The sequence below is a fragment of the Pleurodeles waltl genome, chromosome 10 (genome assembly GCF_031143425.1).
Source record: "Pleurodeles waltl isolate 20211129_DDA chromosome 10, aPleWal1.hap1.20221129, whole genome shotgun sequence".
Lineage (NCBI taxonomy): Eukaryota > Metazoa > Chordata > Amphibia > Caudata > Salamandridae > Pleurodeles > Pleurodeles waltl.
This window is the reverse complement of record NC_090449.1, coordinates 369,542,958-369,615,046: the sequence shown is the minus strand read 5'-3', so window position 1 is coordinate 369,615,046 and position 72,089 is coordinate 369,542,958.

Sequence of the window (72,089 nt, the reverse complement as noted above, 5' to 3'; positions counted from 1 at the left end):
TTTATTGAAACTGTCTGCCTGTACTTCTCCATTGTAAGGGGACAAGCAGCCAGTGTGGCAAGGCAAATGCCACTAGGTGTGACAGAAACTGTCTTGGGACTGACTACCCCAGTTTCTATGAATGACCCATAAGTGAACCCAACTACACCCTTACTTTGACTGTTGCCAGCAGTCCCACCACTATTACCACTACTGCTAGGGGCACTAGAGTTTGATGTATTAGTGGTGGTTGGCTCAGGGGGTTTACCTGGGCAGGACTTATCCCCTTGCCAATGGCCTTTATTTTTACACACATAGCACCAAGGCTTTTTAATGTGTGTATGTTGTGAAGAAGAAGAAGAAGAAGAAGAATTTGATTTATCCCCACCTCCTGAAGAGTGTTTAGGATTTGAATATGGATCTTTGGGTTTACCCTTATCACCATGCTTATCCTGAGATTTCTCACCATCTTTTTTATTGCCATCCTTGTCACCCCCTGTATGAACTTTTCTGTTCACTCTTGTTCTGACCATTTTGTCTGCCTTCTTTCCCAATTCTTGGGGAGAGGTCAAATCTGAGTCCACTAGATATTGGTGTAACAAGTCAGACACACAGTTATTCAGAATATGCTCTCTCAGAATAAGATTATACAGGCTTTCAAAGTCAGAAACTTTACTGCCATGTAACCACCCCTCCAAGCCCTTCACTGAATAGTCAACAAAGTCTATCCAGTCTTGTGAGGACTCTTTTCTGGTGTCTCTGAACTTAATCCTGTATTGTTCAGTGGTTAAGCCAAATCCATCCAAGAGTACATCCTTCAAAACTGCAAAATTGTTAGCATCACTTTCTCTAACAGTAAGGAGCCTATCCCTACCTTTTCCATTGAAAGATAGCCACAATATAGCAGCCCACTGCCTTTGAGGGACCCCCTGTACCATACAGGCCCTCTCAAGTCCAGCAAACCACTTGTTGATGTCGCCCCCCCTCCTTGTAAGGGGGGACTATCTTGTGCAGATTCCTGGAATCATGCCCTCTAACAGGATTACTATCAGGAATACTGCTGCCACCATGGGGTCCAAACCCCAATCTATGTCTCTCCTTCTCCATGTCTAGGGATTCCCTATCTAGAGCCAGCTGTTGCTGTTTAAGCTTCAGTCTGGTCTCTTCCACTCTCAACTTTTTGAGTTCCCTTTCTAACATGTTGTCTTCAGGGTGGGTGGGTTGGGAATGCTTGGACACAGAAGATAAATTGGAAAAAACAGAGGGAGATCTATCCCTAACTTACTGGACGCTAACAACCTGGCCTCCAGGAATAAAAACACCCCTACTATGACAGGAGCTTCTATTACTACCAGCATTACTAGGTGGTCTGCTAAGGGGCAGATTTGGAACAGAATGCTCCCCACCTCCCTCAAGGAGATCCCCTGAGTCAGAATGGGAGCCATCTATTAACTTCTCATTTGAAGTGCCTCCTCGAGACTCATCATTTACAATAAGCATGTTATATAGAAACTCTTTAGTGGGGTTCTTTCCTATTACTAAACCTCTATCTAAGCAGAGACTCCTTAGGGTTTTGTAGTTCAAATTGTCATAGGGAGTATTGACCATTTTAAGAGCAGACTCTACATCAGACATGATAGAAGAAGGTTTAGAGACAGTGAGAAGAAAAAGTTTCAGAACTTTTTAAAGAACAGAGAAAAAACAGTTTCTAACTTTTTAGAAACTTTTAAAAAAGTTTAAGAGGAGAAAAGCAAAACTTTTTGGTTAGGTGTACATACACTGAACTTGTTTTGTATATTATTCTCTTAGGAAAAGTACACAATGACAAAGTGGTAAGTAGTTACAAGTACCTATCCCACCGCTGCACAACCAATGTAGGAGGCTGGCCTGGTTTGTAGTGGGTACCAGAGGTACTTACACCTTGTGCCAGGTCCAGTTATCCCTTATTAGTGTAGAAGAGGTGTTTCTAGAAGCTAAGGCTGAGAGAAGGTAGCTATGGCAAAGCAGCTTAGGCAGAACTAGGAGACATGTAAAGCTCCTACTATACCACTGGTGTCATATGCACAATATCATAAGAAAACACAATACACAGAAGTACTAAAAATAAAGGTACTTTATTTTTCTGACAATATGCCAAAAGTATTTCAGTGAGTACCCTCAGTATGAGGGTAAGATATCTACACAAGATATATGTACACAAACCAAAATTATGCAGGTAATATCAAAAGGAAGTAATGCAAGCAATGTAAAGTTACAGTAGGTTGCAATAGGAGCACATAGGTATAGGGGCAACACAAACCAGATACTCCAAAAGTGGAATGCGAACCACGAATGGACCCCAAACCTATGTGAGCTTCTAGAGGGTCTCTGGGACTGTAAGAAAACAGTGAGGGTTAGGAAAATAGCACACCCCAAGACCCTGAAAGGTAGGTGTAAAGTGTACCTACTACCCCCAGAGAGCACAGAAGCCGTGATGGGGGATTCTGCAGGAAGAACAAACACCAGCAATGCTAAACCAGTGGATTTCCAGACCTGAGTACCTATAAGACAAGGGGACCAAGTCCAATAGTCGCGAAAGTGTCGGGAGTGGGCAGGAGCCCCGGAAATGCCAGCTGAGGGTGCAAGGAACCTGCCACCTGTTGGAAGAAGCTTGGAGTTCTGCAAGAAACAAGGGGACTAAGAACTTCTCCTTAGGAGGAAGGATGTCCCACCTCGCGATGAAGCTTGCAGAGGTGTTCCCACGCAGAAAGACCTCAAACAAGCCTTGCTAGCTGCAAGGGTCGTGGTTAGGGGTTTTGGATGCTGCTGTGGCCCAGGGGAAACCAGGATGTCACCACTTGGATGAGGAGACAGAGGCGGCACTCAGCAAGTCAGGGAGCAATCACAGAAGCAGGCAGCACCCGCAGAAGTACCTGAACAGGCACTTGGAAGAAGAGTGAACCAGAGTCCACGCGAAGTCACAAAAGGGAGTCCCACAACGCCGGAGGACAACTCAGAAGGTTGTGGACTGCAGGTTAGAGTGTCGGGGACCCATGCTTGGCTGTACACAAAGGAAATCCTGTAAGAGTGCACAGGAGCCGGAGCAGCTGCAAATCACGCGGTACACATCAATGCAGTCTAGCGTGTGGAGGCAAGGACTTACCTCCACCAAACTTGGACTGAAGAGTCACTGGACTGTGGTAGTAACTTGGACAGAGTTGCTGAGTTCCAGGTACCACGCTCTTCGTGCTGAGAGGGGACCCAGAGGACCGGTGATGCAATCTTTTGTTGCCTGCGGTTGAAAGGGGAAGATTCCATCGACCCACAGGAGATTTCTTCAGAGCTCCTGGTGCAGAAAGGAGGCAGGCTACCCCTAGAGCACACACCACCTGGAAACTGTCAAGAAAGCCGGCAGGATGAAGCGATACAAGGTTGCTAGTGGTCGTCTTGCTACTTTGTTGCTGTTTTGCAGGCGTCCTGAGCAGTCAGCGGTCAATCCTTTGGCAGAAGGTAAAGAGGGAGATGCAGAGGAACTCTGATGAGCTCTTGCATTCGTTATCTGAAGAATTCACCAAAGCAGAGACCCTAAATAGCCAGAAAAGGAGGTTTGGCTACCAAGGAAGGAGGATTGGCTACCAAGAGAGGTAAGAGCCTATCAGAAGGAGCCTCTGACGTCACCTACTGGCACTGGCCACTCAGAGCAGTACAGTGTGCCAAAGACACCTCTGTTTCCAAGATGGCAGAGGTCTGGGACACACTGGAGGAGCTCTGGGCACCTCCCCTGGGAGGTGCAGGTCAGGGGAGTGGTCACTCCCCTTTCCTTTGTCCAGTTTCGCGCCAGAGCAGGGCTGGGGGATCCCTGCACCGGTGTAGACTGGCTTATGCAGAGATGGGCACCATCTGTGCCCATCAAAGCATTTCCAGAGGCTGGGAGAGGCTACTCCTCCCCAGCCTTCACACCTATTTCCAAAGGGAGAGGGTGTACACCCTCTCTCAGAGGAAGTCCTTTGTTCTGCCTTCCTGGGCCAGGGCTGCCTGGACCCCAGGAGGGCAGAAACCTGTCTGAGGGGTTGGCAGCAGCAGCAGCTGCAGTGGAGACCCCGGAAAGGCAGTTTGGCAGTACCCATGTTCTGTGCTAGAGACCCGGGGATCATGGAATTGTTCCCCCAATGCCAGAATAGCATTGGGGTGACGATTCCATGATCTTAGACATGTTACATGGCCATGTTCGGAGTTACCATTGTGACGCTGTACATAGATGTGTACAGTGCACGCGTGTAATGATGTCCCCGCACTCACAAAGTCCAGGGAATTTGCCCTGAACAATGTGGAGGCACCTTGGCTAGTGCCAGGGTGCCCACACACAAAGTAACTTTGCACCTACCCTTCACTAGGTGAAGGTTAGACATATAGGTGACTTATAAGTTACTTAACTGCAATGGTAAATGGCTGTGAAATAGCGTGGACGTTATTTCACGCAGGCTGCAGTGGCAGGCCTGTGTAAGAATTGTCAGAGCCCCCTATGGGTGGTAAAAGAAATGCTGCAGCCCATAGGGATCTCCTGGAACCCCAATACCCTGGGTACCTTAGTACCATATACTAGGGAATTATATGGGTGTACCAGTATGCCAATGTGAAATGGTAAATGTAGTCACTAGCCTGTTAGTGACAAATTTGGACAGCAGAGAGAGCATAACCACTGAGGTTCTGGTTAGCAGAGCCTCAGTGAGACTGTTAGGCATCACACAGGGAACACATACATATAGGCCAAAACCTTATGAGCACTGGGGTCCTGGCTAGCAGGGTCCCAGTGACACATAACAAACGTACTGACAACATAAGGTTTTCACTATGAGCACTGGGCCCTGGCTAGCAGGATCCCAGTGAGACAGTGAACACACCCTGACATATACTCACAAACAGGCCAAAAGTGGGGGTAACAAGGTTAGAAAGAGGCTACTTTCTCACACAACCCAACCCCCCCCCCCAAATGAAGGACAATAAGGCTAACCTTGGCCAGTTGAGTCTTTATTGTCTAAGTGGTGGTAAGTGGAGAGTAGCTCTTCAATAGACTGGTTACTCCCTTTATCATCCACTATATGATTACTTCCCTGTGGGGATGTAAACAACAAGGTTTGAAGTTTTTTAGCTAACCAGCAATGTGAAGATATATTTTCGGAGTTCCTATCAGTAAGTTTTAGTTTAGAACAGTGGGAATTGTCCACTGGACCTATTTCTAGTGATGAGAATGCCAGGCAGGGATGCTGTCTCAGTAAAGCCATAGCTGGGCAAACACTTTGTCCATATGGGTGTAAGAGAGAACAGGGATGCTGTTTCTCTTGATTTGGAGCAGGGCAGGGATGCTGTCCTATGAGCTCCACAATAGGGCAGGGCTGCTGTCCTAAGTGATGTGAGGCAGTGCAGGGTTTCTGCACCAAAGTTTCTCTGGGAGGGTTGGAGGGATGCTCCATGTTAACAAAAATGGTGCCCTTTTTCTCACCAATATTAGTTATCCCACAGAGAGGTACTTTCACCTCAGGGAGTACAGCTGTGCCAGCTGATGATTCCCTTTGTACAGGGGCCACCCCAGGAGAGGGTTCTCCCACCACAGGAATGGTATCCTGAATGGCAGGGTGGTTAGGGGATACTGTGATACCCTTTTTACCTGTTGTTGGAGAAGGATCCTGAGTTTTCAGGCCTTTTTCTCTCCTTTGCTTTTTCATTTCAGCTGAAATGAGAGGAAGCAATTCCTCAGGGATACCCAGCATGGCTGCATGGGTATAAAACTCTACCTCAGCCCCACCTGAGGTCTCTAGGTCATTACCTAAGAGACAGTCTACAGGTAAGCTAGGTGATACTACCACCTGCTTAGGACCTGTACCTCCACCCCAACTAAGCTGAACTATAGCTAAGGGAAGAAACCTAGTGGAGTTATGGACATCAATAATCTTGTACTGTTGTTCAATGATGTGTTGTTCAGGAGGAACTAGGTTTTCATCACCAAAGTGATACTAGCACCTGTGTTCCTGTAGGCCTGGGCCTCAACACCATTTATTGAAACTGTCTGCCTGTACTTATCCATTGTAAGGGGACAAGCAGCCAGTGTGGCAATGCCAATGCCACTAGGTGTGACAGAAACTGTCTTGGGACTGACTACCCCAGTTTCTATGATGGACCCATAAGTGAACTTAACTACACCCTTACTTTGACTGTTGCCAGCAGTCCAACCACTATTACCACTACTGCTAGGGGCACTAGAGTTTGATGTATTAGTGGTGGTTGGCTCAGGGGGTTTACCTGGACAGGACTTATCCCCTTGCCAATTGCCTTTATTTTTACACACATAGGACCAAGGCTTTTTAATGTGTGTATGTTGTGAAAAAGAAGAAGAAGATTTTGATTTATTCCCACCCCCTGAAGAGTGTTTAGGATTTGAAGAAGGATCTTTGGTTTTACCCTTATACCCATGCTTATCCTGAGATTTCTCACCCTCTTTCTTCTTGCCATCCTTGTCACCCCCTGTATGAACTTTTCTGTTCACTCTTGTTCTGACCCATTTGTCTGCCTTCTTTCCCAATTCTTGGGGAGATGTCAGATCTGACTCCACTGGATATTGGTGTAATAAGTCAGACACACAGTTATTCAGAATATGCTCTCTCAGAATAAGATTATACAGGCTTTCATAGTCAGAAACTTTACTGCCATGTAACCACCCCTCCAAGCCCTTCACTGACCAAACAGTCAACAAAGTCTATCCAGTCTTGTGAGGACTCTTTTCTGGTGTCTCTGAACTTAATCCTGTATTGTTCAGTGGTTAAGCGAAATCCATCCAAGAGTGCATCCTTCAAAACTGCAAAATTGTTAGCATCACTTTCTCTAACAGTAAGGAGCCTATCCCTACCCTTTCCATTGAAAGATAGCCACAATGTAGCAGCCCATTGCCTTTGAGGGACCCCCTGTACCATACAGGCCCCCTTAAGTGCAGCAAACCACTTGTTGATGTCATCCCCCTCCTTGTAAGGGGGGACTATCTTGTGCAGATTCCTGAAATCATGCTCTCTAACAGGATTACTATCAGGAATACTGCTGCTGCCACCATGGGGTCCAAACCCCAATCTCTGTCTCTCCTTCTCCAGGTCTAGGGATTCCCTATCTAGAGCCAGCTGTTGCTGTTTAAGCTTCAGTCTGGTCTCTTCCACTCTCAACTTTTTGAGTTCCCTTTCTAACATGTTGTCTTCAGGGTGGGTGGGTTGTGAATGCTTGGACACAGAAGATAAATTGGAAACAACAGAGGGAGATCTGTCCCTAACTGACTGGACTCTAACAACCTGGCCTCCAGGAATAAAAACACCCCCACTATGATGGGAGCTTCTCTTACTACCAGCATTACTAGGTGGTCTGCTAAGGGGCAGATTTGGAACAGAACCCTCCCCACCTCCCTCAAGGAGATCCCCTGAGTCAGAATGGGAGCCATCTATTAACTTCTCATTTCAAGTGCCTCCTCAAGACTCATCATTTACAATAAGCATGTTAAATAGAAACTCATTAGTGGGGTTCTTTCCTATTACTAAACCTCTATCTAAGCAGAGACTCCTTAGGCTCTTGTAATTCAAATCAAATTGTCATAGGTAGTATTGTCCATTTTAAGAGCAGACTCTACATCAGACATGATAGAAGAAGGTTTAGAAACAGTGAGAAGAAAGACAAAGTTTCAGAACTTTTTAAAGAACAGAGAAAAAACTTTTTCTAACTTTTTTGAAACTTTTTAAAAAGTTTAAGAGGAGAAAAGCAAAACTTTTTGGTTAGGTGTACATACACTGAACTTGTTTTGTAAATTATTCTCTTATGAAAAGTACACAATGACAAAGTGGTAAGTAGTTACAAGTACCTATCCCACCGCTGCACAACCAATGTAGGAGGCTGGCCTGGCTTGTAGTGGGTACCAGAGGTACTTACACCTTGTGCCAGGTCCAGATATCCCTTATTAGTGTAGAAGAGGTGTTTCTAGCAGCTAAGGCTGAGAGAAGGTAGCTATGGCAAAGCAGCTTAGGCTGAACTAGGAGACATGTAAAGCTCCTACTATACCACTGGTGTCATATGCACAATATCATAAGAAAACACAATACCCAGAAGTACTAAAAATAAAGGTACTTTATTTTTATGACAATATGCCAAAAGTATCTCAGTGAGTACCCTCAGTATGAGGATAAGATATCTACACCAGATATATGTACACAAACCAAAATAATGCAGGTAATAGCAAAAGGAAGTAATGCAAGCAATGTAAAGTTACAGTAGATTGCAATAGGAGCACGTAGGTATAGGGGCAACACAAACCATATACTCCAAAAGTGGAATGCGAACCACGAATGGACCCCAAACCTATGTGAGCTTGTAGAGGGTCGCTGGGACTGCAAGAAAACAGTGAGGGTTAGGAAAATAGCCCACCCCAAGACCCTGAAAGGTAGGTGTAAAGTGCACCTACTACCCCCAGAGAGCACAGAAGTTGTGATCGGGGGATTCTGCAGGAAGAACAAACACCAGCAATGCAACAACAGTGGATTTCCGGATCTGAGTACCTGTAAGATAAGGGGACCAAGTTCAATAGTTGCGAAAGTGTCGAGAGTGGGCAGGAGCCCAGGAAACGCCAGCTGAGGGTGCAAGGAAGCTGCCACCTGTTGCAGTCTAGCATGAGGAGGCAAGGACTTACCTCCACCAAACTTGGACTGAAGAGTCACTGGACTGTGGGGGTCACTTGGACAGAGTTGCTGAGTTCCAGGGACCAAGCTCTTTGTGCTGAGAGGGTTCCTAGAGGACCGGTGATGCAGTCTTTTGTTGCCTACGGTTGCAGGGGAAGATTCATTCGACCCATATGAGATTTCTTCAGAGTTCCTGGGGCAGAAAGGAGGCAGGCTACCCCCAGAGCATGCACCACCTGGAAACAGTCGAGAAAGCCGGCAGGATGAAGCGATATAAGGTTGCTAGTTTTCGTCTTGCTGCTTTGTTGTAGTTTTGCGGGCGTCCTGAGCAGTCAGCGGTCGATCCTTTAGCAGAAGGTGAAGAGGGAGATGAGCTCTTGCATTCGTTATCTGAAGAATTCCCCAAAGCAGAGACCCTAAGTAGCCAGAAAAGGAGGTTTGGCTACCAAGGAAGGAGGATTGGCTACCAAGAGAGGTAAGAGCCTATCAGAAGGAGCCTCTGATGTCACCTGCTGGCACTGGCCACTCAGAGCAGTCCAGTGTGCCACAGACACCTCTGTTTCCAAGATGGCACAGGTCTTGGACACACTGGAGGTGCAGGTCAGGGGAGTGGTCACTCCCCTTTCCTTTGTCCAGTTTTGCGCCAGAGCAGGGCTGGTGGATCCCTGAACTGGTGTAGACTGGCTTATGCAGAGATGGGCACTATCTGTGCCCATCAAAGCATTTCCAGAGGCTGGGGGAGGCTACTCCTCCACAGCCTTCACACCTATTTCCAAAGGGAGAGGGTGTTACACCCTCTCTCAGAGGAAGTCCTTTGTTCTGCCTTCCTGGGCCAGGGTGCCTGGACCCCAGGAGGGCAGAAACCTGTCTGAGGGGTTGGCAGCAGCAGCAGGTGCAGTGGAGACCCCGGAAATGCAGTTTGGCAGTACCCGGGTTCTGTGCTAGAGACCCGGGGGATCATGGAATTGTCCCCCCAATGCCAGAGTGGCATTGGGGGGACAATTCCATGATCTTAGACATGTTACATGGCCATGTTCGGAGTTACCATTGTGACGCTGTACATAGGTAGTAACCTGTGTACAGTGAACGCGTGTAATGGTGTCCCTGCACTCACAAAGTCCGGGGAATGTGCCCTGAACGATGTGGGGGCACCTTGGCTACTGCCAGGGTGCCCACACACTAAGTAACTTTGCACCTAACCTTCACTATGTGAAGGTTAGACATATAGGTCACTTATAAGTTACTTAAGTGCAGTTGTAAATGGCTGTGAAATAACGTGGACGTTATTGCAAGCAGGCTGCAGTGGCAGGCCTGTGTAAGAATTGTCAGAGCTCCCTATGGGTGGCAAAAGAAATGCTGCAGCCCATAAGGATCTCCCGGAACCCCAATACCCTGGGTACCTCAGTACCATATACTAGGGAATTATATGGGTGTACCAGTATGCCAATGTGAATTGGTAAATTTAGTCACTAGCCTGTTAGTGACAAATTTGGAAAGCAGAAAGAGCATAACCACTGAGGTTCTGGTTAGCAGAGCCTCAGTGAGACAGTTAGGCATCACACAGGCAACACATACATATAGGCCACAACCTTATGAGCACTGGGGTCCTGGCTAGCAGGGTCCCAGTGACGCATAACAAACATACTGACAACATAGGGTTTTCACTATGAGCACGGGGCCCTGGCTAGCAGGATCCCAGTGAGACAGTGAAAACACCCTGACATATACTCACAAACAGGCCAAAAGTGGGGCTAACAATGCTAGAAAGAGGCTACTTTCTCACACCCCTGAAGTGTGTGCCCACTGCCACTGACCCCAGATCCCTGATTATCTTGGGCATGAGGTGTGGCATGGGGTCTCTGCACAGGTGGGCACACTGCTGATTGATGTGTTCTGGGGACAGAGGTGTGGGTATGCTGGGTGGGTGCTGTGGTGTTGGATACTGATGGTGAACTGTCCAGTGGTCCCTGATGGGCCAGGTTGTTGGTCCAGATCCTGAAGTCCAGAGTTACTGTCATAACTGGGGGAATCTTCTATTGGGAGACTGTTTTTTCTTGGCACCTCCTCTCCGCTGACATTGGCTAAGGCACCTGTGGGGATGTACGTGATGTATTATGCTTCATGTCTGTGACATATTGTACATCCCTGGCTTCCCCTCTATTGGTTTTGCCCTGCCACCTTTTACTTGTGTATGGTGATGTATTGTGGTATTATTAGTTTCCCTATGCTGTGCATGCTTTGGTGATGGGTTTCCACGCAGGGCTGGGAGGGGTGTCCATGCATTGGTATGGCATGCAGGATTAGGCATTGGGGTTAGTCATCTGCGTTGGTGCAGTGTGTGGTGTGGAGTGATGGGAGTGAGGGTTAGGAGGTGTGATGGCATGCAGGTATGGGGAGTTGTAAATATTGACTTACCAGGGTTCAGTCCTCCAGCTACTCCAGAGAGTCCTTCAGGATGCAGTAGTGCCAAGACTTGCCCCTCCCATTCTGTAAGCTGTGGGGGAGTTGGTGAGGGTCCACTGCCAGTCCTCTGTATGGCAAGCTGGTGCCTTGCTGCCACGAAATTTACCTTCCCCTGTAGGTTAGGTTGTTCCACCTCTTCCTGATGTCGTACCTTGTTCTTGGGTGCTCTCCCACGTCATTCACCCTGTCCAGGATTCTCCGCCAAGTTCCATTCTCCTTGCAATGGATATCTGCTGTACCTGTGTTCCAAACAGCTGTGGCTGTACCCTGACAATTTCCTCCACCACCCTTAACTCCTCATCAGTGAAACGGGGGTGTCTTTGTGGGGACATGGGTATTGTGTGGTGTGTGTTGGTGAGAGTGTGTTGAGTAATGTGATGCTGTGTGTGATGTGGAGTGCGTGAGGGATGTATGGGTGTATGTGATGTGTGTGTCTAGTTGTCTCTGTGCTGTTCGTGTCAATCTCCTGACAGTAATTGTAGTTCGTAAAGGGTTGTGGGTAATGTGGGTGTGTGTTTTATAGTGCTGTGGGTGGGTGTGTGTGGTGTGTGTATGAATGTCAGGTGTGTGTTTTTAGTATTGGCCAATGCAGTATTGTTTTGTATGTGGGTGCCCATTCTGAACGTGGCGGTATGTACCGCCAATGGCTGACCGCCGTTGAATGTCCGCCATGGTGATTCATGGGTCATAATGTGGTGGTCATTGTTTTGTAGGCGTAACGTTATGGGTGCTGGTACCGCCACTTTAGCAGTGACCTTTGGGCTGGCAGATTTGTGTATGTGGTAGTATTCTGTCGGATTGGTGTGTGTTTGTCATAATATGGCAAACGGATATTTGCCACCGCGGCGGTGTGTTGACGGCTGTCACTGCAGCGGTAAGCGTGATTTACCTCCAATGTCATAATGAGGGCCTAAGTATTTTAACATTTATAGCGTTAACACTACTTAAACAATTTACAACTACTACCAAAAATTCCAATTTACATGTCATAATATATATTTCTGCTACAGTACATCTACATCCATTCACATATTTTCATGCAACATCTGTTTCAAGTACCACACTGCACCCTGTACCACTCCACTCTATGCCACCCCAGTCTATTGCATAATATAACACTCCTCTCTTAGTAAATCCACTATATGCCACTACATTCTACACCACTAAACAGTATGCTATTACACTCTATGCCACTACATTCATTAATCCACTCTACAGCACACCACTCTACTTCACTAAACTGTACACTATTACCCTCTATGCCTCTCCATTCTAAGGCACTCCCATCTATGTCATTCCACTGTACTTGCTTCACTCTACCCCACACCACTTTACACTATTCCACTATATGCAACTCCACTCTATGACACTACATTTTATGCAATTCCACATTATACCATTCCACTTAATAGCACTCCAAAGTACATGAATCCACTTTACACTAATCCACTGCACAACAGTTCATTCGATGCCACTCGACTGTACGCCACATCACTCTATGACATTCCGCTCTAAACCACCACGCTGCATGCCACTCCATTGCATTTCACTCCACTCCAGACTACTATGCTACACTTGATGCTATTCCACTGTGCAACACTCCACTCTTTACCACTCCTCTCTAAAGCGGATCTATTATATAACACTCCTTCCTATATCTTTCACTGTACAGCACTACACTCAATGTAATTCCACTCTACACAACTCTGCTGTACACTACCTGATGGTATGCCACTTCCCCCTACCTCGCTCCACTCTGTGCCTCTACAATTTATGGTATTCTACTCAGTGCCACTTCACTCTTTGCCACTCCAGTCAATGGCCCTCCACTCTATGCTATTACACTGTACCCCACTGGAGGCTGCCCACTCCATTCTAAAAACACTTCACTCTATGGTATTTTGTTCTACACCACCCAAATCTAAGACACACCACTGTAAGCTATTCCACTATATGCCACTCTACTAAGCCACTCCACTGTACACCACTTCAGTCTATGCCACTCAACTGTACTCCACTACTCCCTATGCCAGTACACTCTACACTATTCCACTGTATGCAGCACCACTGTATGCTGCCCCACTCTATGCTACTCGACTGTATGCTGCTCAAATCTGTGACGCACCACTATACGCTATTCTACCCCACTCCACTTTATTCCTCTCCAATCTATGCTATTTCACTCTATGCCAGTCCACTTTATGCTACTCCAATCTACACTACTCTACTCTACGCTATTCAACTATAGGCCATCCCACTCTGTGCCACTCAATTCCATGCTATTCCACTCTACACCACTCCAATCTTTACCATTCTACTGTACTCCACTCCTCTATAGGCTAATCCACTCTATGACACTCCACTCCACTTTATTTCGCCTTATGTCACTCCACTCTACCTTCTTCCACTCCACTCTTTGCATCCCCACTGTATGCTATTTGACTGTACTCTACTCCACTCTCTGCCACTATACTCTACAGCACTTCACTGTACTCTATTCCACTCTACAGCACACCACTGTATGGCACTCCACTCTACAGTGCTGCAGTGTACCCCACTCCACTCAATGCTACTCCATTATATGTTATTTCAGTGTACCCAACTCAACTGTACACTATTCCACTTCAAACCACACCACTCTACCCCACTCTACTCTCTGCCATTCCACTCTGCACTGCTCCAGTATATGCTATTTCACTGTATACCACTCCACTTTATGCCACTCCAGTCATGCTAGTCCACTCCTTGCCACTTCACGCTATGCCACTCTATTATATGCTATTCTACTTTATGCAGTTCCACTCTACCAGACTTCACGTTATACTATTGCACTCTGTGCCACTCCACTCTATGCTACTCTAGTGTATGCAGTCCAGTCTATTCCACTCCACTATATGCCACTTCACTCCATTACACTCCACTCTACTCTGAGCTGCTCCACTCTACTCAATTTCAGTATACACTGCTCTACTGTACACTATTCCATTGTATGCCACTCCACTTCTCTGTACATCACTTCATTGTATTCTATTCCACTGTATGTCACTCTGCTCTAAACCACTTCACTCTATATCACTCCACTGTGCGTTATTCCACTGCACAACACTCCACCATATGCTCTCCAGCCAATGGCACTCCACTTTATGCCACTCCAGTCTATTCTACTGTAGGTACCTCCACCGTACTCCACTTCACTCTAATGTATCCCACTCTATGCTGCCCAACTTTACACCACTTCACTGTATGCCACTACACTATGCATTATTCCACTGTAAACCACTCTACACTACTCCTCTTTATGCCACTCATCTCTTTGCTACTTCACGTATGCCACTCCATTCAATATAACTCTACTCCATACCACCAAAGGTCCTCTCAATGACACTTTGCATCCTCCTATGTGCTGCATTGTAACGTAGTTCACTTGGTGTAGATGGATTGAGGAATGAGCTGAAGTTGAAGGCTCACACTGCACATGCACTGTCTCCTTCAATGACAGAAGTGAATATTGAGTTTTTGTCATCTCTAACCTCACCTGTACACTATGCTACATTGTTCTGTGTTAAATTACCAAGTAGGTACCCTTCTCCAAACCCTCCACCTAGTAGCCCAATGCCTGAATATATAGGGGTCATGTGTGCTACCAGGGAATCTGACCGCTAAATCTATGATGATATGTGAGGTATTACAGTTAACCTGTATATTCATGGGATGGCTATATTTTTTATTTCTGTTGATATACTCATTGTCAGATGTGGACAGATTGCAACATGTGTTTCATCAGTGCAGCAAATGATGTGTGGGGATTGGGCGACCTGAGAGAATGTTACTTTTTATGAGCTTCAAGTCCTGTGTGGTGATGGGGAATTTGATGTACTCATTGATTTTAGATAACATTGCATTCAGGAATGCATGGAAAAAGCGTGAGAGCCCATTTTGGGACACACTTCCAGCTGCTGCTATTACCCCTGGTAGCTTCCTGAGGTACAGACAGCAATTTACAGATTATCCGTGTAGCTATAGTTTTAATTATTTGTAGTTTATATAAAGAAATTGCAGGGAGACCCAAATACAGGGAGGTTTCATAGTCCTAGTGGGACACAATTACCTCTGCAATAGTTGATTTCAAAGACTCAGGTGACAAAAGCGAAACAACCTTCCTAATGGATTTCAGTAAGCCAAATCACTTTACTGTGATTGCCTTGATCTTGGGAATCATGGACATTTGATGGTCTACCACAATGCCCAGGTTCATGGCAGAGACCAATGGAACAAGAAGGTCTCTGATCTCGGAGGACCTGTAGGTATTGGCCCAACGATCTGTCCTTTGATTGAGAATAACCAGCTCAGTCTTATCAGTGTTTACCTTGAAGGAGTTAGTGCCCATCCAGTATCAAACAAAGTTCAGAGTAGATTGAAATTCCGAGAGGAATTGGGAGGTATCTTCAAGCTGGAAGATGAACTGAGAGTCATCATTTTAGTTATGGAATGTACAACAACAACTAGCCAGGGCTAAGATCAATGGGCAGATGTAGAACTCACACAGCAATGGTGATAAGGCTGAGCCCTGGGGAACCCCACAAATTACATGGGTCTTACAAGAAGAAAACAGGACAAGCTGCACTTCCTGTGTGTGCCTCCTATAAAGGAGAATATCCAACTTAGATCATGACCTAATGGACCAGCTGGCTTCAGATGATTCCGCATAATTGCATGCTTCACATGAGGGAAGGTGGTTTATTAGTAGGGACTGGTAAGTACCCACCACTAGTAATACAGCCCCAATAACAATATAAGGTCCAGTCAAGGCCTCAGTAAATGAATCACTTGCTCAATGCTTGGTAGCTGGCAATGAGCAGGCAGGCTTCACTTAGGAGACAGGTATGTAAGTCATTTAAAAAGATAAACACATTAAATAAGCACACAATAAAAATCCAACACCAATTTATAAAAATAGGAAACAATTTACCTTTAAAATGACACAGAAATGACAATAGTTCAATGTAGGGAATCGGAGATATGAATTTTTAAACATTAAAAGTAAAAATAGTGCATAGAAGCAAAAATCGCTCAAAGGGTTAAAAAAGGTTGTGCTGGACTGGGACAAAGTCTAGAGTTCCACCTGCCCTCACTGTAGCACTTTTACACTTACTTCCAGTAGTGTTTCTTGATGCAGGAAAGTGGTACACAACACCAACCAATGGTTCACAAGCTCTGGTGTGCCTCTTGGGTTCTGGGACTACAAGTCCCACAATGGACCTGGCCAAATTCTTAAAATTCTACTGACCGCTGTCCAGCTGGGCTCTTCTGGCAGGAGTGAATGCAGATGACTCTTGGTAGCTCTTTAAAACCTGTCTCTTACAAGTAGTCTACTCCTGAATACTCAGAAGCCAGGCAAAGCCCTCTTGTATGAAGCCCAGAATGTGCAGCAGGTTAAGTCATTATGAGTGCAGTCCTTCTGGCTGTGGACCATGGCTTCAGCAGAGCAGTTTTTCTTTTTTTTTGTTTCTGTGCAGGGATATTTGGGGGTCCACAACTCCAATCCAAGGGTCTAGAAGCTTTGAGATGGTTCTTGGGATGTGGGGAATACATTTCCCAGAATGTACGTGGCAATTTCCTTCAAAGGCCACTGGAGGTTGTCCTTCTTGGGCCTTCTTGATAGAGATGGTGTAGATGAAGCTCTGTTAACTGGTTTCTTGCAGAGAGTTCACTCCTTTACTTCTTGAAGGCAGGCAAAGTACTTATAGCTGTAATTCCTCAGTGTGCAGCAGGTGCATTCATTCAGAGTGCAGTCCTTTGTGGGGCAGACCAGGGTTCCAGTAGGGCAGTCCTTATTCTCTTTGAAGGTTCAGGCAAGGATCTGAGTTACTGGGAAACTCTCCCATATTTATTCAGTGTTTCTGGGCTGGCAAACAGGGGGCCACCCTCTGGGGTGACCACTTCCTGTGAAGTGTGGCAAAAATCAATCTAAGGAAGTATTAGACTTCCAAAATCCAAGATGGAGAAAATCTCTCCTTGAGGTCAGGATGTGGCTAAGTCATCCCACTGGTGTGGCCTAATCTCTCTAAAACTCCCCCTCCAGCCCCACTGCTAATCTAATTACTGGAGCTCCCATCTGGCTGGGATGGGAGGATGTGCGGGTGAGCCTGGGTCCTGTCCTAACTGTCATTCTCTCTTTGAAGACTAGTTTGGCTACCAAGCCCCCTTCCTGTCTGTTTCTCTGCAGTTTGCAGGTGTCCACCAACCAGATGTCCCAATGTCTCAATGCAGGCCACTTCACACTTCATTAAGTCAACTTGGATCAATGTGGAAGAGGCTAGCTAGTCAAAGAAGAGCTGCTGGAAGGCTGTATTTTTGTTCACAGAAAAGAAAGCTCTATAACTTATTTTTTTCTATACATCATACTAAATCTAACAGTGGCAAGATGTTGTATTTATTCTATCATTCTGAGTCCAAGAATGAAAATTGAAGCTCTTTCCTAGTGATAGTTACACTTTAATGACCTTTTCCTATGTAGCCTATGGAGCTAATGTACTACAACAGGGAAAAACAAAATTGACAGTTTTTCCCTCACAAAGACATATAAAACACCTTTTATAATGGCCCTGCTTATAGTTACTAGGCAACCCACCCCTGGGGCACCTAGGGGTGAGCTACATGTACAAATCAGGTAGTTTGAGATTTTGGAAGTACCTTTATTTCGAAAGTCAAATTTGCATATAATTTACATTTAAAAGCAGCCTGCAAAACAGGGTGTCTTTTATATTGACAATAGGCACCACATCAGTGCACCCCTACATGCATCAAATCCACTGGGCCTCTAATCCTCCATGTCCTATTATATACTAGGGAATTATTGGTAGGTTTTCATGCCAATTACAATTGTGCCTATTTTGCATACACTTTTCATCAAAGCACAGGCCCTGAGTATGATTAGAAGAGCCCAGGGCATCCTCAGAGCCAGAGAACCAGCGTCTCGGGAGTCAAATAGGGGCAGAAAGTGGGGGGACAATGCAAAAAGACCTGGTTTCTCACCACAGTGTCAAAGGCAGTCAATAAATCTAGGAGAACTAGCACAGGCACATATCCTGAATCCAACCTCCAGTGTAGATCATCAATGACAGGAAGCATCATTGCTTCTGTACTGTGGGCTTAATGGAAACAAGGAGGCAATGGATGAAGAAAGTTAGATGAATAAAGGAACCTGCTTTGCTTCTGAGTAACAAAACTTTCTAAAAAATGGCTGTGTAGGGGAGAAGTGAAATCAGATGATGATTTTTCAGCAGCTTAGGATCATTGTCAGGCTTCCTCAACAAGGGAAGCATCACAGCAGCTTTAAATCCTCCAGGTCCAATGCAGTGAGTTAATGATTTATTCAAAATGTGTAAAAGAGAGTTGGCTTTTATTACAGAGCTCGCATAATAGTAGTGTGGCAGGGATCCAGTGGGGAGCTGGATCTCATCTTATTGATTAAAGAAATAAGAGTCTGATGCTAGAGCTGGGGAAACTGCACCAAGGAATGAGGAATCAGTCCACATTCCCCCAGGGTGTTGAGGCAGAGAAGTGGTTGGAATGCTATCCTTAATTGATTTTATTTTCTCACTGAACAAAATGATGAGTGCATCGCACAGTTTGAGAGTGTTTTATTTCCCCGGTTACTCGCTTGGAACTCTTTAAAGTTTATTTTTGTTTATTTGCCACTAAGTTAATGCAGTTAGAATAAAAAGAGTATGTGTTGGTGAGGATCAAGCGTTTATACTTCTTCAAGCCCTCACTAAAATCTTCTTTTTCTAAAGTGCTGTAGTTTTTGTGCCACTGCCTTTCAAGTTGGTGCAGCCTGAGCTTTGCCGCATTCAATTCATCATTGAACCACGGAGCACATTTAGAAGAAGGCCACATCATTTGAGTATCTTCTTGGACATGTACATCATGGACATGCACCATCCAGTTGAAAAAACAACAACAGAAATGTGTTCAACAAAAGGGTTGGAACTGAGCAGGTTTTGCAGAGGGTATTAGTCGTTTCTTGGAGATTCACCCTGCTCCAGTTCAGGAAGGTGCTCAGTCATGCATTACAAAATGCACTGCAGGTATTCAGAAATGCTTTAAATTTAATGAAGTTGTGACCTGACTGTTTGTTGGTGAGGACCAAAACCTTCTTGATAGGTATGTTGTGTGACCATACCAAATCCAAAATCCAATTCCCCTTAGCATGTGTAGGTAATTGGAACTATTGCGTAAAAGATCAAGTAGACACGAGGTCAAAGAACTCGCTCTCCTTGGAATTTGCTGGAGGGTTGTGGCATTTGAGGTGGCAAGGCTACATATTACCTCAAAGAAGGAAGCAGTACAACTAGGCGTGCAGTACAGTGGCGTATATACTAACATGCACACCATACGTCAAGAGGAAAATGAAATGTTTACCATAATAATGTCAACTCGAGGAATAGTGTTACAGATCACAAAAGATGAGTTAAGGGCATGGTGGGCAATAATGGCAACCCACCACCTCCACCATCACTCTTGAGAACCTCAAGTAGTGTTAAAAATGATGGTAATCCCTTTAAGATATCAGGCAATGATGACTCCTCCAGCCAGGTTTCTGAAAGAAAGAGTATGACTGGTTCGTTCTCGTCTACCAATTTCAGATTTCAGTATTGTGCTTACTCATTAACCTGGTGTGTACGTAATGATAGCAATTATTAGGGGGTGCAAACAGAGGATAAGAACTGGACAAAGTAGAACCAGGTGGGGTGGGGACCGGAGAATACTCCACTTGAGGAGGTTTGCTACGTAAACCTGCTCTGCACAAGGTCTGAGCAACCTTTCGATCAAGGGGAAAACTGGTGTATTCCAATCACTACTAATGCTGCATGCCTTTTAAAAAGAGCACTTTAAATGAAGAGCCTTTTAACCTTGCATTAATAGTTGTTTTAAGCTGTATTTTAAATTTGTAATTATACAATGCAGTTTTTATTCATGCCAGCACATAATTTCCAGTACGCATAATTCTGCTCAATCAGGATGCACACATTACCCAGTGTAAAATAGGGATGTTAATTAATGCCCAGATGTTAAGGGATTATTCTTAAGTATGTTCTCCGTTTAATAATGTATGCTTTTTGCTTAAATTTGATAAATACGTACCTCGCTCCATCTGTGAACACAATTAGCATTACTACAGCTCTACTATGATTTGTTGGATGGAAACACCCATAGAAAAGTGACCCCTTGAGTGCAGTTGCCATTTGATTCTCACTCGTCAGATTAGCGGGTCTAAAGCATTTTCAGCAACTCCACTTGCCTTTGGATTTGAAGACATCATCAGCTACGTACAGATTGAAAAGCATGCGATGCTCACATTGCCATTCTCTACTGTTTGTGACTCTAGTACAAGTGCATACATTTTCTAATGAGTTCATTCCACTTCAAAGACGTTTATATTTCTAGTGTTTTATATATATTTCAGAAATATTCTCTGCATTTACAGTGCTCATTCTTGTTCACGGGCTGTTACAATACAATTTGTTGTTTCATTTTTAAAACTTTGTTCGACTTGTAACAAACATAAATATACCATACCTAGTTAAATAAATAAACAATACATAAATGCATATTATACAGACACAGTTGTCATGTCAACGTGTGTGTGTATTTTGTATTTCAAATAATTAAAAAAGTTTATTTTGTATAGAATCTTCCTTCGGAAATTTCTTAGTGTACTCTCTTTCATCGTCCAACTTTTCACAAAATATACAACTGGGACTACATTGAATAATGTGTTTCAGAGCAGATGTTCAAAGTATGCAGGGTGTCAACTCACTGAGAGTGCCGTGGTTGGCAGGAATGTTGTTTAGGGTGTTCTGAAATGCTATTTGGCATCTATACCAGTTAGTTGGGCAGCATCTTAGCTTGCTGTGAAAATGGATGATGGTGACTGTAGAGGTGCATGTTAGAACAATGTCCTTGAGCATCAAAAACCTGTAAACCGCCATCATCTCAGCCTGCTGTACCATTGCGGAAGGTGGTACAATCAGGATGTTCTCTCATAGAAAAGAAACTGTAAAGTGTAGAGATTGTGAGTACAGCTGAAGATAAAAAGGAACAAACATTTGCAATGCAATAGGTCTTACATTTGCTTGAGTTAGAGCTATTGGCATTGTAAATTCATAACTGGACTTTTCTTTCCACATAAATTGGCCAACCCTGCCATTTTAACTGATGCAAAACTTTAAACTTTGCACTTGTATAGCGCACTACTCACACGTTAGGGTCTCAAGGCGCTGTATGCATACCACTGTGGAACCCCGTCTGGCTTTTCCCTGTGAGGCGCCCACTCCTGGACAGCCCCAGGGTGAAGCCAGGCATCCAAGCGCTGTGAGGGCCATGGTGGAGATTAAGCAAGCTATTGCCCAGAGTTACAGAGTGGGACCCATCAATTAAATTAGGCACCAAGGCAAGAATTATCTGGTCCAACGGAATTGAGCCCAAGACCCACTGAGATGGAAATTGAACTCTGGTCTTGGGCCAGATCTCTGCATCAGGGTCTGCCGCTCTAACCATTGTGCCAAACTTCTCCACCCATTGTGCCACACTTCTGCACATTTTTTAGTTGCAGTTAACCAAACATACATTCAAATATGAAGCATGGCAACGACCAGCGAGGAGAATGAATTGCAGCTTGGATTAAATGCAAAATCAAAACTAGATGGAGAGAGGGGCCATCCATCACACGCTGTAAGAGGAGGAAGCGTGACGTAGTGTGATGGGCAACAAAAATGTTCTCTTAGTGAAATTCCTTGGGAGGGAACTAAGCACAAAAGGGAGGGACATTTTGAAAAATAGACCAATAAAAATGAAGCGTTTAAGATTAGCACAACAAAAAACAAATGGCAAGAGTGGGCGTGGTTGAAAGGCCATATTACATACAACATGTCATGCAGACAGCGCTGTACGCTGCCAAGTGTGACCTAAAAAGATAAATAATTGCATATTAAATAAAACACAGTAGTCGATACAATTCACATACAGCTTACATAGCTATGAAGCAACATATATTTGGGCCTCACCAAGCTCAGAAAACCACTTCATAAAACAATATACAGCAAATAAAATTAACAAAAAAGCCACATTTTAATGCTTTCATAAATCACAACAGCTGGTTGATAGCACACAAACATTTCGGCAAGGAATTTAAAGTTTTGACCACAATTCTTGAGAAAGCATAGGCACCTGTATGAGGATGGCGAACCCTGAGAACTGAAAGCAAATAATCCAAAGACCTCAGGGTGTGGCTTGGATTGTGATGATGACTCCATCTAGCTGTAGATACTGAGTACCAAAATGACAAGCACTAAATACCACACAAAGGGGCAGATTTATGGAAAGTGACTCTGCACCTAGTGCAGCACCACTTTTCTTGTGTCCCTTAGTGCCCCCCAACACCATGTGTGCACCGTATTTAGTATATGGTGCACCACAGCCGTAGTGAGGGGTACTAGCGTCATCATTTTTGCCGCTAATCTGAAGCTTGGCAGGATTAGCGCCAAAAATGTTGACGCTAATCCTGCAAATCATCCAGAGGCCCATTGAAAACAATGAGAGCCTCCTATTAATGCCTGCTCTTAGCAGGTGTTAAAAATGCTGATAACAATGATGCAAAATAAAATCTCTTCGATTTCTTTGCACTATTTCTTCGGCCTCCCTAGCTCTGGAACACCTCCCTTGCATGCATTACAAGCATTGCACCACTTTATAAATATGTTGCAGCATTTTTTGCCTCCCAACGCCACATAAGCTTAAAAAAATGTGACGCTAATGTTTGGTTGGAATGGTGCTAGGCCCTCTTAAATCTGGTGGGGAAGTGCCTGAAAAGTAAACCCCTTGGCTAAAGGCAGCCAGTGTACAGGATTCAAGACAAGGGAAGCAAAGGAACGCCGAGGAAGCTGGGCAGGGCAAGCTTTTTGAATTTGCTGTACCAAGAGATCATAGAAGCTGAACACAGAAAATTAAAATAGTCCAAGGGACTGAGCCCAGGTGCCTGAACCATCAATGGAGGCATCTATGAAGGAAGGAAAAGAAGAAGCATGTGATTAAGTCTCAAGATCAAGAAGCAGCTAGAAGACAGCTTATTGGCCTCAATCCAACATCGCTACAGGGCCGTACTGATGGATACACAGCACTAGGCAAATCTCTGTTAACATGAAGGGTATTCATTGTAAAAAGGTTTTCTCATAATTTAGAACAACTTTCTCTGGTCTGCCCCTCAGTTATGTTAGATACTAAGGTGCATATTTAAGAGCCCCTAGCGCCTCCTTGTGCCAAAGTTGCATAATTTTTTTAATGCAAATGTGGCCCAAAGAGGCCGAAAACATATTTACAAAGTGGTGTAATGTATGCATTGCACCACTTTGTAACCCTTTGCGCTACATTATGCCTGCACCAGGCATAATGTATGCAAAGGGGGCATTCCCCAATTAGGGGGGCCAAAACAATGGCGCACGGAAATCTAAGAGATTTCCTTGTGGCATTTTTTTCCGCACTTTTAACGCTTACTCAGAGCAGGCGTTAAAAGGAGGCTTCCATTGCTTACAATGGTCCTCTCTGTGCTTTGCACGATTAGCATCCAAATTTTTTATGCTAATGCTACAAAGCACCATACTAGCGTAAAAAATTCAGACGCTACTCCCCTAACTACCACCATGGAGCGCCATATTTTAAATATGGCGCACACATTAGGGGGACTCTAGGGGGCACAAGAAAAGTTCTGCTGCACTGTGTGCAGCACCGCCTTTCTTAAATATGCCCCTAAGATGCTACCTGTGGCTTTACTATTCAATTCAATTTCAGCTTTATTTCGGTAAGACAATACCATAAAAGCATACCGACACAATTCATACATTTCTAAAAGAAAACAAAAGCAATTTGATAAAAACGGTAAAACCAAACCCATCATAAGATTAAAAAAATAAAATCCAGGACTCCCCCAAGGTCATACAATACAATTAGATAAAAGAAAAGAATAAGCAATTGATCGATTAAAACATTGTAGAAATACACAGTACACATCACTTTACAAAACACCAAGAATATTATAGAATCACCATAAATACAATCTGTGTGCACAAAACAAATGGGATTGATATCTGACTGTTAATAGGAATGGCTGTGTACTGGCAAGAAAGATCACTTGGTCTCTTGAACTATAGGTACGCACAAATAATGACCATTGTAAAAATAGAATTTCGTGCTTTTTTTGTAAGACATTTGTCCCTAGCATACCAAAGTGCCTCTAAGAATCTTGGCAATGTGCCTACCACCATCACATGTGGTCTTATTTTGCTAGTTTTTAAGAGCTGAGTGAGAATCTCTAATGCCCAACAATTTCTTTTTCCCATACATGCCTATATTCGGCTAAAGGCCAAAAAGAGGCAAACAATCAGGTATTACAAAAGACACATTATTCCAACAACAATTAATACTCATTTAGCTACTAAAACCAACTGTCTGGATAAAAGCAAATATTAATCTTAAAAGCTATAAATAAGAATCAGTTACAGTATTACATTTTTATAAAGCCCTTAGAATTTGCCTCCAGTGCCATCAGGGACTTATTTTGCTTTGGTAGGTGAGGACTATTTAAAATAAAATGAATAGATAACTGAATCCTAGAGCCTTAGGCCCGCCTTGTCTCTGATAAATGAAATTGCTAGTAAAAACCGGCTTAAACCAAAAACAACATATGGTATCGTACTACATCTCAAGAATCTTGCTGCTTCATTATAGTTCCTGATTCCAACGTTCCTGCAAATCGGTCGAAGCCATTTCCTCCTTGGTTTATCATAGGCATTGCAGTTTAAAAGGACATGATCCGTCGTTTCAGGAGTCTCCATATTACACAGCCCACAAATCACCTCTTGACTTCTCCCATTGAAGGGGCCCCATTTAGAAGTGAAAGCCTTAACCTGTAGAGTCCCATATCGAAGCTTCATGAATAAAACTTTTGCTCGTCTAGGTTGGATAGTATCTATCCATTCCTCAGCATACGGTAATGGTTTAATGTCCAGGAAACTTAAAGTAAGTCTGCCTAGATCCTTGCTGTAGAGAGGGCTGTTTAAGGTAAAGTCCCAAAATACTTGTTTTAGTTGAATCTTAGATTGTTTTGTTAGTGTATGTGGTTCTTCCCAGTAAAATTTTAGGCCAAGAGTGTAAAAGCATTGTCTTATATAATGGAGCCACGGGAGGGAAATTGCCTTGTCCAAGTCTATAATCTCAATTAGCGCTTGCCTATAATGTGGCTTTACTAAGATACAAATAAATACAATTCAGACCTATTTTCATGAATACCTCTCATCTGACTGGTACTTTTCTATGGAGTGTATGTTGAAGATGAAACTGTCAGAGAATTAGGGGCCAGATGTATCACAAATGCATTTTTAAGAAATCGCTATTTCTGAGTCACAAAATGCAATGTATCAAATTTGCGATTCGGTAATAGCGATTTCTTAAAAATCGCAAATGCTCTCACCGAATCGCAAATTGCGATACAGCCCCCATTCGAATCTATGGGCCTGTCGGCCCATATTTGCGAATATTTTGCATGTCCCAAATTGCGAATTTCTAACTGGAATTCGCAATTTTGGGAAATGCAAAGTCCAGGGTGCTGGGGTCCTAAGGCCCCCTCTGCAGCACCCCAAAACATTTTTTAACAACATGTAAGGTGCACACATGCCAAAAGGGCATGTGTGCTTTACATGTAAATTTTAATAATGCATTTTAAATGCATTTTTAAAATCTGCACATGGTTACCACCAAGTTCAACTTGGTGGTAATAGCGATTCCTTAATGCCCAATTCGCATTAAGGAATTGCTTCATACATCTGCTTTAGAAATCGCAAATAAGGATTACTTATTTGCGATTTCTTATTTAAAGAGTTGCAATTTGCGACTCTCTAAACAGGGCCGCAATTTTAAGGAATCGCTATTTTAGTGATTTCTTAAAATTGCATTCAGGATGCCTTTGATACATTCTGAAAGGGCTTTTTGCATTCGCAAACGGGCATTTGCACCGTTTGCGAATGGAAAAAGCTTTGATACATCTGGCCCCAAGTGAATTAAATGAATTAAATAAACAAAAGGATGGCTAAAGCAATGAACACTGAAAGATTTGTCCATTGTTAAGCATGGAGGTTAAATACAGATAGAGACAAGGGCATTATGAAGAATACAAGCATATGGATTGGGAGTCTAAGTGAAATGAGCACTGTGGAGACTACAGAGGTTTGGAACTAATAAAAACTGTTCGAAGGAGGCAGTAACACATGGATCAGAAGCTGAAGGCCAGGAGTGTAACTAGGCTAGCAGTGGATCAATAAAGTTCAGGTTTTGAATAGATAATGGATTGGAATTATATTGAGCACTCGGCATATAAAAGGAAAGGCCTGGAACAAGTGTATTGTGAGGACTCAATGCCGAAGATAAAAAAAAAAATCAGTTTCCTAGATTAAAACTAAGACAGTGAGTAAAAGAAGTCCCCCGCCAACTTAGAGGTAGAGTACACAGTGGTGAGTCCGAGAGGCACTGAAGGATCCTCTCTGTTGGCACGGGGGCACGCTTCTTGGTGACTGGCGTTAGAAAAGGTGTAACATGGTAGAATTGTGGCTAACTGCCTGGCTAGATCATGTTGAACCCTAGTAGCTGGGTTTGGCTTGTACTGAGATGCTTTGCAAGAGGTAGCAATGCCCACAGGGCACCGAGGTATGACACATCCGAGCCTTACCGAGAGCACTGTTTGCATGTGACTCACACCAGCAAACAGAGGGGAAGCAGGGACAGCAAACTGCTGTGTGATCCTGCAAGAGGCACATGGTGTGTTCAGAGAGGCCGACATGCTGGCACCACACCAAGGGCAGAGAAGGAGCAGTCTGGTCACCCAGGGCTGCTTCTGCAAAGCTGGGGCACAAATATGTCTCTGGTTCATGGCCTGGGAAACGGGCAGCATGCACCCTCTCAGCTCCTAGCATTAGTACAATACATCTACCATGAGAAGAGTTTTCCAGGGCCCACCAGCCATGGCAGCAACTGTTTTACCCTTGACAGCAACAGCCCCATCTAAAAACAAGAAGACAGATATTACTTTGTGTGGTGAGTGTTTATCTTTAAGAGGGCAGGCTGTGTCAACCTCAACAGCCCCTCCCCACCACCAGCCCAACTCCTTTGCCCCGTGTTTTATCACATTAAAGGGAAAATTGAAAACAGGTGGGAGGAGGGGCCATTCCATGCTGTAACAGCAGGAAGTGTGATGTAGCGAAGATGTGATTTCACTAAGAAAACATTTTTTGGCCATCACACAACATCATGGTTCCTCCTGTTACAGCGTCTGATGGCCAACATAAATGTTCTCTTAGTGAAATTGCCTGGGTAAGAACTAAGCAAACACAGAGAGGGAGATTTAGAAAAATGCACCAATAAAAAGAAAGCATGTAATTCAAGCACAACAAGAACAAATGCCAAGAGTGGGCATGGTTGAAAGCCCATATTCAACACAACACGTCTTGCAGACAGTGCTGTGAACTGCCAGGCTCAACTTAAAAGGGCCTGGAGAAAATATCACTGTCAGGAAGAATGGTGAAAGCTAGTGAAGAATTGGAAAGGTCGGCAACCCTTTGTGATGGATAAATGGTTTAGGTATGTTTCCACAGACATTGGTTATTGTAACCCTTTCGGACAGCAAGATCTATAGGTTATCTTTTAAAATTCCTATTATAGATAGAGAGCTTAGCATTCAATGTACCTGCTGAAAAATAAATGTGTCCAATAGTGACATTCTGATACTTGGTTTCAGTAAGTAAGCAAAAGATGTTTGGTCACCCATACAGCTCCAGACCTGTCAAGTTTTCATCTTACGAGCCCACAGAGAAGAGACTCAGGCTCTTGATGGAGGGTGACCTGGAGAGGGGGTCGGGGCTTTGAACCATCAACGAAGGAGAAGTTCAAGGGTCTATGTGGGGGTGCGGCCATGTGGAGGGGGGCTTTGGGCCAGCACTCCCTGAATAGTTACTCATACTGCCCTCAGAAACATTAAGCCACTCCTACCATGGTCAAAATACAAAGCTTCTGATGAAAATGTCTGTTACCTGTGGAGGTTGAACATCCTGTAATATTGTGCTACACAAGAGTTGGAAATCCAGCTCCCCTTTTCTCACTGTCTAATATCTGCTCTTCACTCAGTGGCAATGTGAAGAGTGAAATATGTTATAAGACATGTTGGCAGCATGTGAGCTGGCAACTATGCAGCCCTCTCAGAATGGAAGAAGCACATTTGATGAACTTACCTTGCACTTAACTACTTCCTAATTTCACCAGAAGAGGGATGGGGAGAAAGATTTCACAGAAATGTGAAGGAGAATAAGGATGAGACTAAGGAATATCTTCGGAAGAAGTAAAGGTACCAGTCCAAGCTCTGTTGTTTGTTGCTAGGTGTCTGTCAGCTCTTGCATTTGAAGAACACCATTTCAAAACTCTCAAGCCATGATTTATTGGGTAGTGCCACCAAGCCCTTTGGACCTTTGCCAGAGCAACTCATTAGCATTGATGTGGCCTAGGACTCCTACCCATCAACATTTTGTAAACCTTCAAGTGACATTTAAAATGCCCTGGAGAAGCAGCAGCAGCAGCACATTCAGCTGCATCCACACAAGGCATCTTTATTGAATACGCTCCTCTTGGCCACTGTGGAAAATGGGTTCCAGTCTTAATTTCGCACATAAAGGATCACCCACCAATTCTGCCAGCTCCACCTTTGAATACCCCTGACAATGAGTCAAATTATACATCAGCATCCTTAGAGCTGAAAGAGGAAATATATCTGAACTATATCTATCTAACCAAATGCCTAAGGTGTGCAAATAATTTTTGGTTTTTCTAGCACCTGCCCTCCACCTCCAATTCTGTACCTAGTACATTTGGTTTGAGGGAGCACAGACTTATGCCTTGACTCAAGATTGAATCTACCTCAATCTTGGTAGGCAGGAGGTGGTTCAGGCTTTGCTCATAATGTTAGTTTGATGCCACCAATATACCACTCTGCAAGAGAGTAAATCCCTGCGGAGACATGTTACTGAAGAGGGATGCTTGATGCTACATTCTAACTAGGGGTGTCACCATGGATCTGTTTTTAAAGAATCAACTAGGATAAGATCCAATTGCAGGAGACTGGCAAACTGGCTAAAGATTGCAGACTGATTAAAGCAATGAACAGGGAGTTTCTGCTGAACTGGTTCTAGAGGGTAGACAAATTGGTAATACTGTGATTGACAGTGACACTCAACCAATATGCACACCTTTCCAATTCATTTCAAAGTCTTCACAGAAATTATTTTTAGAAGAATGAGGGCCTATCTTGAGGATTGGATTAGCTGTGACATCATTGTTATTGGATTAAGTTGCACATCTCCTTTTATCTGTGAATAGACTTGGTGGATTTTGGCAGGTTGATAACCTAGTAGTACAAATATGAAAATAATAGTTGCCGTCTGGATATGAAATAAATGTGTCATAATCTGATACTGTGCTCAGGCATGCCGAAATTGTGAACAAGTTATGCACGAGTGCATAGTGTTATGTGGGTGCAAATGTTTTCCATGATATAAAAGATTTATAATTAAACTATAAGCTATATCCTAGGGAATTTGAAACTCACATAGTGAGATATTCTTCTAAAAATTTCACATAGTAGTAAAGAACAAAATACCACTTTGCTGGAATACCCAGTTGTGATTTACTTTCAAGTAGGTGTGGACGAACTACCACAGTTCAGCGAACAGGCAGAAACATGTACAAAGTGCTGTTTGCACTGATTTTTAGCCTTAGGAGCTTATTCCACACTGAATTATCAGTGTGAATGGCACCATGAGATGCACCAGAGGAACCTGCTATTCTAATTGATTTTGCTGCTGCTCGAGTAGATTTTCTACTCAAGTGTCAACTTTCTGACCGTGAACAGTGGTGACCGCCCGCGCTGCAGACATTTTCCTGGGAACCCTCTTAGTGCTGAAAATTGAGCTAGGGAACACCAAATCTCACTCATACTTGCCAACTTACCGTTGGTGAGCTGCTTGGAGAAAAAAACTTCATCACAAGGCAGTTGATGGAATTTGGCCAGAACTGTGCAAGCGTAACATGGAGTGGCCAAAAATCTGCCAACGCTGCCGGTAAACAAAATCTATCGCCCAACCCTACTCTCAATGCAGTCCATCAGAATCACTCATCCTTGATAGACTGCAAATAGTTTTAAACCCAATTAGTTTCTTTCAGAGTACATAGGATTGTGGTAAAAAATGTCACTTTTGCCAACTGCCAGGGATCTTCTTTTCTCCTTAAAAACTCTATATTGTTTTCCTCCATATAATCTTATCTGTTCAGTTGACAATTTGAAATAGTTCCCTTTTTCCTTTCCTTCTGTCCTCCACAACTATTTTATAAGGTTTATCATCTCTGAGATACCCTTATTGACTTTTTCCAGTTAATAGTTTATAATTGTCATTTCTTATTTGCAACATATTTTTTAAATCCCCTGATTGCTAGTCTAAGAATATCTTCATTGGATAATACAGATTTGGTCATTTCATTTGCTTTAACGCTAATCTACTTTTTAAATGTACAGTATTGGTATCTGCCAAATTGTTTACTAGATATGTGCTAAATTCTAAATATTGTTCCAGTATCACATTGGCATTCAAAGCTCCATAAATAATCTGATCAATGCCTGTGCTGTTACAGTAACACAATTATTCAAACACCTTACTAATCATATGTAACAAACAGAACAACTCCTGATCTAACTTGTGCATGTGGTGCACTCAGTGACATTTCTGGCAAAATGAACACACAACTTAAGGTTCACCACTACGATCCTCACAAGATTTAAAGTAGTGCCTTACTCTTAGCAGCCTTTAAAGATTATTTTAAGGGGTTAGTCACTATGTCTTTGCAAAAAAGCCCTGGGCAAAATGTGCAATTTAACCATTGTTGTTGAGTACTGATATTTAATACTAATTAAGCCACTGACTGAAAATGTGGCCAGGCAAGCTGTTGTGCCACCCTGGCCTTGTTATGTGCATTTCTTACTCACTTACACTCAATAAAGCTTTGGGAGATCAAGATGTGAAGGCATTTTAGGCAGCACTAAAACACACCTTTTGGGGGAATGTGAGAGCTTCTTTCTCTCTCGGGGTGTGGTTTAGGCACCGGGTAAGAGGGTCACCTAATTGCAGGGCTCTGTGTGACACCAGAGGACCCATTTCTTCACCACAGTTTGCAAGGAATATTGTGTTTTACAGAAGAAGAGACTGTGGACTCCTCAATGTAGGAAGTGAGAAGGGTGCTCTTTTTTGGCAAATTTACATGCTGCCACATGCATATTTTTCCCATTTTGCTACCTGCTCGCTCCTGAGTTCTTTGAGAGGAGCAGTGGCCAGGATGAATAACTCTCTTTTATCAGACCCAACGCACTGAGGTAGCTGCATTACAGCACATTTCTGTTGGGAAGGAGTATGCTTCTTTTTTCAGATTTTTGCATGTCTGCTTTGAACCTTCCATTGAAATGTTAGTAGTTGTTCATTTATTTGTGCCACTTCACTGGAACTTGCAGTTACTATGTCATATATGAAACTCTCTACCAAGCCTTTACTACCTGCACCTTCCAGTTTTATCTCTTCCACCTTTTCACTTCTCTAGTCCACTGCAATGGCTTCACAACTTTCCAATGAAAGTTCTTACTTTGGCATTCCAAGACCCTCTTCCTCAAATACATTAAAACCGGAAAGTGCCTCCTGAGCAAACAAGATACCTTTATCCAGGTGATGGTAATTTCTCACCATGCTTCAGCATGATCCTCCCTCCCTGGAGAAATTACCATCATCTATCTCTCTAGAATTCGTACTTGTAGAAATACACACTTTGAAACCTTTTGCAGAGGGAGACCAATAAACGTATTCAAAATCTTGATGACAAATTGTTGGTAATGTAGTCCAGGGTGTCTTCTGTTGAGCAGCGAATGAGTGACATCCAAGGTGAAACAAATCAAATAATTTCCTTGGAGAAGGAGACTTTTGAAGCTCCAGTCAGAGGATTTGGAAAATAGAAACCACAGAAACAATGTTTCTATCTGTGGTCTGTCAGTCACTTTGTTCTTTGTAGGCACGCTTTGGCCTGTTTCATCCCTGTACCTTCAAGGTGGCATATCAAAATAAGACTACAACATATGAAGACTCCATGAAGCGTAGAACATTCCTCCAAGCACATGCTTCTGACAAAATGGACACTGCAAAACCATCCCATGCTTGAGACTTTTGATCACACAGCTCTTTAGTGTTTGTTGAGTTTTGCTACTTTGATTATAGTTAAGACTTGGTCATCTTAAGTCATCATTTTTAGTTTTTTTCTAGGTTTTTTCCCCAAAACTATGTATGGATGTATGTAAACTTCTTTTTGTCTTTTCTTGTCTTTATTCCTCAGTTTTTTACGTTTTTTGTTATCATAGTCCATCGTCGACATGTTTTGGTCCATAGATGTGCCATCTTCATTCTTTGTTATCTCCATCCCCACCTCTTTTTAGTCTGCATATCAAGGTGTGTTCTTAGAATCATCCATTATTTGATATGTACTGTTTCTATATATTCTATCTTATTTCCCTTCTTCTCTCCTTTTCCCTCTTCTTTTTCATTCCTTTCCTTGTTTTTTCTCTCCTAGTATCTCTCCTCCCTATACTTTTCTTCTTCCATGGATTTTTTTTGTTTTCTTCCATAATTCATAAATAAGATCTTTGAGGTCTGTTTTCAATTTTTATGCTTGTATATACTTACATCATTCAAAGTATTATCGTTGAATGTTAAAGGTTTTATGAACTCCATCAAGCAATAGAGATTTCTATCTCAACTGGTTAAATACAATCTGGATATAGCCCTATTACAAGAAATTTACCTTACTGAAGGTACAGCTTTGAAACTTAAAAATGAATGGGTTGTCTCTTATGTAATAAAAAAATAGAATTTTAATGTGTTAGCTCAAGAAACAGACATTAAGGGCAGATGGATTATTGTTTGCTTCCTTATTAAAATTCCAGTAACGGGTTTTCTTTTTATGAACCTACTCAGTGGATTATGATTTTTGGCCTATTATCCAAAACAAACTCTTCAGTGTAATGATACATACTTCATTTTGGGAGGAGATTGTAATCAAACTCTTGACACAATTTTAGACCAACATTACCCAGTTAGATTTGCACCATATAAAATGCATAAACAATTTTGTTCAGCGATTTCCCTCACTGCTGTCCCTGATTCTTGGATGTTGTGTCACCCTTCCTCTAGAAATAATACATTTTGCTCCTTTGTTCATGGATCACTAATTAGAGTTGTTACAATGCCTCATTACTGCTAGTAGCCATCCCATTGTGTTTTTGGATTATGCCCCACTGATTACAGATATGGAATTGAATCTTGTTGCTTCTGGGTCTAATAGATGGGAATATAACAGTTATTGACTCCAAGATAAACTATTTTCTTCCTCCTTTCTCTCCTTTGCAACTGAGGGGCAGATTTAGAAGCCGCTAGCTTCTCCTTGCACCACATTAGTGTCATTTTTTTTATGCCAATGTAGCCCAAAGAGGCCAAAATCGCCTTCCAAATCTAAGAGATTTCTCTGCATCATTTTGTTTTCGGCACTTTTAATACCTGCTCAAAGCACATATTAAAAGGAGACACAGCTTTGTTTACAATGGGCCTCAATGAGCTTTGCAGGATTAGCATTAACATTTTTGACGCTAATCCTACAAAGACCCAAACTAGTGTCAAATACTAGTTCCCTAACTACCACCATGGTGCACCATATATTAAATACGGCGTACACATGTTGGCATTAGGGGGCACTAAGGGGTGTTAGAAAAGTGATGCAGCACCACTTTTCATAAATCTGCCGCTAATTGTTTTGATTTAAATTCAACCCCTGACATCTCCCTACAGTTTTTGTGGGACATATTTAATGCAGCTGCAAGGGGCTTTATCATTGATTTTGTTTCACAGATAAAGCATATACAAAATAAAAAGCATAATGAATTATTGTCTTCTATTAGTCTTTAGAGGCCCAACTTCAATTTTCAAAATCTGAAGCTACCTTACAACAATTAACCAAAGCCAAATTAAATTTTAATGACATTTCTATGAAACAGGCTTCTGCTATCTTACTTAGGAACAATGATCAGTTCTATTGTGGCAATAACAAAATTGGGAAGGTTTGGTGAACTTTCTCAAAGTTAGGAAGCAGCTCTCCCATATCGCCTCTGTGTCTACTAATGAAGGTGTTTCTCTTTGTAAAGATGAAGATATTTTATGAGAATTTGTTAAATTTTACACTGATCTTTATTCAAGCCTCAACCCAGGAATCACATGTTGATGCCTATCTACAACAAATTCCAAAAATAGGAGCCATTGGCTGAATTTGTCTGGAAACAGATATATCTTTACAAGAATATTCTCAAACAGCATGGCAGCAGGCTACAATTCAACACACCTAAACCAACAGTTCCCTAAATCTTAAACATTGAAAATATTTTTGATATTTATTTGTTCTACTTCTTTGTGTGCACCAAAACCAACACCTGCTGCCAAGGTGTAATCCTTAAAAGGAAGTGGAAACTCAAATGAGAACACTGGTAGTACACCACAATCAACAATATTTGAATGTCCAGTTCTTTAATGTATATATTATTCAAATCAAACTTCTCTTTATTTTTATTTTATTTTTAGAAGCACACGTAATCATAACAGCCACAGCCAACACGTTTTGTTCTTAACATAGGACTTCTTCAGGGCTAATCATTCAACTTCAATTCGATTTGCCATATCGTTTCCAATATAGTATTTGATGCATCCAAATAAATACCTTCTCACATTCCATGAAGTGGGGGAGTAACGATCCTTCAATATTGGCGCGCGAAACATGTAACATGATATGGCAAATGAAATTGAAGTGGAATCATTACAAGAAGTCCTTAGTGTACTATCTAATTAATAAAGGCAAAATACCTGGTCCGGATGGCTTTACTAATGACTTTTTCCTTCACTTCTCTGGCTTACTTATTCCCAAATCACTATAAGTCTTTCATTCGTTCTCTATCTCTGGTATACGAACTTGTAGATTTCAGGGGGCTACTGTTTGTCTTAATCCAAAGGAAGGTAGGGATCCCACATTATGTAATAGTTATCACCCTTGTTAACATTGATCATAAGATCTTCGCTAAAATGCTGGCATCAAGCCTAGGCCCTCACTTACCATGATTGATAAGGAAAGGACAGGCAGGATTTGTAAAAGCTAGATTAGCCTCTGGCAACACTCATTAATTTTTCAATGTTCTAAGGATATCTTCTTTAATAAAAAAATCCTTTAGAAGCTATTACAGTTGATGCTGTGAAAGCATTTGATAAGAATATTTGGGATTTCTTACTTCAAGCTTTGTGGTGACATGATCTTGGCCCTAAACTGATTCCATTGATTTCTTTACTATATAACTCTCCTGAAGCTTCTGTCCTTGTTAATGAATAAACATATTTTGATTTATGTGGGGGGGGGGGTGTCAGGATTGTAATTATTGCCATTATTATTTATTTGGCACTGGAAACCTTTTTTCATGCATCCAACAAAACCTGTTGATTTTTGGTTTCTATTATGGCAATCAACAGTTGAAATTTGCAGCTTATGCTGATGCTACTCTGTTTTTTTTTTGTAAATATCAGATCCAGATAGTACTATGCCAGCTCTTCTTATGGAAATTTCATATTTTTCATCAGTTTCTGGCTATAGAATCAATCCTGAGAAAACGGAGATACTTCCATTTAAAAATTGTTGCTTTAAATCCTTATTTCCGTCCTCTGGAATTCAATGGAACTCCTCTAAGATGAAATACCTAGATATTTGGTTTACTGTGCATACCAATTTAAAAGACGGTTTGAATAAAATTGTATCTTTACTAACCTCATGGAATCCCTCATTTGTGTCTTGGTGTGGATGCTTAAAACGATGATCTCATGATCTCCCCAACATTATTTTACCTATATATATATATATATATATATATATATATATATATATATATATATATATATATACCAGACCTTCCCCCTAAGAATGACGCGTGAAAGTCAGAGCGACAACAGGCCAACATTATTTTCACTGAAAAAGACAAAGGTTACAGGGAAATAATAGTTAGGTTTTGAATTTACTCATACAAAACCTTAGAAATTCAGCAGTTATAGATAGAGTTATCTCAAGTATGAAGGAGGGATCGCGCTGAGCATCGCAACATGTTCATAAATATCATGCGCCATGAAAAAAATATTTTTAAGGTTATAATTTGACCCTCAAAGTGCCCTATATCACAACCTTGGGTTCAGAATACCACCACCCTGAATCCTATACCACTTATCAAATTTATTTTCCAGGCGCAGGGATTGTATCCTGCATCATAAAATGGCAGCTATGACTTTCTGGGCAAGACAATCACAGCGTTCCTGTTCGCACATGCATTTGCAAATTCGCCACATTTGCCACTAAAACATTGGGATGGATCTGTGGCCTTGTATAAACAAATGTATTTCCTCTTTAATTTCTAAAAAACTACTCAACAGATTTACACCAAATATGCAAAAGCAAACTCTGAGTACTGGCACCTATCTGTCTGCCAAATATGGTGTAATTCCATTCAGTGGTTCAGGCTATAGTCATGTTAAAAGCTCCTAGAGGAAATAAAATGGGAAACTGACATTTTTGACATCCTCTTTTTCCCAACACCCAATTTACAGATTGCCCTGAAACTTCCCATTCGCAACAAGTATTAGTGGCACACCTTCTGGGGAAAATTCTGTGAAGATTCGTCAAACAATGTCAAAGATGTAGGCAAGTCATAAAACACTTTGGCCCTCATTACGACCACTGCCCGCCAAGATCGGACCGCCGGGCGGCCGCCAATGCGGCCGCACTCCAGTCGTGCCAATTTGAAGATCCCCACCGGGCCGGCGGGCAGAAACCTGGTTTCCGTCCGCCGGCCCAGCGGGGATCTCGGCCGCAACACAGGAGCCGGCTCCAAATGGAGCCGGCGGAGTTGCGGCCGTGCGGGACCACCGTGGCGGTAAACCGCCGGGACCCCCGTGGCGGTGCGACCGCACAACTTCCGCTGTGGTCAAAATACACAAGATTGCACCGCCAGCCTGTTGGCAGTGCAATCGCCAAAACAGCCCTGGCGGTCTTTGACTGCCAGGGTTGTAATGACCCCCTTTATTTATGGAAAATGGAAACCTGGTCTTAACTGTTACTACCTAGTAGCCACTGCCAGTGGATAGTGTATATATATATATATATATATATATATATATATATATATACAAACAAAAATGGTCTAAAGGTTGCTGGGTGGTGCACTCCACTGCCGGTGCTCGTGACGGAGAGGACCAATCTCGAAAAATATAATTCACCAAAAGTATTCACTGCACTCCATGAGGTTCAAATAGTGCCTATAAATTGGCATCAATAAATAGGCACTATTTGAACCTCATGGAGTGCAGTGAATACTTTTGGTGAATTATATATATATTTACATATATATTTATATATATATATATATAGATATATATATATATAAATATATATATACATACACATATATATATATATATACACACATATATATATAGATATATATATATATACGCTTCACATAAAATTCAAACAACGCCACTCCATGCAGTTTGTAGTCCTTTATTTAAGTTAGGAATTCCATATCAATCCAAAGCCTCAGAAAACAACAGATTTAGGGCGACGCGTTTCAACCATCACAGTCTTCCTCCTTGGCCCTGCCTAGTATTCAGGTCATGTGATCCATCAAACTCTACATATAACCACTGATCCATAGCATAGACATAGAAACAATGCATTTTTTTTTCCTACTTTGCCCTCTCCTCCTTTTCATGTGCATTCTACATCTATGTGGGTTATGAACTATTCATTACTCAGATCATTGAATCATCTCTGGTATCCATCCATTTTTCTTCCCACCTTCAAAATTAACATAATGGACAATATGTCACTATCTACAGCATTACTAATTTCCCCCTGGAGGAGTAGTCACATGACTTTGCTTACAAAATTACAACATGAAAATAAAAAATGCAGAATTGTGCAACACTGACCCAATTCTCCCTTTACTGGACATTGTGCAATTATCCAGTATGGACATGAAGTTTTTCATCCTTGTTCAAACCCATGGGAAACAACAGTTTAATTGAATAATATATTCTGATTCAACCTTCCTCAATTGTTTCTCTCTGTCGCCCCCCCTGGTGGTACCCACTATCCTGTCAATCCCCAAAAATGTCATCTTATCCAGCTTCCCATCATGCATTAGGTTGCAAAGGCATGCCACCGGATATGTGGTGTCCTTATTCACTATTGCTCTCCAATGTTCTAGAATGCGTTTTTTAAGAGGAAAGATTGTGCTTTCAACATATTGTAACCCGCATGGGCATTCAATAACATAAATGGCAAAATCAGAAGTACAAGTGATAAATTTCTCCCCTCCCCTGGGGGTGCCCTTGCCCTGGAGTAGGGTGATTGGAGGCTCCAGATGAAAGCAATTGAGCTTTGAAGTCATGCCGACTGAAACTGACATACTAGGTCTGCACGCATGAGTGGCGGTTTGTGTTACTCTGTTGCCACACGCGTCCCGGGTATACGGAGATGAAAACAATTCAGGTTTAGGCAAATGGGGAATTTTGAGAATGCCGCAATGCCCGCGACCAAGGTAGGTCAATTGACTATGTTTTGGAGTGGGAACAGTATTGATTTTTTTAATTCACGGAATAATGAACTACTGATGACGGCTGCCGCTGCTATGCAATTAAAGTAGGAATTTAAAAAATGCATTGACATGTGTAGCAATACGGATTGCTACAGTTTGAGAGGAGACAACTTTGAAGTAAATGCCGATGTTGAATTACATTGATGAAGTGCATGTAAATTGAAATTTAACACAGTGACTCGGAACAATATTACAGAGTCTGAAATCCCAAACTGCACACACAAGAGGCGGTTAACCTCTCACTGGCGAATAAGACATAAATGCAGGGATCGAGGCAAGGTCTCGGAAACAACAAAATATTATTTCCTCTGCTGGATTCATGAACATATTTTTAAGTTTATTTTGCGATGTCTGTCTGTGATCGGAATGGGTAGGGTTGGTTGATCACAACCCTATTTTAAATCCAACATTATTGAGAAGAACACAATAAATTTGTGTGGTTTACGACAATTGCATATACGGTGTAATTCTCAGGGGACCTTAGCACATTGCAAAGATGAGTTAGGTTATGCGCCACAGGATAGAGGAGGCACGCAATTTATTTGATGAAACTGCTTCAAGCTCTGCATCAGAAATTTATGCCAGTAAGGATGGGGGCCCTTGAGGGGAGGTGCCCCTGAAGCAACAATTGTGGCATTTTGAGAAACTAAGGAGGAAAGAAATTAACAGAGTTTGGGAGGTAATCTCATTAAACAATTATATTGAGGTTGGCCGGGTCCCACAGGGCCTTAGAATTCTGATTACCCCAACACACATCAACCCACATCCCAAATTATTGGAAGAATGGTCGCTTTTAATGGCATCAACATGCAAAAGTATGTTAGAACTTTTGTCCGAGTATGCGACAATCGAGCTAACACAGACCAGCGAAGAAATTGAGAAGTTAAAGACCAGTTTGGAACAGCATGAGGCACAGGATGAGATTAAGACATTTTGGGAATTAATGGAAGAACGACTTAAGAAATATTAAGATGAGATCAAACTGAGAAAGAGGAGAACATTTCTACGAGATAAGAATGACTGCAATGGGGCGTATCTTGACATTTAGCAGGCGATTCGATCAAGCCAGACAGGATTACAGACAGGGGAGGCCCTACGGCGACAGGAGTTATCCTCATCGGAATCCAGTATGGAGAATATTTCAGAGATTGATGAGTCACTGGGCTCAAGTGCAGTGGCGGGACAACCCTTTACACCTTGGAGGAATGTCGTTTTTTAAAAATGAGTTCAAGACCGCAGCGGAAACAGAAAGAACAGTGCAAGAACAGAAAGAACAGGAGAGGGGGCATGTCAGCAAGGAAGCGAAAAATTAATTGGCAAAAATAAACGTCAGAACAGGAGGAGGAAACAATGAAAGATAGGAAGCTGACGGTTGTGAACATTTCTTCACACACTTTAACGCAGGATGAACGCAATGTATTAGAACTAGGGCTATCTTTTTGCCCCACTGCCAATTTTGACTATACTAAAACACGAATTGATATGTTCCTGTTAATTATGAAATTGAAGTTCATGACAATTTTTGCACAACAAAAAGATGTAGTTACAATGCAGACAGAGGAAGTGGATAACACAGACGGCACTTCAGGTTTAATGATTAGAGATATAGAAGGTCTAGCTGCTTTAAGAGAATTAGAAATAGGTCAAAAAGCATGGACAACTGATTCTGAGTTATTAGGCAATCTGTGTTTGCAGACAGACAGTACCAGTGGTTTTAAAGCCAAATCAAAATATAACTCAATCTTACCACATGACAACATTGATGCTTTTCACAAAGCTGTAACTTATGATTTATTCAGATTGTGGAAGAGAACAAACGATGTATTTGCACAAAATCTAACCCCAGGTCAAAGGTCAGCATTAATGTCCCTAAACAAAGCATCGTTCTTTCTCATTAAACCAGCAGACAATGGGGGTAATGTCGTCTTATGGGACATACTTAAATACCAGAAAGAAGCGAAGAGACAATTGCTAGACTCCAACTGCAATGAGTTATCCACTGTGTCAGCGTGTCGGCAATCCATAAATAGGTTTCACGATTTTTTGTCTGATAGTGTTAGCAGAGGTCTGCTTTCTGAGGATGAGCACAGATTCTTATTGGTACAGAAACCATTGGCACCTTGCTTTGATCTGTTACCAAAGATACACAAGGATCTCTATAACCCTCCCGGGCGACCAATAATGTCAGTAAGAGGCAGCCTCTTGGAGAATGCTTCTGTTTATTTAGATCACTTTCTAAGTCCACATGTCTTGAATTTAAGCTCGTATTGTAGGGATACTATGGATTTTCTGACTAAAATACAGCACATTCCGTGGCAAACACATTATGTTATGGTTACCATAGATGTGGTATCACTGTACACATGTATCCCACATGAGAAGGGAATCCAGGCATGCAGACATTTTTTCAGAGACAAACCTATTAGACTTTTGGAACATTCTGAGTTACTTCTTAGTATGTTAAGGTTCTGTTTGGAAAAGAATGTTTTCATATTTGAGGATCAGTGGTTCAAACAAACAACCGGGACTGCAATGGGGAGCTGCTTTGCTCCAAGTTATGCCTGTCTGTTTATGGGGTGGTGGGAAACACAGTGGGTAATGGCAGATGAGAATTTGAAATGGTTTCAACATATTGGCCCTCATTCTGACCTTGGCGGGCGGCGGAGGCCGCCCGCCAAAGTCCCGCCGTCAGGTTACCGTTCCGCGGTCGAAAGACCGCGGCGGTAATTCTGACTTTCCCGCTGGGCTGGCGGGCGGTCTCGTTCAGACCGCCAGCCAGCCCAGCGGGAAAGACGCTTCCACGATGAAGCCGGCTCGGAATCGAGCCGGCGGAGTGGAAGCTGTGCGACGGGTGCAGTTGCACCCGTCGCGTATTTCACTGTCTGCGCAGCAGACAGTGAAATACATGTAGGGGCCCTCTTACGGGGGCCCCTGCAATGCCCATGCCAGTGGCATGGGCACTGCAGGGGCCCCCAGGGGCCCCGCGACCCCCCCCTACCGCCATCCGGATCTCGGCGGTCCGACCGCCGGGATCTGGATGGCGGTAGGGGGGGTCAGAATCCCCGCGGCGGTGCAGCAAGCTGCGCCGCCGCGGAGGATTCAATGGGGCCGCGGTACACTGGCGGGACCCCGCCAGTGGTGCCGGTCCGACCGCGGCTTTACCGCCGCGGTCGGAATCCCCATTGAAGCACCGCCGGCTTGTCGGCGGTGCTCCCGCGGTCCTCCGCCCTGGCGGTCAAAGACCGCCAGGGTCAGAATGAGGGCCATTATTTGTTGGACACAATACATTGATGATATCTTTATGATCTGGGATGGTCCTGAATTTCTGTTACATGAATTTTTAAATGCTTTACCGAATAATAACCTGAATCTACAATTTTCACACAAAACACATAGTCAGAACATGGAATTATTAGATGTAGAGGTCAGTGTGGAAGAAGGCACTCTTCACACCAGATTATTCAGGAAGACTACAGTGGGAAACAGTATCCTACATGCCGCAAGTCACCACCCACCCAGTGTCAAATGGAGCATTTCCTATGGGGAATTGCTTAGAGCAAAGAGAAATTGCAGTACACGACAAAGTTTAGATAGGGAACAAGAAACAATGCTACAGAGGTTCAGATCCAGGGGATACCCATGTAAAATTGTGAAGGATGCATGCTGCAAGGCAGGGGAAGTTCAAAGAGAAATTGTAGTACACAACAAAGTTTTGATAGGGAACAAGAAACAATGATACAGAGGTTCAGATCCAGGGGATACCCATGTAAAATTGTGAAGGATGCATGCTGCAAGGCAAGGGAAGTTCAAAGAGAGAAGCTTTTAGTCCCAAAAAAGAAGGATACTGACCTTGGTTCCCCAAGATTTGTGTCAACTTTTAACGCATACTCTTTGGAGGTTAAGAAGATTCTTACTAAATACTGGCACCTAATTAAGGCTGATAAAGTGATTGTCCAGTTAGTCAGCCCCTTACCGTTGATAACCTATAAGAAAAGCAGTTCCTTTCGAGATATCTTAGTACATAGTTTTGCACGTAAAAAGAAGGGAACTTTTTTGGACACACAATTAGGGTTTTACAAATGTTCCAAATGTAAAGCATGCATACATAGTATCAATCGGAAAAAGTACACATTACCAACGGGCAAGATAGAGAACATTAAGAAATTCATCACTTGTACTTCTGATTTTGCCATTTATGTTATTGAATGCCCATGCGGGTTACAATATGTTGGAAGTACAATCTTTCCTCTAAAAAAAACGCATTCTGGAACATTGGAGAGCGATAGTGAATAAGGACACCAAATATCCGGTGGCGCGCCATTGCAACCTAGTGCATGATGGGAAACTGGATGAGATGACATTTTTTGGGATTGACAGGATAGTGGGTACCACCATGGGGGGCGACAGAGAGAAACAATTGAGGAAGGTTGAATCAGAATATATTATTCGATTAAACTGTTGTTTTCCCTGGGGTTTGAACAAGGATGAAGAACTTCATGTCCATATTGGATAATTGCACAATGTCCAGTAAAGGGAGAATTGGGTCAGTGTTGCACAATCCTGCATTATTATTTTCATGTTGTAATTTTGTTAGCAAAGTCATGTGACTACTCCTCCAGGGGGAAATTAGTAATGCCGTAGATAGTGACATATTGTCAATTATGTTAATTTTGAAGGTGGGAAGAAAAATGAATGGATACCAGAGATGATTCGATGATTTGAGTAATGAATAGTTCATAACCCACATAGACATAGAATGCACATGAAAAGGAGGAGAGGGCAAAGTAGGAAAAAAAAGGGATTGTTTATATGTCTATGCTATGGATCAGTGGTTATATGTAGAGTAGGATGGATCACATGACTTGAATACTAGGCAGGGCCAAGGAAGAAGACCGTGATGGTTGAAACGCGTCGCCCTAAATCTGTGATTTTCTGATGCTTTGGATTTATTTGGAATTCCTGACTTAAATACAGGACAGCAAACTGCACGGAGTGCTGTCGTTTGAATTTTATGTGAAGCATATATTGAATGGGTCCTGTGCCCATTTTTTGAGCACCCACCTCGTCAGGCGAGCACAGGAAGAATAGCAGGATACTTTTTGATGTTAGATATATATATATATATATATATATATATATATATATATATATATATATGAAATGCACAGATATACACCTTGTGCCAGGATATTAAAAATAACTATGTCAAAATGGACTTTGTTGATATGATCAAACCTAGATAACAACAAGGAATACTAGATAAGTTTAGATTCAATGATGTGTGAAAATGACTCTGATGCATAAACATTAATACTAAAAGCACCAGAATGCCCTGGCATTGATAAAAGGCCACTAAATTGGAATAAAGTGCAAATGCAATTAAAACCACCTGATGAAGACGAAAGTTGAAATGTGTTGCGGTGCTTGGAGAAATGATGAAATCTGCCAAATATCAATTGTGGAATAAATTGGAAACTGCCAAGATGTAACCTCTGGGAGTGCAGCATCAATTTTATAGTATAATTTTAAGGGTTTTGGTCTTAATTATGCGTTGGCACCAGCAGATTGAGTGCTCTGTTCAAAGACCACTTTGCTCCAAGAGTTAAAGAAAGCGTTAGCACTTGGTATCGCTGTAAAGACTGTTGACGAGTTGTTGAGGAGATACTTGTCCCCTGTGTTTGCATGCACAATGGAAGATGTGACAGCGCCTTGCGCCATCACGAAATCATAAGGGTTTACAACACCAATGCAGCTCTGAGTGAAGAGTCCAGATGTTTGGTGGAATTTATTAATTTTCACCATAAAGAGCAGGGCATAACTAAGAACTGGTGAGGTAATTTTTGTGCTACTTTGGGAACGTAGGTTGATGATAAATTAAATGAACGGATATATACACCTTGTGCCAGGATATGAAAAAGAACTGTGCCAAAATTGACTTTGTTGATATGATCAAACCTAGATAACAACAAGGAATGCCGGATAAGTATAGATTCAATGATGTGTGAAAATTACTCCCATGCGTAAAGATTAATACTGGAAGTATCAGAATGCCCCGGCATTGATAAAAGGCAGCTAAATTGGAATAGCGTGCAAATGCAAACTAAAACCACTTGATGAAGACGAAACTTGAAACGTGTTGTGGTGCTTGGAAAAATGCATGAAATCTGCCAAATATTAACAGTGGAATACATTGGAAACTGCCAAGATGTAACCTCTGGGACTGCACCGTCATTTTTGTAGTATAATATATATATATATATATATCCAAACAGAAGAAAGTGTCAAAGCCTAGTTCCAGAGCACAACCATGCATTTATTTGTAATGGAAGGGGCTGCACAGATATAGGTGGTCATTACAACCCTGGCGGTCGGTGTTAAAGCAGCGGTAAAACCGCCAACAGGCCGGCGGTAAAAAAAATTGAATTACGACCGTGGCGGAAACCGCCAACATAGACAGTCATTTTAACACTCCGACCGCCAAGGCGGTACAAACAAACACTGCAGCGGTAACCGCCAACAGACAGGCGGAGGACAATGTACCACCCACCGAATTACAACAGTACAATCCGCCACCTTTTCCGGGGCGGATTCACTGCGAACAAAAACATGGCGGAAACAGGACTTGGAAGGGAAAACGCTCACCTCTACACACCCCACGAGGAACCAGGACACCATGAAACCAGAACTTCAGATACTCCCAGCCTTTATCTTCCTGCTTCTCTACCAGGAGTTAGAACGCCGGCAGCAAAGACCATAGTGAGTACTGCACCTACAACACAGGAGAGGGAAAAAACTGTGACACGCACACACGCCATACGCAACATCCCCACCCTCAACCACTACAACACACACACAAATACAGCATGATACATTACAGTTACACCCCGTACCACCCCCAGAAAAATGCAAGGACAAAAGGAAATGAGTCGAATAATTGTAATATATTCAATTACATAATTCAAAAATATTTACATATATATACATTTACACTATAAACAATTATATACACCAAGAACACAAGTCCAAGGGATTCCACCATCATAGTCTGTGGACCACTGGGCCCAAAAGGCATGGGCAACGCCCACACTCAATACCCGAACAAGACGGAGAGAACACTGCTGGGGCATCAGATAGAAATAAAACAGGCACCTCAGGGGGAAGGGAGGGGGACACCTCAGCCGGATGAGTGCACAACGCTAGATCCACGAGGGGGCTCCATGCCCACTGTTCAATCCTGGGGAGTGCAAAGCCACAGTCTGCCCACTGTTCAATCCTGGGGAGTGCAAAGTCACAGTCTCTCACGTCTCTACAGTGGGTGGGTTGCCCACTGTTCAATCCTGGGGAGTGCAAAGCCACAGTCTCTCAAGTCTCTACAGTGGGTGGGTTGCCCACTGTTCAATCCTGGGGAGTGCAAAGCCACAGTCTCTCAAGTCTCTACATTGGGTGGATGGCCCACTGTTCAATCCTGGGGAGTGCAAAGCCACAGTCTCTCAAGTGGATAACAGTCTCAACTGGTTCTGGAGGGGGCTTGGTGCCCAGAGTGCTTCATCCTGCCAAGGACAGAGGTAGTGGATGCCTTTCTCCACTGGTTCTGGAGGGGGCTTGGTGCCCAGAGTGCTTCATCCTGACAAGGACAGAGGTAGTGGATGCCTTTCTCCACTGGTTCTGGAGGGGGCTTGGTGCCCAGAGTGCTTCATCCTGCCAAGGACAGAAGTAGTGGATGTAACTCTCCACTGGTTCTGGAGGGGGCTTGGTGCCCAGAGTGCTTCATCATGCCAAGGTCAGAGGTAGTGGATGTAACTCCCCCCTGGTTCTGGAGGGGGCTTGGTGCCCAGAGTGCTTCATCCTGCCAAGGACAGAGGTAGTGGATGCCTTTCTCCACTGGTTCTGGAAGGGGCTTGGTGCCCAGAGTGCTTCATCATGCCTGTGGCGGCCTCAGTAGCTTTGCAATCATTGGCGCTCACTATCCTGCGGGGCTGCTGGTGGTCTTGTCCTGGGCAGCGGTGCTGCTGGCGGCGGGGTCCTGTGCAGCGGGGCTGGTGGTGGTCTTGTCCTGGGCAGTGGTGCTGCTGGCGGTGGGGTCCTGGGCAGCGGGGCTCGTGACGGTCTTGTCCTGGGCAGCAGTGCTGCTGGCGGCGGGGTCCTGTGCAGCGGGGCTGGTGGCGGTCTTGTCCTGGGCAGCGGGGCAAGTGGCAGCGGAGCTGGTGGCGGTCTTGTCCTGGGCAGCGGGGCTGGTGGCGATCTTGTACGCCGTGCTGATCTTCCCAGACTTGCTGGTTTTACTGTGCCCCTCCCCCACCTTGGATGGTGTCGCAGCTGTCTCCACACTCCCAACTGTACCCTGGGAGCGGCTTTGGTGGCTGAATTTTTTCCCCTCTCCCGCCGGGCACTGGACAACTTTTTATGCTTGACAGGTGGGGGACTGTCCATGCTCTGGCTCCTTGCCACACTGGCTGCCCTGCTGCCTCGTGCACTCCAGAATCCGGTGACTACTGGCACCACTGGTCCCGCCGATGTTGTGGCTGAGGTGCTAGGTTGGGACCTGGAGAGTCGGGCCCTAGGAGACTGAAGGGGTGGGAGAGGTGAGGGAAAGAGGTCAATGTTGGCCAGAGAAAGTTTCTTAGGAACACTGGGATGGGTAGCTGGATGGGGTTTGGGAGTGGAGGAAGAGGTTGTGGTTGTAGGAGGTGTACGTTTGGTGACTTTGGGTGAACGTGCATGGGCTAGAGGCTGTCGTGAGGTGGATGGCTGTTGGGTGGGTGTGTGGCTGTGTTTGTGTACCTTGGGAGGTGGCCTCACAGACACACTGGGAGAGGACACAGTGCATGGTAGTGGGGGTGGTGACTGGGGGTGGTGACTGCACGTGAGCTGGGTGTGGTGGTGGGTGTGCTGGTGACGGACGTAGTGGCTGAGGATGTAGTGCATGCAGGTGTGAGTGGAGACGAGACAGGGAGGAAGGAGGAAGACGAGGAGGAGGGGTACAGAGTGGAGGCAGTGGATGTTGGTGTGTCTGCATGTGTCTGATGCTTGCGTGAGTGCCTGTGGGATGTGTGGTGCTTATGTTTGCCAGAGCTTCCCTTGTGTGTTGAGGTGTGTGCATGCTGGTCTGATGGTGTGCTTGGGATAGGCTGAGGTACAGGGGTGTGGGTCTGGTGGAGGAAGTTGGAGGGGGGAGGCTAGAGACAGGGACAATGGCTGCCATCAGTTCTGAGGGCAGAGTCTGAAAAGCTCCCTGAAGGGCTGAGTGACCATAGTGAATGCCCTCCAGGTATGCATTGGTTTGTTGCAACTGCCTCTTTACACCCTGGGTGACATTCAAAATGGTAGACTGCTCAACAATGAGGGACCTGAGGAGGTCAATGGTCTCCTCACTGAGGGCAGCAGGGGTGACTGGGGCAGGGCCTGAGGTGCCTACAGCGAAGATGATCCCCACCGTCCTGGGAGAGCATGCACGGGGCAAATGCTAAGGGGCTACTGGGAGGGCGGTGCTGGTAGGGGGTTGGCGGCTGTACCTGTATATGCGGCGGGCTCAGATGGGCCCGACACCACAAGCGAGCTCCCATCAGAGGAGGAGCCCGTATCGCTGGTGTCAGCTTCTCTCCCCGCCGTGAAGCTCCCCTAGCCCTCCGTCCCACTGGTGAATTCAGACTCTGTAGTGTCGCCCTCCAGGGCCACGTGGGATGCAGTTCCCTCCTGCTCTGGTGCCACTGCTCCTCCGCCTGATGATGCTAATGCTCACAAGAACAGGGAGACCACAAAAAGGGGGGGGGGAGACAGAAGAAAGACATGTTGAGGGCATGCACTACCGCTACCATTGGTGGACACGACAGACACAGAAGCCCCCTGCACTATGCCGCGCACTTGGAGTCAACTATTCAATCACAGGGACATGGGTTACAAGGCTATGCCCGATTTCTGCACACATGGATGTCACAGGAGCCTGACTAGGTGTAGTAGTCTTTCATCCACCCGACTCCAAACAGGCATTGCCCATACAGCATGCTCACAGTGTACTTACCTGTTTGTCTGGAGGACCGTAGAGTAGCGTGTACTGGGGGAGGACCCCATCCACGAGTTTCTCCAACTCCTCCGTACTGAAGGCAGGGGCCCTTTCCCCAGACACACAAGCCATTGTCTCTTCCAGACTGAGGTCACAGCAGCACATGCAGTGAAGGTCCTCTCCTGTCGAAGATCAGGTATCAAGTGATTGAACAGACAGAAAATGGCGGTCACGTCCGCGGTGGTGCGTACCGTCACCACTGGCTTACATCGTCATTGGCTCCTGGGATCCATAGGGTCCAATGTTAACCAATGCAGGATTGCGCCGCTGTCTTCAACCGCCTACCGCGATGGTGTACAACGCCAGCGCAGTTACCTCATATCCCCCTGTCCCACTTTACAGGTCAGGCAGCCGCCATTTCATGGGCCCACATGGCATTAATTTGGACTGTGTCACACATGTCTAGTCCTTGCCTAAATACTCATACAGGAAAATTTTGATTTGCTAATATTTTGAGTAAGCTGTGTTTACGTACCTCAGAGTTGGTTGACTCTCTGCTCACTTTTCTCCTCCATAGGCAACGTCCACTGGGGCATGTGAGGAGATAGCAGCATCCTCCGGAGTACAGACCGCTGGTGGACCTGTCGACAATGGAGGAGCGACATGTGATCATCACCTACAGGCTTGATCGTGCCACAGTCCAGGAACTGTGTGCCCAGTTGGAGCCAGACCTGATGTCAGCTATCCGCCATCCCACAGGAATCCCCCCTCAAGTGCAGGTGCTGTCAGTACTCCATTTCCTGGCAAGTGGGTCTTTTCAAACAACAGTGGCCATAGCATCAGGGATGTCCCAGCCTATGTTTTCCAACGTGTTGTCCAGAGTGTTGTCTGCCCTGCTGAAACACATGCACAGCTATATCGTTTTCCCTCAGGTGGAGGATTTGCCTACAGTGAAAGGTGATTTCTATGCCCTGGGACATATCCCCAACATCATAGGTGCCATTGATGGGACACATGTGCCCTTGGTACCCCCCGCAGAAGTGAAAAGGTATACAGAAACCGGAAGAGTTACCATTCCATGAATGGGCAGATGGTGTGTTTGGCAGACCAGTACATCTCCCATGTTAATGCTAAATTCCCTGTCTCAGTGCATGACGCTTACATCCTGTGTAATAGCAGCATCCCTTATGTGATGGGGCAACTCCAGAGGCACCAGGAGTGGCTATTAGGTGAGGACATGGACTCAATACAGTGGGAATAGTTGTCTGGGTCTGTGGATGTCCCTATGAGTTAGTGTGTGTCTAACCGTTGTCCCTCGCCATTTGAAGGGGACTCTGGTTACCCCAACCTGTCATGGCTACTGACCCCAGTGAGGAATCCCAGGACAAGGGCAGAGGAACGCTACAATGAGGCACATGGGCGAACTAGGAGGATTATAGAGCGGACCTTTGGCCTCCTGAAGGCCAGGTTCCGGTGCCTCCATATGACAGGTGGTTCCCTATTCTACTCACCAAAGAAGGTGTGCCAGATCATCGTGGCCTGCTGTATGCTTCACAACTTGACTTTGCGACAACAGGTGCCTTTTCTGCAGGAGGATGGTCCAGATGGAGGTCTTGTGGCAGCTGTGGACCCTGTGGACAGTGAAGATGAGGAAGCAGAAGAAGAGGACATCGACAACAGGAACACTGTGATCCTGCAACACTTCCAGTGAGACACAGGAGAAGACAACACTGCCTGCTACATCTGATTTTAATCTACTACTTCTCTACTGTCTGTCATTTTCACCCAGTGTATGATCACTGAATTGTCACTTTCCCTTATGATTTCACAGATGTGGGTCCCACTGTGTGACATCTGCTTTGCTCATGAACTAGAGTTGTGTGACATGGGTATGTTGACATTACATTTGAAAGATCATTTTGCCACTGTAATTGCTAATACAGTATTTCGAAATCACAGACAGACTCCTTATTGTTTTGTGCTTTAAAGGTGTTTATTTAAGTGCTCAATATTGGAGGGGGTTGTAAAATGGTGAGGGGTGATGGTGGAGGAATGTCCATGGCAGAGTCCAGTCTATTAGTCTCACAGGTGCATTGTCCAAAGGGGCATAGGAAGTGGAGCCGGGCAGTTTAAGTATGGACAGGGTGACAAGGTGGGACAAAAGGATGACAATCAGGGTGGTCTCATTTCTTGGCGGGGGTCTTGGCATCATTCTCTGTCTTTGTCCTGGATCTCAGGGACCGTTTGCGGGGTGGTTCTCCCTCTGCAGGGGGTGGGGTGCTGGTGTGGTGGTCCTGTGGCGGTGCATCCTGTCCACTAGCGCCGGCGGAGGTGGTGGGCAGTTCATCGTCCAGGCTAGTGTCAGGGGCCCCTTGTTGTGCCACAGTGTCCCTCCTGGTGTTCATGAGTTCCTTCAGCACCCCTACAATGGTGCCCAGGGTGGAATATATGGATTTGAATTCCTCCCTGAAGCCCAAATACTGCTCCTCCTACAGCCGCTGGGTCTCCTGAAACTTGGCCAGTACTGTTGCCATCGTCTCCTGGGAATGGTGGTAGGCTCCCATGATGTTGGGGAGGGCCTCGTGGAGAGTGGGTTCCCTGGGCTGTCCTCCCCCTGTCGCACAGCAGCCCTCCCAGTTCCCCTGTGTTCCTGGGCCTCTGTCCCCTGGACCGTGTGCCCACTGCCCCCAGATCCCTGCTGTTGTTGGGGTGGTGGGTTAACCTGGGTTCCCAGTAGTGGTGGACACACTGGTGCTTGACGTGTCCTGGGGACAGAGGTATGGGTCCGCTGGGTGGGTGCTGTGCTGGTGTTTCCAGAGGTGGGAAGCTCTGTGGTGGCTTGTGCCACTGTGAGGGGAACCGACGGTCCTGATATCCCAGATGGGCCGGGCTGGTTATCTAGATCCAGTTGGACAGAGCTGCTGTCATCACTGTGGGCCTCTTCTGTGGGTGAGTTGGACATATCTGGACCCTCCTGTCCGATGATGTTGGGGTGGGGTCCTGCAGGGGTGTAAAGGCATGATTATTGCATCTGTGTGTGCCATGGTCTGCAATGGGTGGGTGACCGTGTACCCTAGTGCTTGCGTTCCTGTGTAGGACCTTGTGTGATGATGGTTTAGGGGGGTGTATGGGTATGTGCAGTGGCCATAATTTGGTGATGGGTGTCCATGCTTTGGATTTGCATGCAGGGCTTGGGTTTGGGATGTGTGGTTTGTGATATTGGGACATGTGTGAGGAGTTGGAGTGATGGGGGTGAGGGTGAGGGTGGGGGTATGTGATGGCATGCAGGTTGGGTGGGGGATGAAGTCATAAAGATTTGACTTACCAGAGTCCATTCCTTCAGCTACTCCTCTGAGGACCTCAGGATGCAGTATAACCAAGGCTTGCTCCTCCCATGTTGTTAGTTGTGGGGGAGGAGGTGGGGGTCCGCCGCCAGTCCTCTGAACCGTGATGTGGTGTCTTGAGACCACGGAGCGCACCTTCCCCCGTAGGTCGTTCCACCTCTTCCTGATGTCATCCCGTGTTCTTGGGTGCTGTCCCACTGCGTTGACCCTGTTCACGATTCTTCGCCATAGCTCTATCTTCCTAGCTATGGAGGTGTGCGGCACCTGTGATCCGAATAGCTGTGGCTCTACCCAGATGATTTCCTCCACCATGACCCTGAGCTCCTCCTCTGAGAACCTTGGATGTCTTTGTGGTGCCATGAGGTGGTGTGGGTGATGTGTGGGGTGGCGTGTGTTGTGATGTGTGGGGTGATATTGAGAGGTGTGTTGTGTGAGGTGCGTGGATGTTATGTGAGTGATGGTGTTGAGTGCCTGTGGATGCCAGTTTGTAGATGGTGGTGTCTCTGGCCTTCAGTCGCAATTGTGGTCGTAGTGGTTTGTGGGTGATGTGGGTGTGTGTTTTATATTGTATTGAGTGTGTGGGAGTGGTGTGTGTATGTGTATAAGGTGCGTGTATTTCGATTTGTCCAATGTGGTGGTGTTTTGTAAGAGTGTGTGTATTTTGAACACGGCTGTGTGTACCACCAATGGAATACCACGGTTGAAAGACCGCCGCATGGATTTGTGGGTCGTGATAGTGTGGGCGTATTCCTGTTGGCGTGACGGTGTCGGTTTTGTTATTGCCAGTTTATCACTGACCTTTGGTGTGGTGGACTTGTGTGGGTGTCTAGATTTTAATGGATTTCGGGCTTTGGGTCATAATGTGTGTTGGCGGTCTTCTGCACGGCGTAAAGCGGCATTTACCGCCAATGTTGTAATGACCCCCATAGTCCTGACGCATTTTGTCTAGAATGCCTTGGTCACAGGTAAAGGTTTAAAGTATCAAGATACAGTTGCTTAAAAAGGCAAATGTCACATGACTTAGTACTGAAATCGTACATGTCCCATAATGCACCAATACTGTTATTATAATACCTGGCTGTACTGCTGTGAGGTAATCCAATCATGCTGAATAGCGTCAAAACCTCCAATGTCATAGTTCATATTTAATTCAAGTGCATACAGTTTCAAAGTGAAGTAGCAAAATGCATCTCCATAAAATGCATTAGCCTTGAAAACCTTCATTTTGGAGCTACCTTAATTAATTTTCCATTGGCATGGAGTTTGAGACTGCAGAGAAAGAGAACTCTCCCTTTCTCATCCCTTTCTCCCTTCCACATCCAGTAAATATAAGGAATGGCACCTTGTGTGGTGGCAAGCGGTCAACCCCCCAATTTTTATTCCAGCAAATAAAACCCCCATCATTGGGGTCCCCTACCCTGCACGGTGGCTTCAGAAAACGGGGTCAGAGGAGCCCACCAAAGCACATCCAAACAGATGAAAGTGCCGTAGCTCAGTTCAAGAGCACAACCAGGCATTTCTTTGCAATGGAGGTGACATCACACACATAGGGCCTCACTACGACTTTGGCAGTCTTATCGGAAGACCGCAGTGATGGTGGCCACCAAAAGAATGCCTTGTTGGCAGTCATCTGACCGCAGTATTAAGAGTCACGCAGTGAAGACAGCCAAAAAGGGTGGGAAAGTAGTGGTTCTACCACCAGCACTGCCAGGACGACACAATCCACCCAACAGATTACGAGTCACAAATCACCCCAGCGGTTCTTCCATGGGGGAAAGCCATTGGCAGTGGAAACCTCTTTGGTCAGAACCCACTTCTATCATAACACAACACCACATAGTACATTTTGAATATCAGACAACTGACAAATATACAAGACACACCTACTTACAGCACTATATAACACACTCTGACACAACCCACACCAAGAGCAGGCAACCACAGAGAGAGAGCACCCAACACCATAGACACACAACACACGCATCATGCACAACACACCACACACCACACACCAGCACAACTAATACACAAAATACATAACAAGCCCACACAAATAACAACAAGCAAGCACCACCCACACCCATCAATCACCCAACACTGCACCCTTACACACACACATACACACCCTCCAACACAACCACAATCATGTCCCCACAAAAGCACCCACAGTTCCCCGACAATAAGTTGAGAGTCCTGATGCATGAAATTGCTGGTATAAAGCCAAAACTGTTTGGAGCACTGGTCCAACAAACGTCTATTGCCAGGAAAATGGAGTTGTGGCAAAGAATCATCAACAGGGTCAACTCAGTTGGAAACCGTCCACACACAAGTAATGACATCAGGAAGAGGTGTAATGACCTATGGGGGAAGGTACGTTCCAAGGCATCACGACAACAGATTGCGATGCACAAGACTGGCAGTGGACCCCCACCTCCTTCCCCATACTTCACATTTTGGGAGGAGGAGGTCTTGGACATACTGCATCCCAAGGGCATGACTGGAATATATCCATGTCACACAATTGTTGTGTCCTGCATGCTTCTTCACTGCCCAAATACTCCCCAATTCACTGTTTGTCTCACTACACCTCTCACCTATTCAACTAATGCCCCTCTCCTGCATGCCACACCTCCAACCAACCCAACACAGCTGCCCACACAGCCCTTGGCGAAAGCACGGATAGCATTGGCTATTACTATCACTATGACTCCCACAATGCACTAGACTATGTACGTGAAAACATGGAATGTACAGTGATTGGGAAGAATGTGATGACAGGAGCCATAACAGTTAAGCACCTTCATATGTATACATACTAAGGAGCCAGGCCCTCTCTGTATGTAGTTGTGCCATCATGGGTAGGACATTGCTGTTCCACAAAATGTAGGAGTCATGCACTGTACCTGGAAACTTGTCTGTCACTAGTGGGATGTACTGGTCTGTCAGACACACCACCTGAACATTAATGGAGTGGTAGTTCTTCCTGTTCCTATACACCTGTTCATTGGCACTGGGAGGGACCAGGGCTACATGGGTGCCATCAATGGCCCCTATCACATGAAGAATGTGTCACATACCATAAAAGGCTGCCTTCGCATGAGTCAAGTTCGCACAATGACGGAACCTGATGTAGCTGTTCAGGTGCTTTAACCCCTTAGCTGCTGGGCCTTTCCCCCCCAGTGCTGAGCCCTTTTTTGGCTATTTGGGGTAGTTCGCGCTTAGGGCTTCATAACGTTTTGTCCACATAAGCTAACCACGCCAAATTTGCGTCCTTTTTTTCCAACATCCTAGGGATTCTAATGGTACCCAGAGTTTGTGGTTTACCCTGGAGGAGACCAAGAAAATAGCCAAAATACAGTGAAAATTTCGTTTTTTCCACAAAAATGGGAAAAAAGGGCCGCCAAAGAAGGCTTGTGGTTTTTTCCCTGAAAATGCCATCAACAAAGGGTTTCTGGTGCTGAAATCACTATCTTCCCACCTGTCAAGAACCGGCAGACTTGAATCAGAAAACCACATTTTCCAACACAAATTTGGCATTTTACTGGGACATACCCCATTTTTACTATTTTTGGTGCTTTCAACCTCCTTCCAGTTAGTGACAGGAATGGGTGTGAAACCAATGCTGGATCCCGGAAAGCTAAACATTTCTGAAAACTAGGCAAAATTTTGAATTCAGCAAGGGGTCATTTGTGTAGATCCTACAAGGTTTTCCTACAGAAAATAACAGCTGAAATAAAAAAATATTGAAATTGAGCTGAAAACAACAGCCATTTTTCTTTATGTTTTACTCTTTTCCTGCGATGTCAGATTTCTGAAAGCAATATATCGTTTTGTCTGCTGGACTCTTCTGGTTGCGGGGATATAAAGGGCTTGTAGGTTCATCAAGAACCCTAGGTACCCAGAGCCAATAAATGAGCTGCACCCTGGAGTTGGTTTTCATTCGATACTGGGTATACAGCAATTCATTTGCTGGAATATGAAGAGTGAAAAAGAGGTATCAAGAAAACCTTTGCATTTCCAAAATGGGATCAAGATAAGGTTTTGAGGAGCAGTGGTTATTTGCACATCTCAGAATTCCGAGGTGCCCATACTAGCATGTGAATTGCCGGGCATTTCTCAAATAGACGTCTTTTTTACACACTCTCTTATATTTGGAAGAAAAAATGTAGAGAAAGATAAGGGGCAATAACACTTGTTTTGCTATTCTATGTTCCCCCAAGTCTCCCGATAAAAATGATACCTCACTTGTGTGGGTAGGCCTAGCGCCCGCGACAGGAAATGCCCCAAAACACAACGTGGACACATCCCATTTTTTGACAAAATACAGAGCTGTTTTTTGCAAAGTGCCTACCTGTAGGTTTTGGCCTCTAGCTCAGCCGGCACATAGGGAAACCTACCAAACCTGTGCATTTTTGAAAACTAGAGACCTAGGGGAATCCAAGATGGGGTGACTCGTGGGGCTCAGACCAGGTTCTGTTACCCAGAATCCTTTGAAAACCTCAAAAAGTGGCTAAAAAAACAAGTATTCCTCACATTTCGGTGACAGAAAGTTCTGGAATCTGAGAGGAGCCACAAATTTCCTTCCACCCAGCGTTCCCACAAGTCTCCCAAAAAAAATGATACCTCACTTGTGTGGGTAGGCATAGCGCCCGCGACAGGAAATGCCCCAAAACACAACGTGGACACATCCCATTTTTTGACAAAATACAGAGCTGTTTTTTGCAAAGTGCCTACCTGTAGATTTTGGCCTCTAGCTCAGCCGGCACATAGGGAAACCTACCAAACCTGTGCATTTTTGAAAACTAGAGACCTAGGGGAATCCAAGATGGGGTGACTCGTGGGGCTCTGACCAGGTTCTATTACCCAGAATCCTTTGCAAACCTCAAAAAGTGGCTAAAAAAACAAGTTTTCCTCACATTTTGGTGACAAAAAGTTGTGGAATCTGAGAGGAGCCACAAATTTCCTTCCATCCAGCGTTCCCCCAAGTCTCCCGATAAAAATTATACCTCACTTGTGTGGGTAGGGCTAGCGCCCGCAACAGGAAATGCCCCAAAACGCAATGTGGACACATCACATTTTTTAAAAGAAAACAGAGCTGTTTTTTGCAAAGTGCCTACCTGTAGATTTTGGCCTCTAGCTCAGTTGGCACATAGGGAAACCTACCAAACCTGTGCATTTTTGAAAACTAGAGACCTAGGGGAATCCAAGATGGGGTGACTCGTGGGGCTCTGACCAGGTTCTGTTACCCAGAATCCTTTGCAAACCTCAAAAAGTGGCTAAAAAAACAAGTTTTCCTAACATTTTGGTGACAGAAAGTTGTGGAATCTGAGAGGAGACACAAATTTCCTTCCACCCAGCGTTCCCCCAAGTCTCCCGATAAAAATGATACCTCACTTGTGTGGGTAGGCCTAGCGCCCGCGACAGGAAATGCCCCAAAACACAACGTGGACACATCCCATTTTTTGACAAAATACAGAGCTGTTTTTTGCAAAGTGCCTACCTGTAGATTTTGGCCTCTAGCTCAGCCAGCACATAGGGAAACCTACCAAACCTGTGCATTTTTTAAAACTAGAGACCTAGGGGAATCCAAGATGGGGTGACTCGTGGGGTTTTGACCAGGTTCTATTACCCAGAATCCTTTGCAAACCTCAAAAAGTGGCTAAAAAAACAAGTTTTCCTCACATTTCGGTGACAGAACGTTGTGGAATCTTAGAGGAGCCACAAATTTCCTTCCACCCAGCGTTCCCCCAAGTCTCCCGATAAAAATGATACCTCACTTGTGTGGGTAGGCCTAGCGCCCGCGACAGGAAATGCCCCAAAACACAACGTGGACACATCCCATTTTTTGACAAAATACAGAGCTGTTTTTTGCAAAGTGCCTACCTGTAGATTTTGGCCTCTAGCTCAGCCGGCACATAGGGAAACCTACCAAACCTGTGCATTTTTTAAAACTAGAGACCTAGGGGAATCCAAGATGGGGTGACTCGTGGGGCTCTGACCAGGTTCTGTTACCCAGAATCCTTTGCAAACCTCAAAAAGTGGCTAAAAAAAACAAGTTTTCCTCACATTTCGGTGACAGAAAGTTGTGGAATCTGAGAGGAGCCACAAATTTCCTACCACCCAGCGTTCCCCCAAGTCTCCCGATAAAAATGATACCTCACTTGTGAGGGTAGGCCTACGCCCGCGACAGGAAATGCCCCAAAACGCAATGTGGACATATCACATTTTTTTAAAGAAAACAGAGCTGTTTTTTGCAAAGTGCCTACCTGTAGGTTTTGGCTTCTAGCTCAGCCGGCACATAGGAAAACCTACCAAAGCTGTGCATTTTTGAAAACTAGAGACCTAGGGGAATCCAAGATGGGGTGACTCGTGGGGCTCTGACCAGGTTCTGTTACCCAGAATCCTTTGCAAACCTCAAAAAGTGGCTAAAAAAAAATGTTCCTCACATTTCGGTGACAGAAAGTTGTGGAATCTGAGAGGAGCCACAAATTTCCTTCCACCCAGCATTCCCCCAAGTCTCCCAATAAAAATGATACCTCACTTGTGTGGGTAGGCATAGCGCCCGCGACAGGAAATGCCCCAAAACACAACGTGGACACATCCCATTTTTTGACAAAATACAGAGCTGTTTTTTGCAAAGTGCCTACCTGTAGATTTTGGCTTCTAGCTCAGCCGGCACATAGGGAAACCTACCAAACCTGTGCATTTTTGAAAACTAGAGACCTAGGGGAATCCAAGATGGGGTGACTCGTGGGGCTCTGACCAGGTTCTGTTACCCAGAATCCTTTGCAAACCTCAAAAAGTGGCTAAAAAAACAAGTTTTCCTCACATTTTGGTGACAGAAAGTTGTGGAATCTGAGAGGAGCAACAAATTTCCTTCCATCCAGAGTTCCCCCAAGTCTCCCGATAAAAATTATACCTCACTTGTGTGGGTAGGGCTAGCGCCCGCAACAGGAAATGCCCCAAAACGCAATGTGGACACATCACATTTTTTAAAAGAAAACAGAGCTGTTTTTTGCAAAGTGCCTACCTGTAGATTTTGGCCTCTAGCTCAGCCGGCACATAGGGAAACCTACCAAACCTGTGCATTTTTGAAAACTAGAGACCTAGGGGAATCCAAGATGGGGTGACTCGTGGGGCTCTGACCAGGTTCTGTTACCCAGAATCCTTTGCAAACCTCAAAAAGTGGCTAAAAAAACAAGTTTTCCTCACATTTCGGTGACAGAAAGTTGTGGAATCTGAGAGGAGACACAAATTTCCTTCCACCCAGCGTTCCCCCAAGTCTCCCGATAAAAATGATACCTCACTTGTGAGGGTAGGCCTACGCCTGCGACAGGAAATGCCCCAAAACGCAATGTGGACATATCACATTTTTTTAAAGAAAACAGAGCTGTTTTTTGCAAAGTGCCTACCTGTAGATTTTGGCCTCTAGCTCAGCCGGCACATAGGGAAACCTACCAAACCTGTGCATTTTTTAAAACTAGAGACCTAGGGGAATCCAAGATGGGGTGACTCGTGGGGCTCTGACCAGGTTCTGTTACCCAGAATCCTTTGCAAACCTCAAAAAGTGGCTAAAAAAACAAGTTTTCCTCACATTTCGGTGACAGAACGTTGTGGAATCTGAGAGGAGCCACAAATTTCCTTCCACCCAGCGTTCCCCCAAGTCTCCCGATAAAAATGATACCTCACTTGTGTGGGTAGGCCTACGCCCGCGACAGGAAATGCCCCAAAACACAACGTGGACACATCCCATTTTTTGACAAAATACAGAGCTGTTTTTTGCAAAGTGCCTACCTGTAGATTTTGGCCTCTAGCTCAGCCGGCACATAGGGAAACCTACCAAACCTGTGCATTTTTGAAAACTAGATACCTAGGGGAATCCAAGATGGGGTGACTCGTGGGGCTCTGACCAGGTTCTGTTACCCAGAATCCTTTGCAAACCTCAAAAAGTAGCTAAAAAAACAAGTTTTCCTCACATTTCGGTGACAGAAAGTTGTGGAATCTGAGAGGAGCCACAAATTTCCTTCCACCCAGCGTTCCCCCAAGTCTCCCGATAAAAATGATACCTCACTTGTGAGGGTAGGCCTACGCCCGCGACAGGAAATGCCCCAAAACGCAATGTGGACATATCACATTTTTTTAAAGAAAACAGAGCTGTTTTTTGCAAAGTGCCTACCTGTAGGTTTTGGCTTCTAGCTCAGCCGGCACATAGGAAAACCTACCAAAGCTGTGCATTTTTTAAAACTAGAGACCTAGGGGAATCCAAGATGGGGTGACTCGTGGGGCTCTGACCAGGTTCTGTTACCCAGAATCCTTTGCAAACCTCAAAAAGTGGCTAAAAAAAAAGTTTTCCTCACATTTCGGTGACAGAAAGTTGTGGAATCTGAGAGGAGCCACAAATTTCCTTCCACCCAGCATTCCCCCAAGTCTCCCGATAAAAATGATACCTCACTTGTGTGGGTAGGCATAGCGCCCGCGACAGGAAATGCCCCAAAACACAACGTGGACACATCCCATTTTTTGACAAAATACAGAGCTGTTTTTTGCAAAGTGCCTACCTGTAGATTTTGGCTTCTAGCTCAGCCGGCACATAGGGAAACCTACCAAACCTGTGCATTTTTTAAAACTAGAGACCTAGGGGAATCCAAGATGGGGTGACTCGTGGGGCTCTGACCAGGTTCTGTTACCCAGAATCCTTTGCAAACCTCAAAAAGTGGCTAAAAAAACAAGTTTTCCTCACATTTTGGTGACAGAAAGTTGTGGAATCTGAGAGGAGCCACAAATTTCCTTCCATCCAGAGTTCCCCCAAGTCTCCCGATAAAAATTATACCTCACTTGTGTGGGTAGGGCTAGCGCCCGCAACAGGAAATGCCCCAAAACGCAATGTGGACACATCACATTTTTTAAAAGAAAACAGAGCTGTTTTTTGCAAAGTGCCTACCTGTAGATTTTGGCCTCTAGCTCAGTTGGCACATAGGGAAACCTACCAAACCTGTGCATTTTTGAAAACTAGAGACCTAGGGGAATCCAATATGGGGTGACTCGTGGGGCTCTGACCAGGTTCTGTTACCCAGAATCCTTTGCAAACCTCAAAAAGTGGCTAAAAAAACAAGTTTTCCTCACATTTTGGTGACAGAAAGTTGTGGAATCTGAGAGGAGACACAAATTTCCTTCCACCCAGCATTCCCCCAAGTCTCCCGATAAAAATGATACCTCACTTGTGTGGGTAGGCCTAGCGCCCGCGACAGGAAATGCCCCAAAACACAACGTGGACACATCCCATTTTTTGACAAAATACAGAGCTGTTTTTTGCAAAGTGCCTACCTGTAGATTTTGGCCTCTAGCTCAGCCAGCACATAGGGAAACCTACCAAACCTGTGCATTTTTGAAAACTAGAGACCTAGGGGAATCCAAGATGGGGTGACTCGTGGGGTTTTGACCAGGTTCTATTACCCAGAATCCTTTGCAAACCTCAAAAAGTGGCTAAAAAAACAAGTTTTCCTCACATTTCGGTGACAGAACGTTGTGGAATCTGAGAGGAGCCACAAATTTCCTTCCACTCAGCGTTCCCCCAAGTCTCCCGATAAAAATGATACCTCACTTGTGTGGGTAGGCCTAGCGCCCGCGACAGGAAATGCCCCAAAACACAACGTGGACACATCCCATTTTTTGACAAAATACAGAGCTGTTTTTTGCAAAGTACCTACCTGTAGATTTTGGCCTCTAGCTCAGCCGGCACATAGGGAAACCTACCAAACCTGTGCATTTTTGAAAACTAGAGACCTAGGGGAATCCAAGATGGGTTGACTCGTGGGGCTCTGACCAGGTTCTGTTACCCAGAATCCTTTGCAAACCTAAAAAAGTGGCTAAAAAAACAAGTTTTCCTCACATTTTGGTGACAGAAAGTTGTAGAATCTGAGAGGAGCCACAAATTTCCTTCCACCCAGCGTTCCCCCAAGTCTCCCGATAAAAATGATACCTCACTTGTGAGGGTAGGCCTAGCGCCCGCGACAGGAAATGCCCCAAAACGCAATGTGGACACATCACATTTTTTTTAAAGAAAACAGAGCTGTTTTTTGCAAAGTGCCTATCTGTAGATTTTGGCTTCTAGCTCAGCCGGCACATAGTGAAACCTACCAAACCTGTGCATTTTTTAAAACTAGAGACCTAGGGGAATCCAAAATGGGGTGACTCGTGGGGCTCTGACCAGGTTCTGTTACCCAGAATCCTTTGCAAACCTCAAAAAGTGGCTAAAAAAACAAGTTTTCCTCACATTTTGGTGACAGAAAGTTGTGGAATCTGAGAGGAGCCACAAATTTCCTTCCATCCAGCGTTCCCCCAAGTCTCCCGATAAAAATTATACCTCACTTGTGTGGGTAGGGCTAGCGCCCGCAACAGGACATGCCCCAAAACGCAATGTGGGCACATCACATTTTTTAAAAGAAAACAGAGCTGTTTTTTGCAAAGTGCCTACCTGTAGATTTTGTCCTCTAGCTCAGTTGGCACATAGGGAAACCTACCAAACCTGTGCATTTTTGAAAACTAGAGACCTAGGGGAATCCAAGATGGGGTGACTTGTGGGGCTCTGACCAGGTTCTGTTACCCAGAATCCTTTGCAAACCTCAAAAAGTGGCTAAAAAAAAAGTTTTCCTCACATTTCGGTGACAGAAAGTTGTGGAATCTGAGAGGAGCCACAAATTTCCTTCCACCCAGCATTCCCCCAAGTCTCCCGATGAAAATGATTCCTCACTTGTGTGGGTAGGCATAGCGCCCGCGACAGGAAATGCCCCAAAACACAACGTGGACACATCCCATTTTTTGACAAAATACAGAGCTGTTTTTTGCAAAGTGCCTACCTGTAGATTTTGGCATCTAGCTCAGCCAGCACATAGGGAAACCTACCAAACCTGTGCATTTTTGAAAACTAGAGACCTAGGGGAATCCAAGATGGGGTGACTCGTGGGGTTCTGACCAGGTTCTATTACCCAGAATCCTTTGCAAACCTCAAAAAGTGGGTAAAAAAGCAAGTTTTCCTCACATTTCGGTGCCAGAACGTTGTGGAATCTGAGAGGAGCCACAAATTTCTTTCCACCCAGCGTTCCCCCAAGTCTCCCGATAAAAATGAGACCTCACTTGTGTGGGTAGGCCTAGCGCCCGCGACAGGAAATGCCCCAAAACACAACGTGGGCACATCCCATTTTTTGACAAAATACAGAGCTGTTTTTTGCAAAGTGCATACCTGTAGATTTTGGCCTCTAGCTCAGCCGGCACATAGGGAAACCTACCAAACCTGTGCATTTTTGAAAACTAGAGACCTACGGGAATCCAAGATGGGGTGACTCGTGGGGCTCTGACCAGGTTCTGTTACCCAGAATCCTTTGCAAACCTCAAAAAGTGGCTAAAAAAACAAGTTTTCCTCACATTTCGGTGACAGAAAGTTGTGGAATCTGAGAGGAGACACAAATTTCCTTCCACCTAGCATTCCCCCAAGTCTCCCGATAAAAATGATACCTCACTTGTGTGGGTAGGCCTAGCGCCCGCGACAGGAAATGCCCCAAAACACAACGTGGACACATCCCATTTTTTGACAAAATACAGAGCTGTTTTTTGCAAAGTGCCTACCTGTAGATTTTGGCCTCTAGCTCAGCCAGCACATAGGGAAACCTACCAAACCTGTGCATTTTTGAAAACTAGAGACCTAGGGGAATCCAAGATGGGGTGACTCGTGGGGTTTTGACCAGGTTCTATTACCCAGAATCCTTTGCAAACCTCAAAAAGTGGCTAAAAAAACAAGTTTTCCTCACATTTCGGTGACAGAACGTTGTGGAATCTGAGAGGAGCCACAAATTTCCTTCCACTCAGCGTTCCCCCAAGTCTCCCGATAAAAATGATACCTCACTTGTGTGGGTAGGCCTAGCGCCCGCGACAGGAAATGCCCCAAAACACAACGTGGACACATCCCATTTTTTGACAAAATACAGAGCTGTTTTTTGCAAAGTACCTACCTGTAGATTTTGGCCTCTAGCTCAGCCGGCACATAGGGAAACCTACCAAACCTGTGCATTTTTGAAAACTAGAGACCGAGGGGAATCCAAGATGGGTTGACTCGTGGGGCTCTGACCAGGTTCTGTTACCCAGAATCCTTTGCAAACCTAAAAAAGTGGCTAAAAAAACAAGTTTTCCTCACATTTCGGTGACAGAAAGTTGTAGAATCTGAGAGGAGCCACAAATTTCCTTCCACCCAGCGTTCCCCCAAGTCTCCCGATAAAAATGATAACTCACTTGTGAGGGTAGGCCTAGCGCCCGCGACAGGAAATGCCCCAAAACGCAATGTGGACACATCACATTTTTTTTAAAGAAAACAGAGCTGTTTTTTGCAAAGTGCCTACCTGTAGGTTTTGGCTTCTAGCTCTGCCGGCACATAGGTAAACCTACCAAACCTGTGCATTTTTGAAAACTAGAGACCTAGGGGAATCCAAGATGGGGTGACTCGTGGGGCTCTGACCAGGTTCTGTTACCAAGAATCCTTTGCAAACCTCAAAAAGTGGCTAAAAAAAAAGTTTTCCTCACATTTCGGTGACAGAAAGTTGTGGAATCTGAGAGGAGCCACAAATTTCCTTCCACCCAGCATTCCCCCAAGTCTCCCGATGAAAATGATTCCTCACTTGTGTGGGTAGGCATAGCGCCCGCGACAGGAAATGCCCCAAAACACAACGTGGACACATCCCATTTTTTGACAAAATACAGAGCTGTTTTTTGCAAAGTGCCTACCTGTAGATTTTGGCTTCTAGCTCAGCCGGCACATAGGGAAACCTACCAAACCTGTGCATTTTTGAAAACTAGAGACCTAGGGGAATCCAAGATGGGGTGACTCGTGGGGTTCTGACCAGGTTCTATTACCCAGAATCCTTTGCAAACCTCAAAAAGTGACTAAAAAAGCAAGTTTTCCTCACATTTCGGTGCCAGAACGTTGTGGAATCTGAGAGGAGCCACAAATTTCCTTCCACCGAGCGTTCCCCCAAGTCTCCCGATAAAAATGATACCTCACTTGTGTGGGTAGGCCTAGCGCCCGCGACAGGAAATGCCCCAAAACACAACGTGGGCACATCCCATTTTTTGACAAAATACAGAGCTGTTTTTTGCAAAGTGCCTACCTGTAGATTTTGGCCTCTAGCTCAGCCGGCACATAGGGAAACCTACCAAACCTGTGCATTTTTGAAAACTAGAGACCTAGGGGAATCCAAGATGGGGTGACTCGTGGGGCTCTGACCAGGTTCTGTTACCCAGAATCCTTTGCAAACCTCAAAAAGTGGCTAAAAAAAAAGTTTTCCTCACATTTCGGTGACAGAAAGTTGTGGAATCTGAGAGGAGCCACAAATTTCCTTCCACCCAGCATTCCCCCAAGTCTCCCGATGAAAATGATTCCTCACTTGTGTGGGTAGGCATAGCGCCCGCGACAGGAAATGCCCCAAAACACAACGTGGACACATCCCATTTTTTGACAAAATACAGAGCTGTTTTTTGCAAAGTGCCTACCTGTAGATTTTGGCATCTAGCTCAGCCAGCACATAGGGAAACCTACCAAACCTGTGCATTTTTTAAAACTAGAGACCTAGGGGAATCCAAGATGGGGTGACTCGTGGGGTTCTGACCAGGTTCTATTACCCAGAATCCTTTGCAAACCTCAAAAAGTGGCTAAAAAAGCAAGTTTTCCTCACATTTCGGTGCCAGAACGTTGTGGAATCTGAGAGGAGCCACAAATTTCCTTCCACCCAGCGTTCCCCCAAGTCTCCCGATAAAAATGATACCTCACTTGTGAGGGTAGGCCTAGCGCCCGCGACAGGAAATGCCCCAAAACGCAATGTGGACACATCACATTTTTTTTAAAGAAAACAGAGCTGTTTTTTGCAAAGTGCCTACCTGTAGGTTTTGGCTTCTAGCTCTGCCGGCACATAGGTAAACCTACCAAACCTGTGCATTTTTGAAAACTAGAGACCTAGGGGAATCCAAGATGGGGTGACTCGTGGGGCTCTGACCAGGTTCTGTTACCAAGAATCCTTTGCAAACCTCAAAAAGTGGCTAAAAAAAAAGTTTTCCTCACATTTCGGTGACAGAAAGTTGTGGAATCTGAGAGGAGCCACACATTTCCTTCCACCCAGCATTCCCCCAAGTCTCCCGATGAAAATGATTCCTCACTTGTGTGGGTAGGCATAGCGCCCGCGACAGGAAATGCCCCAAAACACAACGTGGACACATCCCATTTTTTGACAAAATACAGAGCTGTTTTTTGCAAAGTGCCTACCTGTAGATTTTGGCTTCTAGCTCAGCCGGCACATAGGGAAACCTACCAAACCTGTGCATTTTTTAAAACTAGAGACCTAGGGGAATCCAAGATGGGGTGACTCGTGGGGCTCTGACCAGGTTCTGTTACCCAGAATCCTTTGCAAACCTCAAAAAGTGGCTAAAAAAACAAGTTTTCCTCACATTTTGGTGACAGAAAGTTGTGGAATCTGAGAGGAGCCACAAATTTCCTTCCATCCAGCGTTCCCCCAAGTCTCCCGATAAAAATTATACCTCACTTGTGTGGGTAGGGCTAGCGCCCGCAACAGGACATGCCCCAAAACGCAATGTGGGCACATCACATTTTTTAAAAGAAAACAGAGCTGTTTTTTGCAAAGTGCCTACCTGTAGATTTTGTCCTCTAGCTCAGTTGGCACATAGGGAAACCTACCAAACCTGTGCATTTTTGAAAACTAGAGACCTAGGGGAATCCAAGATGGGGTGACTTGTGGGGCTCTGACCAGGTTCTGTTACCCAGAATCCTTTGCAAACCTCAAAAAGTGGCTAAAAAAAAAGTTTTCCTCACATTTCGGTGACAGAAAGTTGTGGAATCTGAGAGGAGCCACAAATTTCCTTCTACCCAGCATTCCCCCAAGTCTCCCGATGAAAATGATTCCTCACTTGTGTGGGTAGGCATAGCGCCCGCGACAGGAAATGCCCCAAAACACAACGTGGACACATCCCATTTTTTGACAAAATACAGAGCTGTTTTTTGCAAAGTGCCTACCTGTAGATTTTGGCATCTAGCTCAGCCAGCACATAGGGAAACCTACCAAACCTGTGCATTTTTGAAAACTAGAGACCTAGGGGAATCCAAGATGGGGTGACTCGTGGGGTTCTGACCAGGTTCTATTACCCAGAATCCTTTGCAAACCTCAAAAAGTGACTAAAAAAGCAAGTTTTCCTCACATTTCGGTGCCAGAACGTTGTGGAATCTGAGAGGAGCCACAAATTTCCTTCCACCGAGCGTTCCCCCAAGTCTCCCGATAAAAATGATACCTCACTTGTGTGGGTAGGCCTAGCGCCCGCGACAGGAAATGCCCCAAAACACAACGTCGGCACATCCCATTTTTTGACAAAATACAGAGCTGTTTTTTGCAAAGTGCCTACCTGTAGATTTTGGCCTCTAGCTCAGCCGGCACATAGGGAAACCTACCAAACCTGTGCATTTTTGAAAACTAGAGACCTAGGGGAATCCAAGATGGGGTGACTCGTGGGGTTTTGACCAGGTTCTATTACCCAGAATCCTTTGCAAACCTCAAAAAGTGGCTAAAAAAACAAGTTTTCCTCACATTTCGGTGACAGAACGTTGTGGAATCTGAGAGGAGCCACAAATTTCCTTCCACTCAGCGTTCCCCCAAGTCTCCCGATAAAAATGATACCTCACTTGTGTGGGTAGGCCTAGCGCCCGCGACAGGAAAGGCCCCAAAACACAACGTGGACACATCCCATTTTTTGACAAAATACAGAACTGTTTTTTGCAAAGTACCTACCTGTAGATTTTGGCCTCTAGCTCAGCCGGCACATAGGGAAACCTACCAAACCTGTGCATTTTTGAAAACTAGAGACCTAGGGGAATCCAAGATGGGTTGACTCGTGGGGCTCTGACCAGGTTCTGTTACCCAGAATCCTTTGCAAACCTAAAAAAGTGGCTAAAAAAACAAGTTTTCCTCACATTTCGGTGACAGAAAGTTGTAGAATCTGAGAGGAGCCACAAATTTCCTTCCACCCAGCGTTCCCCCAAGTCTCCCGATAAAAATGATACCTCACTTGTGAGGGTAGGCCTAGCGCCCGCGACAGGAAATGCCCCAAAACGCAATGTGGACACATCACATTTTTTTTAAAGAAAACAGAGCTGTTTTTTGCAAAGTGCCTACCTGTAGGTTTTGGCTTCTAGCTCTGCCGGCACATAGGTAAACCTACCAAACCTGTGCATTTTTGAAAACTAGAGACCTAGGGGAATCCAAGATGGGGTGACTCGTGGGGCTCTGACCAGGTTCTGTTACCCAGAATCCTTTGCAAACCTCAAAAAGTGGCTAAAAAAAAAGTTTTCCTCACATTTCGGTGACAGAAAGTTGTGGAATCTGAGAGGAGCCACAAATTTCCTTCCACCCAGCATTCCCCCAAGTCTCCCGATGAAAATGATTCCTCACTTGTGTGGGTAGGCATAGCGCCCGCGACAGGAAATGCCCCAAAACACAACGTGGACACATCCCATTTTTTGACAAAATACAGAGCTGTTTTTTGCAAAGTGCCTACCTGTAGATTTTGGCTTCTAGCTCAGCCGGCACATAGGGAAACCTACCAAACCTGTGCATTTTTTAAAACTAGAGACCTAGGGGAATCCAAGATGGGGTGACTCGTGGGGCTCTGACCAGGTTCTGTTACCCAGAATCCTTTGCAAACCTCAAAAAGTGGCTAAAAAAACAAGTTTTCCTCACATTTTGGTGACAGAAAGTTGTGGAATCTGAGAGGAGCCACAAATTTCCTTCCATCCAGCGTTCCCCCAAGTCTCCTGATAAAAATTATACCTCACTTGTGTGGGTAGGGCTAGCGCCCGCAACAGGACATGCCCCAAAACGCAATGTGGGCACATCACATTTTTTAAAAGAAAACAGAGCTGTTTTTTGCAAAGTGCCTACCTGTAGATTTTGTCCTCTAGCTCAGTTGGCACATAGGGAAACCTACCAAACCTGTGCATTTTTGAAAACTAGAGACCTAGGGGAATCCAAGATGGGGTGACTTGTGGGGCTCTGACCAGGTTCTGTTACCCAGAATCCTTTGCAAACCTCAAAAAGTGGCTAAAAAAAAAGTTTTCCTCACATTTCGGTGACAGAAAGTTGTGGAATCTGAGAGGAGCCACAAATTTCCTTCCACCCAGCATTCCCCCAAGTCTCCCGATGAAAATGATTCCTCACTTGTGTGGGTAGGCATAGCGCCCGCGACAGGAAATGCCCCAAAACACAACGTGGACACATCCCATTTTTTGACAAAATACAGAGCTGTTTTTTGCAAAGTGCCTACCTGTAGATTTTGGCATCTAGCTCAGCCAGCACATAGGGAAACCTACCAAACCTGTGCATTTTTTAAAACTAGAGACCTAGGGGAATCCAAGATGGGGTGACTCGTGGGGTTCTGACCAGGTTCTATTACCCAGAATCCTTTGCAAACCTCAAAAAGTGGCTAAAAAAGCAAGTTTTCCTCACATTTCGGTGCCAGAACGTTGTGGAATCTGAGAGGAGCCACAAATTTCCTTCCACCCAGCGTTCCCCCAAGTCTCCCGATAAAAATGATACCTCACTTGTGTGGGTAGGCCTAGCGCCCGCGACAGGAAATGCCCCAAAACACAACGTGGGCACATCCCATTTTTTGACAAAATACAGAGCTGTTTTTTGCAAAGTGCCTACCTGTAGATTTTGGCCTCTAGCTCAGCCGGCACATAGGGAAACCTACAAACCTGTGCATTTTTTAAAACTAGAGACCTAGGGGAATCCAAGATGGGGTGACTCGTGGGGCTCTGACCAGGTTCTGTTACCCAGAATCCTTTGCAAACCTCAAAAAGTGGCTAAAAAAACAAGTTTTCCTCACATTTCGGTGACAGAAAGTTGTGGAATCTGAGAGGAGCCACAAATTTCCTTCCACCCAGCGTCCCCTCAAGTCTCCCGATAAAAATGATACCTCACTTGTGTGGGTAGGCCTAGCGCCCGCGACAGGAATGGATCACACAAGGGTCAATGGTAGTCCTTGCTTGAGGTCTACTGTTAACGCTGGAGTGATTCATTCCTGAAGCAGGCACTAGGCGCAGGCACACAAGCGGGGTTGTGTTTTTATCAGGACAAGTGGGGAAACACTGGGTGGTAGGAATTTTGAGGATCCCTGCAGATCCCTGGACTTCTGCTCATTTTTAAGCACATAATGCAATTTCAAGGTATTCTGGGTGAAGGAAAACTGGTGAGAGCCATGCAAGTCCTGCACCCTTGGACTCCCCTGGTACTAGTTTGTTAAAGTTAACCCACCACTCACACTGGTTGGTTTTAGCACCTCCAGAAATTATGGTTTCAAAGCATGATTACTTATCAAAGTACCTGAATATTGAAACCAAGCCTTCTGAAGGTGGGCCATAAAGCCGCGTCCAGGCACCAACCTCTTTATGGTCCATTCACACGCCATTCACGCACAACAAACAACCCTTTCATATCGCCAGCCACGGGCCCAATCCAATCAATCACTCCACTCACATTAACTTACCACTGCCAGACAAGGGCCCATCACATTCACACGCCACAGAACGGAATAAGTTTGACTACATTTTACCACCTGTCAAGTAACTGCCTCCTTCTTCCTTAACATTACCAAATGCATGCGTAACAAACCTTTACTAATGACTCCTGTGACAGCCACCTGAGGCTCAGGAAGACATGTTTTTCATGTGCCTTCAACGCACTCTCTGTGCTAAATCCAACTCCTTCCAGTTTGTGGATGCAAGTTGGGGGTGTCCGAGTATGCGGTACAAAGCGATTCCTCGAACTGAGTGAGCATATCTACCTTTGAAACTAAGGGAGACATGGTGGGGATTTCTCATGATGTTCCCTAAAGAGAAGGTCATAGGCTATGGAAAAGGGTAGTGTTTGGTACATAGGGGAGTCCATGAGAACGTAGCATATGTCCCAGCCAACATTATGTGCAGTGATGTGACTATAATGCACTTATACAGCAAACTGAACATCTACTAAGTTCTGATGGAGGATGAACATGAAAAGCAGGTCAAACACTGACCTATACAAGTCATTCTCCTTCAGTGCTGGGATGGCACCAATGGGTTTGAATCCATAGGTGTAGATGATGTACATCTGTACTGCCTTTACTATCTGCCTTCTACCTGTGCAATAACCCTGTGAAGGCACTCCTACCATAAGCTTTCCTTACCCATCCATGTCTCTGTTCTCATCAGAGTCCTGGCTAATCCTGTATAATAGCCAAGTGAACCTATACTAGTTTGTGGAAGCAAGTTGGGGGTTTCCAAGTATGCCCTACAAAGTGATTCCTCGAACTGAGAGAGCATATCTAACGTTGAAAGTAAGGTAGACATGCAGGTGAAGAAAGGGTACTCCGTGGCAATGTGGCATATGTTCTGTCCACTAGTATATGCAGTAGGGGGAAGAAAATGCATGTTAATTGAACAGAACACCGACCACGCCAAAAGGAAGTCCATGATGAAGTAAGATTCTGTGGCTCCTTGCCTAACGAAGCAGTGGCCCATGGACGTTCGGTATCCATGCACTGCCACTGAAAGGATTACCCAACAGCAGCTCAACCTCAGTCGATTTCCCAGAACTTTGCTTTAGTATGATACCACGTAAAGCAAGTAGGGATACAGA